The following is a 72089-nucleotide window of genomic DNA, read 5'->3' on the forward strand; positions in this document are numbered from 1 at the left end:
ATTGTACATGACTTACTATCACGAGCTTAATACCGTTCCACTTAAGGTTGGGACGCTCCTACATTGTACATGACTTACTATCACGAGCTTAATACCGTTCCACTTAAGGTTGGGACGCTCTGACATTGTACATGACTTACTATCACGAGCTTAATACCGTTCCACTTAAGGTTGGGACGCTCTGACATTGTACATGACTTACTATCACGAGCTTAATACCGTTCCACTTAAGGTTGGACGCTCTGACATTGTACATGACTTACTATCACAAGCTTAATACCGTTCCACTTAAGGTTGGGACGCTCCGACATTGTACATGACTTACTATCACGAGCTTAATACCGTTCCACTTAAGGTTGGGACGCTCTGACATTGTACATGACTTACGATCAAGAGCTTAATACCGTTCCACTTAAGGTTGGGACGCTCCGACATTGTACATGACTTACTATCACGAGCTTAATACCGTTCCACTTAAGGTTGGACGCTCTGACATTGTACATGACTTACTATCACGAGCTTAATACCGTTCCACTTAAGGTTGGGACGCTCCGACATTGTACATGACTTACTATCACGAGCTTAATACCGTTCCACTTAAGGTTGGACGCTCCTACATTGTACATGACTTACTATCACGAGCTTAATGACGTTCCACTTAAGGTTGGGACGCTCTGACATTGTACATGACTTACTATCACGAGCTTAATACCGTTCCACTTAAGGTTGGGACGCTCCGACATTGTACATGACTTACTATCACGAGCTTAATACCGTTCCACTTAAGGTTGGACGCTCTGACATTGTACATGACTTACTATCACGAGCTTAATACCGTTCCACTTAAGGTTGGACTCTCTGACATTGTACATGACTTACTATCACGAGCTTAATACCGTTCCACTTAAGGTTGGACGCTCTGACGTTGTACATGACTTACTATCACGAGCTTAATACCGTTCCACTTAAGGTTGGGACGCTCTGACATTGTACATGACTTACTATCACGAGCTTAATGACGTTCCACTTAAGGTTGGGACGCTCTGACATTGTACATGACTTACTATCACGAGCTTAATGACGTTCCACTTAAGGTTGGGACGCTCTGACATTGGGCATACTGTAAAACATGACTGTGCTGCCATTAAGAAAAAAATGTATATGAATAGATGGAAGGATGGATGAATGGATGGATGGAGAGGCATGTAAATTATTTACAACCTATAAACAAAATATTAATTTTGGCATTATTTAATGGCCAAAAAGCACATATATAACACTGACACGTGTAATTGCAAATTGTGTAGAGGAAGCTGTAGTAAGGGATAAAATATATAAATTAGGTCTATGCTATGACATTCTAATCATCAGGGAATATAACAGTTATTATACCATGAATTTATATTTCTTACTTTACAAAGAAAAAGATTACATAAGATACATAGCACTATGTTATTAAAGAACTGGATTTTGTGTCAGTGATGGCAAAAGTAACTGTTCCAGTGTCATAATTGTTTTGTTTTTCAAAATATAGCCATCTCTCTTACATCCTTGAACTTACAAACAAAATGCAAAAATAAATGCAGCAGAATATTTTGCATGCTCATTATTAATGAGTTTCATCAGCTCTCTAGGGCTTCGAAAATCTTGTCTTTCTGTTGGGTTATGTATGGGCAGTCCACTGGAATGTGACAGATTAGAGGAAACACATCACTGATACAATCTGCCCTCAGAATGCCAGAGAGCTAAACCAGTGCTACTGAGGATTGTCATGTGAACATTTTCACAATCTCGATTACGTTGCTGTCTACAAATGAAAGTATAATTGCACAGAGTTTGAATTTGTGACGATTTATTAATAAGTTTGGAGTAAACTGACAAGCATTAACAAACATTTCTACGAGAGCTGTAAAAACGAAAGACTAATCTCTAAGATGCGTAAGATAGATATTTATTGCACAGCATACCTTGAAGGGACAGTGGCAATATCCTATAAACTACACATATAATATCTAGTAATAATATATTTGTAGAAACTAGGTATTCTGGCATATATATTAGTTTGTAGTACTTTTGAAACTGGTGATTCCAGAGGTATAAATGATAACTGGGAAGATGATCACTATTCTAAACAGTAAGCCGTATAAACAGAAGTGGCAAGTGCACTTATACTCCAGACTCCAGACTCCGCTCCAAGGCTCCACTCCAAGACTCCACTCCATATTTCACAGTATGCCCTGCCATTGTACATGACTTGCTATGACGAGCTTAATACCGTCCCACTTAGATGCATTATTGTTGACTGAGACGAGTTGACTTCCATGACTGTAAGTGGTCTGAGACATGGCCACAAATGCGACTGATTCAAAGGACAGACTACAATGGTGCCTAGATGGAACCATGTTGCCCCAAACTGCTTTTTTCATCTTAACCACGTTAGAAGAAGGCTGAGTATTGTTGACTGAGACGAGCTGGCTTCCACCCCTGTAACCCTTCAAAGATATAGTTAGTACATCTTCACAAATTACCTTTTCCGCTCTGTGGCACAGATAATAATCGGTTACACCTCTTTAATCTGATTAAGTTTCCAAATTCACAAATATCGAATGTGCAAATAACATCATAGTTGGCTTGATGTTTTGTTTTATTTCATAAAACAGATTTTGGATTGTCATATAATGATTTAAAATTTGTTTTATTGTAACCTTTTCTCAGTAGTGCAGCTATTCCAAATATGACAGCAATATAAATGAATGGATGGATGGATGGATGAATGCAAATAATTAAAAAATAAAAACATGGTTAAATATATTATTTGTACTCTCTCTAAGTTATTCCATTACAGACGATATACATAATTTCTTAAACAAGTTTAATATTTAGTTTCATATTAAAACCATTTCTGGGTATTTACTCTACACAATTACTGTGTAGCATGGGCGGATCCAGGAATTTTGCGCCAACGCAAAAATAGAATCTTCAATGTGGTCTTAAGTCATTTTCAAGAGAGGGGGGGGGGGGGCTGACCCCACACCCCTGGATCCGCCCATGTGTAGTGTAATGTCAAAGTGTGACTTTGCACACCATTGACTTTTTTGGCCATTCATATATAAGTTATGACTAGGCTTTACTTCAAAATTTAAATGTTCGTTAAATTGAATGGATTCGGATAAACTAAATTGCCAGCAGCCTCATTCTGTCCAACTCATGATGTAAATATTCTTCAGTTATCAAAGATGTGTCATCCTCAAAACGTCTTCTATTACTATACTACACGAAGTTTCCTAAGGATCACCATTTTAAAATAATAATAAAAAGTGTGAAATGAACAAAAATATGTTGTCATGTGCAACAAAATGCCAACAAACCACATGTGACCAATATATGGTTCTCACCAGAACCGAAACGTCAACAAATCACTCTCAGTAGTGACAGTGTGTAATCCACGCGATGCGATTATAAACTGGCACCTTTTCCAATAACGAGTTCCTGTAGAGTTGCCGGAAGAGCATCTCCAGAGGGCAAGATGTAATTAAAATGATTCAGGTCTGGTTACCGGGGTGACCGCTCAATGCAGACAAGGTCTTTAGTTCTATGGAGGCATCACCGACCCTGGCACCAATGTAGCGGTGATGAGGGTTAGGAATGGAGATTAGCGCAGTATAAATATTTCCGTTCAAGTCTTACATGTCTCAGATACATAGTGTTAGGGCTTTTGAAATATTTGAATGATAACTGTCCTGAATCAGTTGCTGAGGCACCTCTTTCCGAAACTGTGGTTCGAGACAGGTTATCAATTTTTTTCTTTAATGGGGTGTTTCAATCTCCGGGTGATTTTATATCGCGATCCTTATCAAACAAAGAACATGTGACTGATTCAAAAGACAGACAACAGTGACTACACAAGACTGCTTTTTTTACCTAAGCTATAGACTTTATAACTTCCCTTTGAAATCAAACCTACCAAACCATGTCAATAACATTTCACAGATACCATATTGATGACGTTTATGAATCATGGCTTTGTGACCAACTTTATCCAAGGCTTCATGTTTCGTTACTGCCCTACCTTCTATACATTCATCTGAACCATAAATAAAGTAAAACTGTCGAGTCATATGAGAATGTAAGGACCCTGCATGAATCAAGATTTCTGGTCATTAAGTACATTACATTACTATTATGCACTTTTCTACAAAATAACAAATTGCTAGTGTGCCCGGTTACACATCTGGGCCCACTTGCACAGAGCAATCTTAGTCACAATCAATCTTTAGGCCCCTACAATCAACTTTACAATCACCATACAATTGCCCTAATCCACTTGCACAAAGCCGATCTTAGAGCGATTGTAAGACGGCATGTATTTAAGATCGCGATCTTAGCTAAGATCGCTCTCTCTTCAACGGTGGAGGTACGAATTTCTTAAACTCGACTCCGTCTACAGTTGTCTGAAAGTGCGCATAGCATGCTGCGCAAATAAAAAGTGATACTGGTCCCAGCACACAATACATACCTCCCTCAATCGCACCTTGCAGAATTTTCATGAAAAAGTCCCAGAAATCTTAGAAGGAACCGATTACGTGGACGATAGCATATATTTTTCTACATTCTAACTGTCTTGATTTATGAACTGAGAATGTGATATTGCAACCACAGAAATACCTACCCATGTTTTATGAAAATACTGAAATACGAAAAAATACATGAATAAATTTGAATCTAGATTTAGTGACTTAATTATGGAACTTAAAATAACAAATATAAACAGTATTTCCTTATGATATAACACCTAAATGTATGATTTGCCAATGGTTGTCAATGAGACATTGTTTAATACGCAGCTGTTGGTGGCGGTGGGGTTGGGGTGGTTGTAAAATCCTAAGTATATCCGAGAATAAAATACAATAAAATAATGGCTACAGAAGTGTTGTAAAGAATGCATGGCAGGGAAATACGTGTATTAAATCATATTTCAAGAGAGTAGTTATTAAATACGTATTCACAGTATATTAATTATTTAACCCTATTGCGTTGATAAATATTTTTAATGCCTCATCATGTATATCCCTATTTGATGACTACTTTGTATATATTTAAATTGCATAATCAAATTTAGATTTATGGATGAGAAAGAAACTTGATTTTGCACGTTAACTTGTATCTACTTGTAGATTACTTTAATGATAAACTAAGACAAAATCACTCCATGACCGAAGAGAGATATCAGTATGTTGAGCTCTGCAATGGGCATGACTGACTGTACGGCAACGGCATATGCCAAGGGAAACCACTCCCATCTTGCGTATAAAGTAAAATTATCTGCTCTTGAGTTAATGAAAAGGTCACGGCCATTAATCGCACGCGGACACCATTCACTATTATCCTTTCCTTGATTATCAAGAAGGTATGTTGTTTCACACTTATTCCAACATTGAATCGGGTGGGAATAGTACTTTGTGATATCGACTCGATAGTTATGTGTTTCACTACAGTAAATAACAATGCATCCGACGTTAAATCGGTTGTGCATTCTCCGTGTTGTTGAAGTGTCGAGGCGAACCACACAGTTTTATGCAATATAAATGCAATCTCCAAACGTAAAGCTGATTATTTGCGTGAAACAGACACTAATTTGAATGCCATTTCTAAAATGACTAAAATGATCTTAGCTCCTTACAACTGGTCAGGGCCCACTTGCACAGAGCAATCTTAGTTACAATCAATCTTAGGGCCTTACAATCAACTTTACAATCACCATACAATTGCCCTAATCCACTTGCACAAAGCCGATCTTAGCGCGATTGTAAGACCGCATGGATTTAAGATCGCGATCTTAGCTAAGATCGCACTCTTCAACGGTGGAGGTGCGAATTTCTTAAACTCGACTCCTGTCTACAGTTGTCTGCAAGTGCGCATAGCATACTGCGCAAATAGAGAGTGATACTGGTCCCTGCACACAATACATACCTCCCTCAATCGCACTTTGCAGAATTTTCATGAAAAACATTCCAAGAAATCTTCGAAGGAAACGATTACGTGGACGATAGCATATATTTTTCTACATTTTAACTGTCTTGATTTATGAACTGAGAATGTGATATTTCAACCACGGAAATAACCCATGTTTTATGAAAATATTGAACTGCGAAAATATACATTCATAAATTTGGGTCTAGATTTAGTGACTTAATAATTATGAAAATTATAATAATATATCAAATATCGACAATATTTACTTTATTTAGGTGATATAACACCCAAATCCACGATTTGCCACTGGTTGTCAATGAGACATTGTTTAATGCACAGCTGGTTTTTTTCCTTTTTGTTTTTTTTGTGTATGTAAAATCCTAAATATACCCTAGAAGTATTGGTTTTCTCACAATATAACAAGAAAATGTAATATGGCTACAGAAGTGTTGTAAAGAATTCATGACGGGGAAATACGAATATCAAATAATATATCGAGAGAGCAGTTGTTAAATATTCATTCACAGTATATTAATGATATGACCCTATTGTGTTGATAAATATTTTTCTAAAAGTGAAATTAAAATTGAATCTTGATTTTGCACGTTAACTTGTATCTAATTTTTGATTACTTTAATGATTAACTAAGACAAAATCACTCCATCACCGAAAAGAAAATATCTTGAACTCTGCGATTGGGCATGACAGACTCTACGGCAACGGCATAGGCCAGGGGAAACCACTCCCATCTTGCCCATAAACTAAAATTATCTGCTCTTGAGTTAATGAAAAGGTCACGGCCATTGTTAATCGCACGCGGACACCATTTGTTAGTATCCTTCCTTGATTATCAAAAAGGTATGTTGTTTCACACTTATTCCAACATTGAATCGGGTGGGAATAGTACTTTGTGATATCGACTCAATAGTTCTGTGGTTCACTACAGCAAATAACAATGTATCCGGCGTTAATCGGTTGTGCATTCTCCGTGTTGTTGAAGTGTCGAGGCGAATCATACAGTACAGTTTTATGCAATATAAAAGCAATCTCCAAACGTAAAGCTGATTATTTGCGTGAAACTTGAACACCATTTTGTCACAGTCTACAATGATCTTAGCTCCTTACAATTGGTCCGGACCAATTGTAAGTTTCGATTGTAACTTATTAACGATCTTAGCCTACAATCGCTTTGTGCAAGTCGATGGCGATTGTAGCCAGAAGCCTAAGATCGCGATCTTAAGGATTTACAATAATTGTAGCGCTAAGATCGTTCTGTGCAAGTGGGCCCTGGACCAATTGTAAGTTTCGATTGTAACTTACAATGATCTTAGCCTACAATTGCTTTGTGCAAGTGGCCTACCTTTAGAATACAGCACCACAAACTTTAAAAATACGTCATAATACCCTTTTACGTAATGTAATGTGATTTTGTTCGAAAGCACGATCTCGAAACAATGCCCTATGACGCCTGCATGGCAACACGGTTGTCTGGCTCAGCGAGTGCGTATAAGCTCCGCTCACTGGTGTTTCATCTCTACGAGCTATGTCATTGCATAAGGCCAACGATGTTGAGAGTTTCCAGTAGTTGTATACCGGCGGATGCGCAATATTTTGCAAGCACCAGTTTGAAATATTTTTCTTTTTTCACTAATCCGCTCATATTTATTTGTATTACGGGCTGCTGGGGTGTTAAGTGTTGTGTATTTTGTATTTTGTAATTTTTTAAATTTACATATATATTTTTGTCATTCAGTAAGTTGCACCATTACACAGATTGTAACCGAAGCCTAAGATCGCGATCTTAAGGAATTACAATAATTGTAGCGCTAAGATCGTTCTGTGCAAGTGGGCCCTGTACACATAACCTGTACAATTATTTACGTTACGTCTGTTTACAATGTGAAACTCTCGATGTGTACCTGGGTGTACTGACGGTTTCTTTTCAGTGTCAATAAGTGTACCTCTGATCATAAGATGTTGTATACAGAACTGTTCAACAAATCCCCACTGTTGTTAGGAACCGTGACCCCACCCTGCATGTCATGTCATGCGCAATCATGTCAGTAAATTATATATATCATGGCGTCATCAGTTTTCGCTGGAATAAGAAACACGTGATCATGAAATACACCGAATTATTAGAATAGTAATAATATGGTACCTACATAGAGAATACTACACGAGGTTCATTACATACGAATTATACGAACGATTGTCCTTCCTATGGTATCTGACCGAGCGAAAGCGAGGTCAGATATCATAGGAAGGTCACGAGTTTCGTATAATTCGTATGTAATGAGACCGAGTGTGGTATTTTATTTATTACCCACGTCTTACATGCATTAAATTGACAAAATAGCGTATTTTTGTTATTATTTTGGTTTCAAACCGAAACCGGTTTCATAAAGAGGTTGCGGAAGAGTTTTGTACTGTAGTACAATATTTGCATGACGTCACACTGTAATGACGTCACTGCCTTGGTAACCGACGTCACGATGCATGTCAGTTGTCATCGCCTCGTACAGCCTCCTACAGTAAACTACTCCGTAGCACCCCGTTTCTTGGTTTGCAGTTGCTTCATTCGGCTAACATCACTGGTGGAAACATTGCGTTTATGTTTTCGAAGGATATAATGTCTCAGTTCGACTCACAATTAAACAGCGACACGGCAACGTTCGCGATGTTTACATTCCCACAATGCATTTAAGTTGTAGAATGAATGAATTCACGTGTTTGTTATGAATGAAAAAATAGTTGCGTCAGAATGTGACCTAATTGAGAGGTCATCGGTTATCCAATCAAATCGTTAGAATCTCAGGTCAAGTCGTTACGACACAGGTCAACGCGATACGACACTCGTGTGACGTACGAGATTAGTATGCAACTACCAAATACGTTGACCACGTGGGTAATAAATGATGATATGGTTGATTAAATTTTATTCAGATGTTCGATATGAAAATCTATGAAGCGAACGTCCGCATCAAACCAAGTGCGGCCATGAGGTGAGGTGAGGTGAGGTGAAATGGGGTTTAACGTTGTACTTAAGAATATTTCGCTCATATGACGACGTGCATGAGTGTGTATGTGTGGCCGTTTGTACTATATAGTCCGTTTGACTTCATTTTGGACCGATGAATTGGACCAATTCCTGGTAGAACAGCCAGGTAATCAACAAGGGTGTGCAGTGCAATTTCAATTTCACACGTACAACTCGCACACCTGGCTGTTCTACTCCTCGTATGAAATAGCGAAAAGTGACAACAAAATAATGATCGTTTGTTTAACAATTTTTGTAATTCGGGTGTCCAAAATTATGAGACAAATCAGAGTTGGTCTGTCGATTTCATGTGACTGTGCAAAATTGGGTTTTGTTGCAATTATTAGATTGTGCATTAGTGAGCAATTCATCGGTCCAAAATGAAGTCAAACGGACTATAGCCCAGACTTAAGCTGGTTTTATAGTGCTGGCCCATTGAGATACCATGCCAACAAACTTACACCACGCAACATCTCCTGCCACTATCGCCAAATATCACCGGAAGTGCCAAATCCACTTGCCATCCTGATGCCCTCCAGAGAGTAAAGCATCCAAGAACCACCTCACGACAACCTTGACAATCATCCAAACCAAAACTGAAATGGCAGCATAGATGTTTCCTCTCCAGCGGCAAGACCATCATCTGCTAGCCAATGGAAACTAACATCATATCAGAGTATGCTCACTGATGTCATCGCTTTGTAACCTTGTTGTATATGCATCGGGGGCTTTTGGTACTGTAAAACACCTTGGTGTGAGTTCCACTTGACAAGGCTTTCTTTTACATGTTAAACCTTACACTTACCTTAACTGCTAATTGAAAGTCAGTATTTTGTAACAGAAAATGACCAGGGAACAAGATCTGTATCATAACAACGTATGGTATGGATTTACAGAAGTACGTGAGTGGAGAGTGAGTTTGGTTTTACTCCGCTTTTAGCAATATTCCAACAATATTACGGCAGGGGACACTAGAAATGGACTTCACACATTGTACCCATGTGGGGAATCGAACCCGGGTCTTCGGCGTGACGAGCGAACGCCTTAACCACTAGGCTACCCCACCGCCCCTTACACAGGTACGTAATATCGCCCGAAGGTCAAACATACGAAAACACACGAAGTCTAATAGCAACGAAAATAGCATGCTGAATTTTCCAGATATTATATAACCATGACTGCCCACAGCACCAAAAGACGTGAAAATGAGTTTCCAGAGTAAACATTGAAGCTGACACTGTGCCTGCTGAGCCACACAACCTGACCACCCTAACTGTCAAACTAAAAGGACTGAACACATCTCCCCAGCCTTGAAAACTTTACACTGGCTTCCAATTCGCTTCAGAATCGAGTACAAAATCCTGCTCCTTGTTTTCAAGCGTTTAAACGGTCTAGCTCCAAAATACCTCTCGGATCCCCTGACACCATATTACCCAACTAGATCACTCTGGGACCAGTCTCTCCGTGGTGTAGTGGTTAGAGCGTCCGCCCCAAGAGCGGAAGGTGGCGGGTTCGATCCCCGACTGCGTCATACCAAAAGACGTTAAAATATGGTACTTGTTGGTCCCTGCCTGGCGCTCGGCATTAATGGGTAGAACAAGGACAGGTCGGTTCGGAGTCAGTATAATGTGTCTGAGTGGGGTATTCATGCTTCACTGCGGCATGGTATCTCAGTGGGCTAGCACTATAAAACTAGCTTAAGTCTGGGCTAGTACAAGCAGCCGCACATACACACGCATGCACGTCGTCATATGAGCGAAATATTCTCAAGCACGCCGTTAAACCCAATTTCAATTTCACCTCACCTCACCTCACCTCTCCTTGAAATACCACAAACTAGAACTAAGTTATATGGGGACAGGTCTTTCTCTAGAGCAGGACCCTTCCTCTGGAACAATTTACCAGCCAACCTTCGTTTTGAAATAGAACTTTTAAGTTTTAAAAATGGATACAGACGCACCTATTCGCCTCTGCACATGGATAAATTGGACTCAGAAAGCGCTTTTGAGCAATTTCATTGATAAAAAGCGCTTTATAAATATTTGTATGTATGTACCCAGTGAGCTGGTTACTTTGATGGGGAGCAAGTCAATGACGAAGTAACCACGGATGTCTTTTGATGTTTTGTGTTTTGCTGGTAACATTGTTGTAACCAAGTCACCGAGGCTTGCTTGCAAAGGGTCCTGATGACACATAGGATGATGTGTATTATCAACTGCACAGTCACCCACATAGCTGCACCAGTCTTTACACAGGCGTTAAAGAGAAGATGTTATTATATTTCTCGGGCTTGTATTTCAGTCTGACGAGGGACTGACAAAACACTGTTTTGTTATAAATGTTTACCAAAGCATGTCACTTTTTATCTTTTCTCAGCTGAATGCTAACAAGATACTATCAACCTTTTGATCTTGTTTGCTGTTGAAGACACTGTTTGCGGTGTAATAGAAAATTGTTTGTAGTATCGCTCATAAGCACATTCGCTAGTGGTATAACTCCCATACTGTGGTATAACTCCCTTTATCATCAAAACTGTGTTCCACAGGAGATATCGCTTGTGTGAGATCAGACGATATCTCCTAGAGAGATCGTTTTGACAGTAGATTTTGTACAATGCCCTGACAATGCTATGACGTCATGAACTTGATGACGTCACAATACTATAACATCGCTGCACTGCAAATCTAATAGCAGTCCAGTGTTCAGAGATGTACATGTGTCGTTGAAAATTAATGAAGAGTGATATTTTGATGATAATAGAATCACACCCTCGTCTTTCTGATATCAAATATATCAACACTCGTTGATAAAAGTTAAAATATTCTCGGCAAGCCTCGGGTATTTGTTACTTTATCAACTCGTGGTGATATATTTGATATCAAAAGACACTCGGGTGAGATTCTCAATCTATAGTAACCCACAAAGCCATGATCCTGGGTTCGAATCTTGTTTCCCGCCGATTATGTTTCTAGGTTGTCACCTCCAAAGCCAGCTGGGGTGGTATGGTAGCCTAGTGGTTAAAGTGTCCGGTCGACGCGCCGAAGACCCGGTTCGATTCACCACATGGGTACACATGTGTGAAACCATTTCTGGTGTCCCCCGCCATGATATTGCCGGAATATTGCTAAAAGCGGCGTAAAGCCCAACTCACTCTCCAATAATCCGTGTACCATACCATTGATATACAGCGTGAGAAGCATGTATTGAATAAGTACTTCCTATACGCAATACAGGTACAAGGGAACACTCGAGGGGATGTTAAAGACTGTCGACGATGTCGTTCAGAGGAAAACATCAGCAACTGCCACGTCGGCAACTAGATCCCCGCTGACCTCAAGAGACGTTAACAAGTCACCCTATGTTCAAATGCTATAACTGTAAAGTTCGTTGCGGAACGCGACGGTGCTAGAGTGACATTGACATGTAATAGATTGATGAAACTTTGTATCTGTTAGTTTCTATACAGTAACGTGGGTACTGCTGTTTAGATGCAACGTTAGGAACAGGTCTCTAATAGGGCGCCAGTATTTAAAAGTAGGGCGCAAATACAAAAGATAAAGTCGCCAATATACGAAACTAGATCGCCACTAAGATACTGGCGTCTGATTTAATCCGCACAGGAGGGATATGTTGTATAATATAGGGCAGTTTGGGTTTACATTTGTCTAAACCCTTGTCCCATATTTAAATGTAACGATGTCAAGGTCGATGTCAAGGCCGATTTCACGATGGTGCTTGAGTACTAACACACAACTGTTCTTTCCGATGTGTCTGCATTAAAAACTTTATAAATAGACGGGGGTGTGATGATAGTAGGGCTGGGTATTGCCCTGATTCTCATATTGCGATATATTGTAATAATTTAAGAGATATCGCAATATATTCTCATGCCAATAATATCACCCCCCTCCCCACTCCAACCCCACACACACTCATTGAACCCCTCTCCAATTAAAAAAATTGAAGGGGTGACAACCATTATTGGCGAAGTATATATTGTGATATATTGAATGTAGGGTTTCTGCCCAAGTGCGTACATCATAAATTCATAATAGCTCTCTGTGTGTAACATTATCTTCTTAGTTGCTGTTACACCATACTTTCAGGCTCCCAGTCCTCATTGTGCATGGCTGTATGCCAATGGTTTACAGATAAATAAAATGATATAGAACCTTAATGTGGAATGTTTAATTGAGGTATTGCAACAAAGGTTTGAGAACATGATGATACAGTATAGTAATAGTATAACATAAGTTTCATGGTCAGAGCTTCAACAGAATGCATTTCAGTGCAGCTTGCAGTTATTATTACTGTATGTCAGTGATTAATTCAAATTCAACTCCAATATAAACATATAAACATGTGTTAACATAAACTATTGCAACATGAAACTAAAACAAGATTTAGGTGAACTATTTGAGCTTAATGGTCACATGCAATGATCACTTATTCATGACATATAATATGCATTGCTGATTACGAAAAAACAAAAATTATAAGCGTACAATCGCATATCAAAAGTGCAATATTTTGTACTTGGGTTTACTTCCCTCGAAACGAAGCACCCGGGATACCGAACCCAGTCAGAGCGGGTGGGCGTGCGCTTAAATGTAACGAAGTCTTTCATTGGCTGGTTCATTTGGCGATACACTCTTTGTGTGTGTATAGAGATGTTGGGTTTTGTAAATACATGCTCACTTTTTGTGTGTAACATTTTGCAATCAACAGACACCATAACATGTCATGTGTACAAGTATCACACCTGCCTGTCTGTGTAATTACATTATGTGACAGAGACAGAACTCGGGTTGCACGAGCCATAAAGCAATGCGTTTTGTTTATGGCGTATAGCCTGATAGGTGTTGAGTTCAAACTGCATGTGGTCAATGATCGAAGTTGTGTATTGCATATTGTCATTAGCAGACAAGCAGGCAGACACATTTTCACTGCGCATGCGCCATGAGCGCAGTGCACCGCAGCGCAGCACAGCTGTTGAAACCACTTTTCACCCCAGTCTCAACTTTATAAGTTGAATTTGCATTTTTGATCATTTGTTACTGTAAGTCCATACCTCAAGGTATCAGTATCTGCAAAGTTGTGTTTTACGTTGCTTGTGACCTTTTAACATCTCATGTGACCTCCAATAACTGACCCACATGGGCACAATGTGTTAAGCCCATTTCTGGTGTCCCCCGCCGTGATATTGCTGGAATATTGCTAAAAGCGGCGTAAAACCAAACTTAGTCAGTCAGTCCAATAACTGAGGGGGGCGGTGGGGTAGCCTAGTGGTTAAAACGTTCGCTCGTCACGCCGAAAACCCGGGTTCGATTCCCCACATGGGCACAATGTGTTAAGTCCATTTCTGGTGTCCCCCGCCGTGATATTGCTGGAATATTGCTAAAAGCGGCGTAAAACTAAGCTCACTCACTCACTCACTCACTCCAATACCTGAGATCCTTGACTAGGATGTCATTATACAGTTAGTAAGACTTAAACCTTTAGAAAGACTTAGGCTTTTATGATAAATTGATAACATATGTTTTATTATGAAACAAAAAAAATATAAAAAAATAATGGGAATCGTGAATCGGTCACTCAGAGCCAGAGCCTCTACTGATAAGTCCAAATAAAGAATCGGTCCTTTTGAGGTCACTGAGGTACCGTTCCTAATTTTTGGCTAGGGAGGGTGATGATGATTTTAAGGGGGTGGGGGTGGTGGGGGATTCAGATTGTACATGCCTCTCCATAAAAATCACCCCCCCCCCCCAGCAATAAATTATGAGCGGTCCCCTAATTCCTCTAAAATGTCACATATGAAACCCACAAAACGTAACGCATTTGGTAGAATATTTGGCTCTTTCGGAGCCACTTATAAAGATACTCCCACTTGTAAAATGTTACATGAAACTAACAGAAATAAAAGTATATTTGGCACTTTTAGAGCACATTTTTTTTGCTTTGGAAATCAAGAGCAGATAATGCAAAGGGAGCTAACTCTGGATGACCCAATGTATTGCAGACTCTGAACCATATCGCGATAATCGTATCGCGAGATACTGTACCGGTATATACCGGTAATATTGCACAGCCCTATATGATAGCAAGTGTTAATTTTACGAAGGAAGATTCTGTTTTCCTGAAGTTATCAATACGAAGTTGCTCACTCATGATACTAAATATTGTAAATGTTACATGCCTTGAACGCACCCGAAGAGCTTTTAAATAACTGAACACTACATAACAAACAATTATAATATGATTTATATAGATGAATATTTTTTGTTGTTTATATATCAGCAATATTCCAGCTGTATGGAGGCGATTCTGGACCAGACCGTGGAGTGATCAACATCATGAGCATCGATCTACCCAATTGGGATTCGATGACATGTGTTAACAAAGTCAGTGAGCCTGACCACCCGATCCCGTTATTCACTTCTCACGACAGGCATGGATGGTTGAAGATCAATTCTAACCCGGATCTTCATGGGTTTGATGAATAACTAATATATAAATACAATTAAACACTAAACTTCTAATTTGACAAGTGGAATATGGCAGTGCTCGATGCTGCTGATGAACCTATCAAGATTATACGTAAGTTTAAATTATCATTGCCAGTCTACGTGTAAAATTAGCCTAAACATTACGACAATTGGCAACTTATGGAATAGCTATGATAAGGAATCATTTCTCAGGGTCTTAGGTAGACCGGAGTGGGGTGGGGGATGGGGGCATTGTTTTACAGACTAGTTTTTGTACATCAAAGTATTGATGTGGACAGTGCCTCCTCCCTCCTTTTAGAGAACTTCGGCCCTGGTAGCGTGCGTTTTGGCGTGCGTTTTGGTTATACACTACAGTCCCCCCGAGTAATGATTTGAAAGTGTAAGGACTTGATTGTTGACTATGGGGCAGCTTTGAGCTCCTGCAAGACAACGAACTAGCACCTAGCACGCATATTTTCCATCAGGTAATGTGATTAACTGCATCTTGGGCAACTGGGTCAGTCTCCCTGTAAATATGAAACTCTAGGTGGCCTTGGCATTATCTTATTTTCCTTGTCTTCCATATATCGGCTAAGCTGACAACGGGGCACTGTACATATTTACATACACAAGTATACCAGTGTCGCCGTCACATGCATACGTCGGCTTGTCACATACCGTATTCTACGTATTAAATATCCAACTGAAGTATGAGCACACACACACAAACACGCATGCTCATGGACTTGTGTGCACGTCATGTGAGTGAAATACTCTTGAATTCCTTGTCACCAATACACCACACCTCCTTTGAAAAATAGTATACGCTCTGGAGTGTGTATTGTTTTTAAGCCGCTTTTAGCATTATTCTAGCAATATTACCGACGCTGTTCCCAAAGCAATCCTACCGACCCTCTGTGAGACCTAGACGCTTACTTCCAGGAATACGGTATATGCCTATCCACGCTCCTTTATCTGAGAGCTATGACAACCTTGTCTATGTCCCGATCCTTGGCCAGGTCAGGAATGTGAAGTCTGTGTATTCTGTATATTCCGTGGAGCAAATATATGTGAAGATGATAGAATGTCAGAATATATAATCTTGAATATGGAGTAGACTTATTTCCAGGCAGGGAGATTTGTGTTTTCTTGTCGTGGCTGCCACAACTGTGAGTATGAAACGCAACAGTTTATCCATCAACGTTATTGCAATGTTTCGTTGTTACGGCGGTGATTTGGTGCATGTATGTTTATAATGAGACGGCTTGAGCAGGCTGATTTAATAAGCAATGATGAAGATTTGCAGAGCCAACATTCTGCTGATATACACAGTTTAAGCTGGAGATTTACGTCAATACGCAAGATAATTCACCATTACCAGTTCATTTGGAGTAGCGTGAGTAAGCATACGCATGGCCAATTTGGAAAGCCCAGTAAGACCATGCGTTACTATGCAAACTAGCATTTTCGTCCTGAGTGCACCTATTTCTGTACACATCTATACTTATAGGGCACCTACAACGAAGCGTGTTTCGTAACTACTATATACTAACATAACGCTTTGTAGAACGGAAACCTGATCGAATACAGGCACCTGGTCGAATACAGGCACCTGGTCGAATACAGGCACCTCAGCTAATACGGCTATATTTGTGAATTTATGCAATATGCTACACACGTAGTGCATGGTATGAACAGATGCATACATGAAGTCAACAAAAAAAAAATAAATAAAAAAGAAGCTTGTTTCAAGGTGGATTGTTTTATAAAAATCATTATCAAAACTTCAAAAGAAAGTTCCCGATGGTTTTAAAAATATATTGAAACTATCAACTATAAGCAATACTACTTATTGTTTGTGCGTATATCTGTGTATAGATTAGGCGAGTGGCTGGATGCCAAGGATCGAATCTGGGTACGGCGTATCACTGGTTGATAACATGAGCCCATCGTTGTTCCAGGATGCACAGCTGGTCTGGATCACGATACTAGAAATCGTCTCCTGGAACCTTTTCACCCCCGGAGTCCCCAATGTGCTCATTGAGTTAAAATTCTAATACAACATTGTAGATATATATATCTTTCTGATCGGATCAGTGTTTTTCATGATACATTCTCGGTTAACTTCAGGATTATAAGAAAACTTAATTCACCATGGCGGAGCCCCTGTGTCAAAGCATCAGCTCGACGACCTCGTTACACTGGGGAGACATCCTCACTATAGTGCTGTACTTTGCAGTGGTTCTTGCCGTTGGAATATGGGTGAGGTTTACACAGCAAGTTTTGAGTTTATACTGTATCATTTACATTAAACTGCAACACGACATGTCTAAGAACAACTCTGACCTCCGAGTTTTCCTCAGTGAATATAATTAATCACATTTCACGGACGTTGATGACAGGTGACCTGCCTTACTTGAGTCATACAGATGTATTTCAACGAGATACATGTACACATTGTGCTGCTCGGGTCTCCGAGCACCTGTTAACTCATTGCGAGTATATATGTACGAGGATACAGATTAGGTAATTCACTTTGATAGGACTGCACGGTATTACCAGTTTACCGTTATATCGCAATACCCTTTTGAAACGATACGTATTGCAATAGTTTTCTGACATCTGGTATACATGTATATGAACATATATGAAGTTTTTGTGATTATTTTCATGATTTAAATTAAAATCTACACATTCTTTCATTCACAGAAAATGTTTTTCTTCCTTATTCAATGACAAAACAGCATACTGTAGTGCTGTAAATTGTATAAAAGAAAATAGAATCAATGACTATGCAACCTAATTTTGAGATTGCTGTTACCAGAACCATAACATATATGTTTAGGGACTTATGATGTAGAAAATAGGATTGACATGTACAATTAGTGTCACTTCCTGTCGAACACCCAATTCCCAATATATCGTAATACGTATTGCAATACTTGTACCTGAATCGAAATATATTGCAATACAATATATTTGCCAAAACACAGCCCTATTCTGTAACCAGTTGGAATCTGTGTTGAAATATTAATGTTTTGTGTCATGCTTCCCCACACCTTTAAAATTCAATACTAAATCATAAAAAAAATTACAAAAGGACTGAAAATACATCCTGGTACACAAGCAATATAGTATTGTGGATAGTATATGTCAACCTACACACGGGTACTGGTTTGACCTGAAGTGATATTGACCGTACCTTTTCAGGTTTCACGGATGTCATTGGTGACGTATTAATTTATGGAATCAAAACATGACAATCAGAGCAGTATATATTTTTAACGCAATAACCCTGAAATAACTATTTTTTGTGGATGGAACCAGGAGCTGATAACGGAATCTGGTTTTTATCGAACCTGCGACATGTCCTCTTATGTAATTATACTACTCAAGAAGGACATCTAATATTGAATTTAAGATTATAGTTTCATCAGAAAGTTTTGCTATTATGGACGCTTTGAGGTGTATATGTTGCAACGTCCTTGAGGGTGCTCACTGACAACTCGGCAGTGACAGCAAAGATATATAAAGCTTGAAACTCGCCAACGTGTCCTCTACATTTGTATATGAGGTAGCCTAGTGGTTAAAGCGTTGGCTCGTCACTCCGAATACCCGGTTCGATTCCCGACATGGGTGCAACGTGTGAAGCCCATTTTTGGTGTCCCCTGCCGTGATAATCCTGGAATATTGCCAAAAGCAGCGTTAAGCCATACTCACTCACTCACTCTACATGTGTATGAGATTGAGAAAAAGAGTTGTTTCCAATTCTGACTGTTGATCATGATTATAGTGCCAATCGTGATGCTCTTTATAAGTTGATAAATTCTTTAAAATGATGAAAGTAACCTTGTATCAATTTAATTCAAATTCACAATGCATTCCAAGAAATAGCATATTATTATAAGAATATTATTCAAAGGATGTCTAACCTAAGGGGTTTCAACGGTATACTTTACCCGTGAAGATCCAGATGGGTCCTCATCAACTTTTACGTGCCCGTGAGAGGCAACTAACGGGTTAGGGTGGTCAGTGAGCGAGTATTGCTTAACTCCGCGCCAGTAATTATTCAACAATTCGCAGCGAGTTGTTGGTCAAGCTTGCTGACCGATTTATGCATGACATCGTGTCACAGGCGCGCTTAGGAAGATGCTTACATTATCAGACATTGGGTTGTCCGGACCTGACTCGATTATTTACAGACCACCGCCTTATAGCAGGATTATTACTGAGTATGGCGCTACACAGCAAACAAACAAACAAACAAACAATGATACTATGTACATTTCAGGCAACAGTGAGAGCCAGCAAGACCAGCGCCACTGGGTATTTCCTGGCGGGAAAGAGCATGACATTTCTCCCGGTAAGACAGACAGCATATGTCGAAAATAAAAGAAAGTTTGTTCTTACAGAAACAAACAAATTTGTTGTTATTCTCATGTTTGACACACAGCTATGATCTTATTCATTTATTTTTAGTTCGTGAAGTTCTGCGTATACCCAAACAGCACCATTAGTTTCGATATATCGTGTGCACAACATATACCCAATATTTTCTCAATTCTGTTCTCTCAACCAAACACGTTATTTCGAGTATTATATATACGCATGAACACCGCTGTTTCGAATTCGTCACTCTCGAGAAAAGATTCCAAATCACATGTTGTCTTGTACTGAATATGTGTTAGTTTCACTATAGAACTGCCCTCGGGGCAATCATTCCAATAAAACCGAGAATTCGACATATCAGAGTTCGATACAATGGTAAGTCCTCTGAAGTCATCCTCTGAATCCTCCTATTCAGTTTTGACTCGACTCTGATGATCCCATATTTCAGATTGGAGCGTCCATATTTGCCAGCAATATCGGAGCACCTATTTTCGTGGGTTTGTCTGGGACTGCAGCTGCTTCTGGAGTGGGCGGAATGATCTTTGAGTGGCATGTAATACTCTACATATACCTACAGTGTTATTATTTCAGATTATTTCCGTTTGTTTCTCACTGCACTGCACTCGCTGTTTAATCATGTGTTGTCGTAGCCTGACGATGTAAGTCGTTGTTCAAGCTATCAACCACTAGTTGTGCGCTACCCATATAGTGACAGGTGTAATATGTCTGAAATATCAAAACCCGAGAAGATCTGGGTTAGAATTGATCTTCAGTAACCCATGCTTGTCGTAAGAGGCGACTAATGGGATCGGGTGGTCAGACTCGCTGACTTGGTTGACACAAGTCATCGGTTCCCAGTTGCGCAGATCGATGCTCATGCTGTTGATCACAGGATTGTCTAGTCCAGACTCGATTATTTACAGACCGCCGCCATAGAGCTACAATATTGCTGATATATACTGAGTCAAAAAAGAAACTTCACAAAATGAAATTTGAAAAATAATGAATAATTATTCTCTGATGATACATCTATGTATCCGAAATGGGATCCCTATCTTTCGACTCTAGAAAAATGTTAGCAAAACCCACTCAAACCCATCCATTCGTCGTGCAAATGACGTTAGTGCCAAATCAGGTTTTGCACGTGCAGTCGATCACGTGATCTTCGCATCGAAGTTTTCTTCATATGCACGTGTTTGCATTGGCCTCAAGAATTGAAAAAACACTTTTAAACCACAGTTCTAACGGTACTTGAAATATCACGATTGTCAAATGTGCAACGTGAACGTGCCGTTGGCATGTTGCAAGCGGGAAGATCAGTTATTGACGTCGCAAGAGCAATGGGATGCAGCCGTCGTACTGTGTATGACTTGCGAGGTCGTCTACAACAAACTGGCACCACTTCTGATCGCCCAAAGGTCGGGTCGTCCACGTGTGACGTCACGAGCAGAAGACCAAATCAAATCGTCCTACGTCACCTACGTGACAGATTTCTGCCGGCTACACGAACCAGGGCTGAGATGTTTAGAGGTCGACTGTCCTCACAGACCATTCGAAATCGGTTTCGGGCTGCCAATCTCCATTCTCGACGTCCATATCGTTGGCCAATATTGACGCCGTTTCATCAACGTCAACGTCTGCTTTGGCCCAACGTCACCTCCGATGGACCCAGAGAGACTGGTATCGAGTCGTCTTTAGCGATGAATCCAGGTTTACCCTCAGATTCGCGGACGGCAGGCATAGAGTCTGGAGACGACGTCGTGAACGGTATGCCCAATGTTGTGTACAGGAAGTCGACAGATTCGGGGACGGAAGTTGCATGGTGTGGGGTGCTTTCTGTGGGAACAACCGTTCCCGACTTCTGGTCATCCGTGGAAACCTCACAGCTGCTGCGTACCGCGACCAGGTGCTCACCCCTGAACGCGTTCCTTTCATGGCGGCTCATGGCCCAGGTCTACAGTTCCAGCATGATAATGCTCGGCCGCATACCGCGCTGTTGACACGAAATTTCCTTCAAAACGCTGGAATCAACGTCATGGACTGGCCATCGCGGTCCCCTAACCTTAATCCAATAGAGCACGTTTGGGATGCACTTGGGAGAAGGCTTCGTGGTCTTAGGAACCAACCTCAGAATTTGCAGGAACTTGCCGCTGCCTTGCAAGAGCAATGGCGGAGAATCCCCAACCAGGTGTTCACAAGCATCAGGCAGTCGATGAGGAGACGGTGTTTGGCAGTGGTGAATGCGCGGGGCGGCCATACACGATATTGAACTGAGAAATTTCGCATTTTTATTCTTGTGACTTGACATTCTGTATACCCATGTTTTGGAACGGCGGTGTAGCCTAATGGAACTGATTATGGCACTGTCAGTGTATCGAGTACATCACACAGATCTCAGCAATGAAATAATAACAATTTAACCATCTTACCATCTCTTGTTCTTTTATAGTGCCCTGAAGAAAGAATGTGAAGTTTCTTTTTTGACTCAGTATATAAACAACTAAACTTATTCATCAATTTAAATCATATTATAATTGTTTGTTATGTAGGGCTCCATTATTTAAAAGCTCTTCGGGTGCGTTCAAGGCATGTAACATTTACAATATTTAGTATCATGAGTGAGCAACAAACACACAAACGGAAATATCAACATCAGTTCAGTTTGAAACAGTTCATACACACCGTAAAAAGTATATATTTTCAGTATTTCTGTGTTGTACTTTATTTTACCCGCACGAAAAACTCCCGATTCATGCAGACGAAAGACATTCATACTCTTGCGTTTCTTTTTGTGAAAAGTATACTACTCCACTTCTGTTGGAGACATATAATACTACCCACCTTATGGGTCGGTTGGGTAGCCTATAGTGGTTAAAGCGTGTTCTCGTCACGCCGAAGACCCGGGTTCGATTCCCCACATTGGTACAATGTGTGAATCCAATTTTTGGTGTCCCCCACCGTGATATTGCTGGAATTTTGATAAAAGCGGCGTAAAACCATACTCACTCACTCACCTTATGATGCAGATATCGATCTATTGAACTTTCTGTGCTAACTGTACCAATATAGTAAGAAATCAATTTGAAACATCACGTTAATGATATACAAAAGTGTCATGGAAACATTCCCAAATATCAAACACTATAATAGGTACCTCGCAATATTTTTGACCATTTCTCTGCAGGCTATTCCCTTCATCCTGATGCTGTCGTGGGTGTTTGTGCCGGTGTTCACATCCTCGGGGGTAGGTTCTTAGTGCTGCAAGCAAGACATTTTCGATTAAATTCACCCAAACCATGATACCATTCCCAATGGAAGTATCCGTATTAACCAGTCTTTGTTAATGAATAATCTTCTTTCCTACCCTTGGTGGAACCAGCTTCAAATAATCTGTTCACCCGATTAAGATCCTCACACATGCGTGCATGAAGTTCACTTTATAAATGCCGTAATCTTGGAGATACACCTCTCCTCACCTCACCTCACCTCACCTCACCTCACCTCACCTCTGTAATTGTTCTGAAGGTAGGGTTTCTAGACAAATGGGGTTGGTGATAGTGAGCATTCACTTCTTCAAACAGATTGTTCAGTTTAAACCAGTCGAGGTTGTTACGAGCCTCATTTGCATTTTACAACTTACCGTTAACACTTATGAAAGAAAGGTACATGTATATTATACAAGTTTTATACCGTTTTAAATTATCTTCTGTTCTTACCGATTCGGCCAACTACAAGAAAAACACGTAAAAACGATACTATTCCCAATGAAAGAGTCCGTATTTATCTATTTATGTTAATGAAGAGTCTCCTTTCGCAACCCTTGGTAGAACCAAATGTTCGAATAACTTGTTCACCCGAATATGATCCTCACATGTGCGTTGACCTCACCTCACCTCACCTCACCTCACCTCACTTCTGAAATAGATAGGAAAGCAGGGTTTCTCCACAAACGATGTTGTGGATAATGAGGCTCCACATCGTCAAACAGATGGGTCAGTCTGAACTAGCTTCTATGCCAAGTACATGTATACCAATTTAATAAGAAATCAGAGGAAATCCCTTATGAAAGAACTGTATATTATGCAAGTTTTATACTGTATCAAATTATCTTAGTACGTATTCCATACGCCAGTTAACAGCCAATGCTGATGTGACCGGTCTGATATTTTACCTATATTTGTAGGTGTTTACTATGCCCGAATACCTGAAGAAGCGCTACGGCAGAACGAGACTCAGAGTGTACCTGTCTGTGCTGTCTGTGGTGCTGTACATCATCACCAAGATATCGGTATGGTTCATTGATACACACAATACACTATAGTACAATCTACCCGTGAAGGTCCGAGTTAGAATATTGATCTTCAGCAACCCGTGTCGTAAGAGGCGACTAACGGGATCGGCTGTCGGGCTTGCTGACATTGACACATGTTATTGTAATCCCAATTGCGTAGTTCGATGTTCATGCTGTTGACCACTGGCTTGTCTGTTCCAGACTCGATTATTTACAGACTGCCGCCATATAGCTGGAATATTGCTGAGTGCGGCGTAAAAATAAACTCACTCACTCACCATAGTACATACAGGGGCACCGTGGATACCCAGTATTACTATTAGTTCGGCTGCGCCTCAGGGAATACGGAATGTACAAGGGTCTTACAGTCCCGTACACCCTTTCAAAACACCGTGTGACGAATTTTAGCTCACTCTCCTACCTAGATTTCCATGCGGCCAGCCAGCATAGTACCTCTGCCACAGGCCAGAAAGATGTGACGATTCGTCACATCTTGCACCGTCCATTCGATATAATGTACAGATTTCCTAACTCTTTTATATTTGACTAATCTACACATCTAATTAAACATCTTTGATAGAATGGTTTAGTTTCACTGAGAAAATATCCTAAAACGTGTAACACTATTTCGATTTGCATAGCGATCCTTTGTTTACATAGGTTGTACGGCTCCACGTGCTGTCATCGAAGCCGACGGAGAGCAAAGGATGCAGCCAGTTTGATATATAAATATGTACTGTCATAACCCTTACTGTCGCAGTTGTGGAAGAATATATATGTAACAATGTAAAACATTGTGAAGAGAGCGCCGAATAGTTTGCGTAAGTCCAGTCTCTTCTCGTTGTGAATATGCGCGTTTGTTTACAAACAAGAGAAAAGACCAGTCACGTAAAATGCAAATTAGCCCGTGGCAGTGATGTTATGCTAAGTTATCATTGCGCCGGAGTGTGGCAAAACGTTTCGCCATGATTTTTCCTGAACTGTCATAAAGGGAGATAACTCGGGATGGCTTAGTTTATGATAAAAATTATCGAATTTGAGGTTTTGTTAAACGACAAGTGAAATACAGAAACATTTTATTTTTTGGATACATTTATTGACAAACAAATAAGAAATTATGACAACAATTTTATTACTCTGTTTATACTCATAATTGTATACGCCAACTCTAAAATTTCGAAGCGATCAGCCGTTTGGCGACCACATTCCATCTAAGGTCAAGGTCATTCATACACCCCGTGTAGTGTGTCACATGGCAGATTTGACGGGGTGTACGGTTCGTACACCCTAGTAAATCCACCTACATGGTTTGGTATGTTTTGGCTATCGACCAATCAGAATTCGACAAATTTATTTAAGGGTAATAAATTCTCGTGTCTCCAAGGAAATTTCAAGGCAGAATAGGTCATCACATGGGCATGTCCGAATAGACATTCCGCCGTTAAGCGATTCCTCAGTATCCCATGGTTTTATCTCTATAGAGGTTTCGCGGGAGGGGAAATGTCCCCACTGGAACAGTATCTCCTTGGAGACTGGGAGAATAGGTCATCTGTCTCCTATTTGTAGAACCTTGAACAATTCATTTGGATATGGACATTAGATTCTACCATTATTTTAGCCAACACTGTATATCCATTGCTTGTGAAGGTGAAGATGTATACCTAAACTGTATGTTTGTAGGTAGAGATGTATGCCTGCACTGTATGTTTGCAGGTGGAGATGTATGCCTACACTGTATGATTGTAGGTGGAGATGTATGCCTACACTGCATGATTGAAGGTAGAGATCTATGCCTACACTGTATATTTGTAGGTAGATATGTATGCCTACACTTTATATTTGTAGGTAGAGATGTATGCCTACACTGTAGGTTTGTAGGTAGAGATGTATGCCTGCACTGTATGTTTGTAGGTGGAGATGTATGACTACACTGCATGTTTGAAGGTAGAGATCTATGTCTACACTGTATGTTTGTAGGTAGAAATGTATGCCTACTCTGTATGTTTGCAGTTGGAGATGTATGACTACACTGCATGTTTGAAGGTAGAGATCTATGCCTATACTGTATGTTTGTAGGTAGAGATGTATGCTGGTGCAGTGTTTGTTCAGCTCCTACTAGGCTGGAGTATGTACGCCTCCGGGGTTCTCCTATTGGTCTTCTCAGCAGTTTTCACCATGACAGGTAAACTGTGAATAACGGACCTGGCGGTAAAAAACAATGATAACACATAACGAGTCTGTTCTAACGTAACCCTATGGCTACATAGTAAAGGCGTTCACCGTATATGTTTCTGATTAGGGTTCTTTTATACTAATGGCGTCCAGAAAATTATTTGTTCAGATTTGCCGTTGTCGCTGAATTCTCTGACATTTGATCTGACATCTCTGATTGGGTTGCATTCGAATTAGCGGGCTCAAATACTCAAACATAGCCTCACCTCTGAAAATGCTGTTTATGTCTTATTCAACAGGACACATGTGTTGATATTCAGATCAAGAGATATTTATTTCACTGTCTTTTAAAAACTTCAATGTGTCCTTGGTACTGATTGGTACTGACATCTGGTTGTTTATGGAGTTGCGCCCCTTAATTGTACCAGGATCCACCGATCCGTGATGATGATGTTTTGACTAACAGCACGATGTATTTGCATTCACTTCATCACATATAGCTTCCTTACCATAATGTGCTTAAACTGATTAATCAAATCATAGCAATGTTGATTTAATTGACAATGAACCTCACTCACTCACGCATTCCTTGTTATATGTCACTGAGATTCTTTGTGACTGTGTGGGTCAGGTGGACTGACAGCTGTGATGTTCACGGACACGCTGCAGACCGTGGTGTTGACAGGAGGTGCCCTCGTCCTGTTGGTTAGAGGTAGGTCACTTTTCTGGGTGTTGTCATGAGATTGATGACGTCGTCTTGTGTTGTGGTGCCAAGGTAGTTGACGTCGTCGGTGATTTTTTTCAGGTGGATGGCATCGTTGCTTATATACGGAACCGTAGTAGGGCCACGGTGAAATATTTTTTAGTTTCAGTATCTCCTACGTAGGAGATAGTAAGTCCTACGTAGGAGATAGTAAGTCCTAAGTTTGAGATACTAAGTCCTACGTAGGAGATATTAAGTCCTGCGTAGGAGATAGTATGTCCTATGTAGGAGATATTAAGTCCTACGTAGGAGATAGTATGTCCTACGTAGGAGATATTAAGTCCTACGTAGGAGATAGTATGTCCTATGTAGGAGATATTAAGTCCTACGCAGGAGATATTAAGCCCTACGTAGGAGATAGTATGTCCTATGTAGGAGATATTAAATCCTACGTAGGAGATATTAAGTCCTACGTAGGACATAGTGAGACCTTTTTTTCACCGTGGCCCTGCTATGCTTCCGTCCTTATAGGTAGGTTGAAGAAATGTGAAAATATCAACTGAATCAATGAGCCACACGCTCTCAGCAGAAATAGGTATCATTACATAATGATTCTTGTGAAATAGTTTATCCATCCATTAGTAGCAAGAAGGAAATATCTTCCCAGTATTTTTATGTATATGTGTCGAAGTGTCCCCGAATCAAACGCTGTCACTCTTTGTTACCCCACATCTAACCAACACTTAGAACAAGCTCGGAACAAAAATCACATTTAGTTTCTTTCTGATTGTGAAGTCCATAACCCACATTAGAGGTGGTGGGGTAGCCTAGTGGTTAAAGCGTTCGCTCGTCATTTCCGGTGTCCCCCGCCGTGATATTGCCGGGATATTGCTAAAAGCGGCGTAAACCAAAACTCGCTACAATAACCCACATACAAATATAAACACTTAGATCACAGGAATTGCTATGGCTGATTGTCAGAAGTACAATATTCGTTTTGACCGCTCTTTCAAGAGTCATCCACAACAGAAACTTTGCACGACTTTCAGTGAATCGTTTACCTTTTCGTTTAAAATCCGACACAACCTGTTCCAACTTCTTATGAGTATCGAGTTTCCCATCTATCTCCCCAACTTACTCTGCTGTTGAAGGTATCTCGGAGATAGGGAGGCTACGACAAACTGGAGACAAAGTTCATGCAAGCACTCCTAACACTACCATCTATGGCAACACAACCTGCGGCATCCCCCGGGCCGACTCCTTCAGCCTGCTCCGGGATCCTGACCCCCTCAAGTCCGACTACCCCTGGCCAGGAACCATGATCTTCAATATCCCCAGCGACATCTGGTTCTGGTGCTCGGATCAGGTACAAATAAAAGCGAGAGAACCCTTTCCACATCCACAACAAATATCTGCCAAGAGGGGCGGTGGGGGTAGCCTAGTGGTTAAAGCGTTCGCCCGTCACGCCGAAGATCCGGGTTCGATTCCCCACTTTGGTACAATGTGTGAAGCCCATTTCTGGTGACACCCGCCGTGATATTACTGGAATATTTCTAAAAGCGTCGTAAAACCATTCTCACTCACTCACCGGCCAAGAGCATAGTCGACTGTTCGAATTCGACTATGTCATGGTCATATTTTTATGAATTCGAATCAAGAAGTGACGATACCAGGGGTTCGAGAAAACCTGAGCGTACACTTCCCCGCCGTTGGTATCCGTCATAAGCACGAGGAAAGGCTACTCCAGATACGGATTTGCATCGAACATCATTTTTGTAACTGATAAAACATTTTGAAAGTTTGACTGAGAACTTGGATGTTGTAACTTTGATCGAACAACTTCTGAGCATATTCAACTTCATTGACTTGACTCAATACAACAGAACCTCCACTGCACAGTGGAGTCCAGGTGGGAACTGATGTTGTTTGTCCCTTAAGTCGCGTGGCAGGAATACGGAACGACGTAATTTACATTGTAATTCATTCTCTTCAATCATCTTAATTTCTTTTTAAATTTGCGTGCGATGTGGTAGAAAAGTAGTGCCGAAGGTCAAAGTTCGATTATTCACAATATTGTTTACCCCTGTGTGGCATTATTTGAATATTGCTATAAGCGGCATAAAACCCATACTCAAACACACGCATTTCTAAAAGGTAATTCATTCTCATATAGAATCGTTTTTGTTAATTAAATCACGACGACGTTGTAAAAGAACCCCGAGTGATTAATGTTAGAGAAACTGTTCGTTTCGAAGAAAAGGGTATATTTTCCGTACAAAAACGAAGAGCCTCTTCTGAATGTGAATGTATCAAACAATATATTTTCGAATGATACTTTTTTAAATAAATCGAATTTGTTCTCTGGATAATACTACATATTTCCATTTCAGATCCATGTATACGGGTATATGGACAATGCTATTTATGACCATTGTAGATCCTGGTACCCGGTCTCTGAACAATGCTATATATCACCATTGTAGATCCCTGTACACGGGTCTCTGGATAATGCTATATATTACCATTGTAGATCCCTGTACCCGGGTCTCTGAACAATGCTATATATCACCATTGTAGATCCCTGTACACGGGTCTCTGGATAATACCGTATGTTATATTGCACGCTTCATTGTAGATCATGGTACAACGATCTCTTGCTGCTAAGAATCTGTCCCATGCTAAGGGCGGGTCTATATTGGCGGGGTACCTGAAGATCCTCCCGTTCTGGTTATTCATGGTGCCAGGGATGGTAGCCAGGATTCTCTACCCAGGTACTGAAGGAACGGTTCCTGATAAGCTGGTTACTGTATCCTGAGCGTTAGTGGAAACCATAACAGAGAATATTTCCTTAGTGCACTACCTTGTTGGTACGCCGTAAAACGTGCCAGTAAAAGGGTGAGTTGAGGTGAGATGAGGTAAGACTTTTTTTTAAAGATTATCGCACTTATACAGCGACATGTGTGTCGTACTAATGTCGGTATATTGTATTGTCTGTCCACTGCGATGCCACAGTTTGATACTTCAGTCAGACACAGTATACAGTCCTTGGACTGCCCTCTTCATGTCCAGCGACATGTGTTTCGTACTAATGTCGGTATATTGTATTGTCTGTCCACTGCGATGCCACAGTTTGATACTTCAGTCAGACACAGTATACAGTCCTTGGTCTGGCCTCTTCATGTCCAGCGACATGTGTGTCGTACTAATGTCGGTATATTGTATTGTCTGTCCACTGCGATGCCACAGTTTGATACTTCAGTCAGACACAGTATACAGTCCTTGGTCTGGCCTCTTCATGTCCAGCGACATGTGTGTCGTACTAATGTCGGTATATTGTATTGTCTGTCCACTGCGATGCCACAGTTTGATACTTCAGTCAGACACAGTATACAGTCCTTGGACTGGCCTCTTCATGTCCAGCGACATGTGTGTCGTACTAATGTCGGTATATTGTATTGTCTGTCCACTGCGATGCCACAGTTTGATACTTCAGTCAGACACAGTATACAGTCCTTGGACTGGCCTCTTCATGTCCAGCGACATGTGTGTCGTACTAATGTCGGTATATTGTATTGTCTGTCCACTGCGATGCCACAGTTTGATACTTCAGTCAGACACAGTATACAGTCCTTGGACTGGCCTCTCTTCATGTCCAGCGACATGTGTGTCGTACTAATGTCGGTATATTGTATTGTCTGTCCACTGCGATGCCACAGTTTGATACTTCAGTCAGACACAGTATACAGTCCTTGGACTGGCCTCTTCATGTCCAGCGACATGTGTGTCGTACTAATGTCGGTATATTGTATTGTCTGTCCACTGCGATGCCACAGTTTGATACTTCAGTCAGACACAGTATACAGTCCTTGGACTGGCCTCTTCATGTCCAGCGACATGTGTCGTACTAATGTCGGTATATTGTATTGTCTGTCCACTGCGATGCCACAGTTTGATACTTCAGTCAGACACAGTATACAGTCCTTGGACTGGCCTCTTCATGTCCAGCGACATGTGTGTCGTACTAATGTCGGTATATTGTATTGTCTGTCCACTGCGATGCCACAGTTTGATACTTCAGTCAGACACAGTATACAGTCCTTGGACTGGCCTCTTCATGTCCAGCGACATGTGTGTCGTACTAATGTCGGTATATTGTATTGTCTGTCCACTGCGATGCCACAGTTTGATACTTCAGTCAGAGACAGTATACAGTCCTTGGACTGCCCTCTTCATGTCCAGCGACATGTGTCGTACTAATGTCGGTATATTGTATTGTCTGTCCACTGCGATGCCACAGTTTGATACTTCAGTCAGACACAGTATACAGTCCTTGGACTGGCCTCTTCATGTCCAGCGACATGTGTGTCGTACTAATGTCGGTATATTGTATTGTCTGTCCACTGCGATGCCACAGTTTGATACTTCAGTCAGACACAGTATACAGTCCTTGGACTGGCCTCTTCATGTCCAGCGACATGTGTGTCGTACTAATGTCGGTATATTGTATTGTCTGTCCACTGCGATGCCACAGTTTGATACTTCAGTCAGACACAGTATACAGTCCTTGGACTGGCCTCTTCATGTCCAGCGCCAGGGAGGGTAACAATTTTACTAATTTGCATCATTCCATAAAAGGTGGCATTTTAAATCCCATCAATTCCACAAAGTAACGTTGCTCACTACATGAAAGTCAATAACCGGTGTCTGTTTCAGATGAAGTCGCATGCGCAGATCCGGAGGTATGCAAGTGTGTCTGTGAAAATCCAAGCGGATGCTCAAACATTGCCTACCCATTACTCGTCCTCAGAATCCTCGGCCCAGGTAAACCCCGAACCGCCATCATCAACAATCTCGAAGTAGTGATTGTTATGCTCGATTATTTAAGATATGGGGTCAGGGACATAAGAAATCCCTATGGTCAGAGCAGGACTGTTCCAGGAGTTTCCTGTTGTTTGATACTCCAATCACTGACCATTAATTTTGTTAGGAGCTGTTCTTGGAGATTTGTTTTCTGTGACAGCCTTTTAACACACAATTGTTTATCTGAAAGGAGAGGAACTAGCACATTCTCACTTATTTGGGGGCATCCTTGATATCCCGTGAACGATAATGTCATTATTGTCAAAACTGTTGTTAGGCCTAGTTAATGTTCTCAAAAAATGTCCTGAACAGAATGTAGGTCTGGGATCTGATGTCAGCTGCCCTGTTTTTATGTATTTCAAACATTCTGGTATGTGGGTATGTAATTCCCCACATGTGTATAATGTGTGAAGGTCACATACGAAGAAGACCCACCGCCGGGATATTTCTTTCGAATCACTATTTCTTGAATATGGCGAATTAACGCGAGATGTTAAGATGGGGAAACCTTTACTATGTCCACACAAATTCACTGATAAAAGCATAGCTGTGTACTATATTATGAATAGGTGTTGTTGAATGACCGTAAGTCCAATTCCCTCACTCACTTCAGGCCTGAGAGGTCTGATGCTGGCCGCCCTGTTTGCAGCAGTGATGAGTACGCTGACATCAGTCTTCAACTCCGCCAGCAGCATCTTCACCATGGATCTGTGGAGGAGGTACAGGAAACACGCCAAGGACTTCGAGCTGCTCATTGTTGGGAGGTGCGTAGTCACAAAAGTGATCAATTTCAGCGTAGCCTTCGTGGCTGTGTGTTTGGTGTGTTGTTGGGTGTTCAGTGTGTAGGCGTGTGTGGCTGTGTGTGTGACTGACTGACTGAGTTTGGTTTTACGTCGCTCTTAGTAATATTCCAGCAATATCAAGGCGGAGCACACCAGAAATGGGCTTAACACATTGTGCCAATGTGGGGGAATCGAACCCGGGTCTTCGGCGTGACGAGCGGACGCTTTAACCACTGGCTACCCCATCGCCCCTCTGTGTGTTTGATGTGTAGGTGTGTGAGGCTGTGTGTTGGGTGTGTAGATGTATACGGCTGTGTGTTTGATGTGTAGGTTTCGTGGCTGTGTGTTGGGTGTGTGGCTGTGTGTTGGGTGTGTAGATGTATACGGCTGTGTGTTTGATGTGTAGGTCTTTGTGGCTGTGTGTTGGGTGTGTGTGTGTTGGGTGTGTAGATGTATACGGCTGTGTGTTTGATGTGTAGGTCTTCGTGGCTGTGTGTTGGGTGTGTGGCTGTGTGTTGGGTGTGTAGATGTATACGGCTGTGTGTTTGATGTGTAGGTCTTCGTGGCTGTGTGTTGGGTGTGTGGCTGTGTGTTGGGTGTGTAGATGTATACGGCTGTGTGTTTGATGTGTAGGCCTTCGTGGCTGTGTGTTGGGTGTGTAGGCGTGTGTTGGGTGTGTAGATGTATACGGCTGTGTGTTTGATGTGTAGGCCTTCGTGGCTGTGTGTTGGGTGTGTAGGCGTGTGTTGGGTGTGTAGATATATACGGCTGTGTGTTTGATGTGTAGGCCTTCGTGGCTGTGTGTTGGGTGTGTGGTTGTGTGTTGGGTGTGTAGATGTATCGGCTGTGTGTTTGATGTGTAGGCCTTCGTGGCTGTGTTTTGGGTGTGTAGGCGTGTGTTGGGTGTGTAGATGTATCGGCTGTGTGTTTGATGTGTAGGCCTTCGTGGCTGTGTTTTGGGTGTGTGGTTGTGTGTTGGGTGTGTCGATGTATCGGCTGTGTGTTTGATGTGTAGGTCTTCGTGGCTGTGTGTTGGGTGTGTAGGCGTGTGTTGGGTGTGTAGATGTATACGGCTGTGTGTTTGATGTGTAGGTCTTCGTGGCTGTGTGTTGGGTGTGTGGCTGTGTGTTGGGTGTGTAGATGTATACGGCTGTGTGTTTGATGTGTTGGTCTTTGTGGCTGTGTGTTGGGTGTGAGGCTGTGTGTTTGGTGTGTAGATGTATACGGCTGTGTGTTTGATGTGTTGGTCTTTGTGGCTGTGTGTTGGGTGTGAGGCTGTGTGTTGGGTGTGTAGATGTATACGGCTGTGTGTTTGATGTGTAGGTCTTCGTGGCTGTGTGTTGGGTGTGTGGTTGTGTGACCTCCATCCATGATACTTCACAAGTGGAAGTTGTGGTGGCTGAGTGGGTTAGACGGCTGAGGTTGTGTGCTGGCCATTAGGTGCCTGACTCTGAGGGTGTGGTTTCGGACGGGACTCAACCCAACAAAAGTACCAGATTTTGTACTTTACTCAAAAAGTGTAATTCCAAATATCACACATGTTAGCATATAGTTCATATGATAATAAATTAGGATACCCAGTGTGTACATTTCAGCACGTGATATATAACGGAGTTATTTGAATAAATAACTAATTTTTCAGCTCGGCATATGACAGACGATATGTGGGTGAATAATTCTGTATGTAAGTGTACAGCCCGGTGTTTGAAGGCCTCATCTGGGTGACCAATATCGATGTTAATGTTCAACAGGACATATGAAAGGCGACAGAATGTCATATGCATATCGCCAGCAGTTAATACTAATGTTAATCTTTTGTCACAGGAGACGTCATAATTATCCACAGTATGCATACTTCGTGTATATTTATACAAAATATACTCCGCACCTACAAGCTTGATTACGACCTGGCGCGACAGGTGATTGCGATCCAATTGCGACCCGATTCGCAGCAGAACTTTCGGGAGCGGTTGCCGATCTGATCACGATTAAGCTGGCGTTAGTTTGAGGGCAGCTCATTTTTGAGAACAAGTGATGTCATCATTGATTAATAATTCATATGAATATCAATTTCCCTTCAAGGTCTTCTTAATCTGGTTCGGCGTCTTTTAGCTTGATAACGGTGTAAGAATCTACATCTACATGGAAACGTCGCTCTATGCAATGAACAAGAAGTTGTCATCCATAAAGTTGTGTGTTTCAGTTTGGGCTAGTTTCTGACTCTGACGTTTTATATATATACTGAAATCCAATAGAAACGCATCACCCTATTATCATTAGTTATGGAATATGTAAAGAGAATTGTGAACATAAACTGAGCGTGAAGTATTCTGACTGTGGCAGATAACGGTGGTGCACACAGAGAAGCACGCGTGCATCTCCCTGTGATCGCGGAGCGGTGGGTACATACAGAAATCCAATAGCTCGTCACGCCGATCACCCTTTTATCATTAGTTATGGAATAATGTAAAGAGACTGTTTCTGAACATAAACTGCCGTGATATTGCTGGACTGTGGCAGATAACGGTGGTGCACACAGAGAAGCACGCGCATATCTGTGTGATCGCGTGACCCAACCTTTGCTGCTACCACCTTTTCAGCTGTAAATCGCGTGAAATGAAAAATTAATGAAGAAAACGAAAACAACATATTGACAGATTATTCAACTCTGTACCAAGTCACGGCTAACTTTTGAACAGCGCTTAATTGTCGACTTTACATAATGTCACTGTATTGAGAGAGAAGGACCTGTTTGGTTTCTTGAGACTGGTTTGTTTACAGGTCAAGTGGCCAGAAGGTTTTATAGTCACAATTCAAATATCGTCAGGTTATCACAGAGCCTACGATAAAATGGCACAAGATGATTACATTTCCATTTCTTCACTCGTGTAAGGAAGACGAGGTGGGGTTCAGGAAGTGTGACCCTACACCCCCCGCCCAACCCACACCCACCCACCCTGAAAATAACGCACGCATTGACGCAATGTTTTGCAATGGCGGAGCAGCCGCACACATACACACACCACACACCACAGACGTTCCTGACACACACTGTAAATGTTTTGAAAATGAAAAAGACCACACCCCGAGTGTAATGTTTTGCAATGGCGGCATTAAACGAAGGACTGGGGTTTTCAGTGTTTCCATCCCATTGACAGTTGGGACAAGTTCTTTTCTTCATATATCAGGGAGATAAAACGTTTTATCCCGGTGATGCGTTTCTAATGGAGTTCAGTATATGTATACATCTTAATGCATGGTGTGATTGTCGGTAGTCACTGAAGATGTCTGTGGGGGCGGTGGGGTAGCCTAGTGGTTAAAGCGTTGGCTCGTCACGCCGAAGACCCGGTTTCGATTCCCCACATGAGTACAAAGTGTGAAGCCCATTTCTGGTGTCCCCCGATGTGATATTGCTGGAATATTGCTAAAAGCGGCGTTAAGCCATACTCACCTCACTCACTGAAGACGTCTGTGTCTCCAGGGTTTTGTTCTTGTGCTGGTGGGTCTGGCAGTCATATGGATCCCCATCATGCAGGCGGCACAGGGGGACCAGCTGTGGCAGTACTGGCAGATGCTGATGTCGGCGGTGGGGCCTCCCTGGGCCATGGTCTTCATCATGGGCTTCTTCTGGAAGAGAACAACAGAGCCTGTGAGTAGGTGACACCTTGAGAGAAGGCCTTAATATGCGCGTGCGTGAGTGCGTGCGTACGTGCGTGCATGTGCGTGTGCATGTGCGACTGACGAGATCGGGCGGTCAGGACTGTTGACTTGGTTAACAGATGTTATCGTGTCCCAGTTGCATAGATCGTTTCATCATGATGATGATCACTGGATTGTCTGGTCCAAACATGATTATTTACAGACCGTCCCCTTTCCTGGAATACTGCTGTATTGCGGCGTTAAACAACAAACATACTATGGTTTAAACACAAACATATCTGATATAAAGAGGAACACTTTGTATGGATAGACAACATCTTTATTGCAACAGATGCGACGTTTCGGAGTAGATCCTAACACCTTTATCAAGCAAATGATGTTAACAGTATCAAGCCGAAACGTCGCAATGATGTGTATTCAGTATTAGGATCTACACCGAAATGGTTAAAGCGTCGGCTCGTCAAGAAGACCAGTTGTCTATTCATAAGCCCATTGTGTATCCCGCCGTGATGTTGCTGGAATATCATCAAACTTCTAAATGCCACTTTAAAAAGATATCTGATATATATTAAATGAAAAAACACAGTATATAGTGAATAGCTGCAAACTTGCTCAAATGCTGGTGTGGCTTAAAACAACATGCCCTCACTCACTCACCCTTCCTTTGCAGGCAGCTTTTTATGGCATGTTGGCTGGCCAAGCGGTCGGGTTTTCGCGTCTCATCTTGGCGTTTGTCTACCCAGCGCCTCCTTGTGGCGAGGAAGACAACCGCATCTACTTCCTGAAGATCCACTTCCTGTACGTGTCTGCTATGGAGACGGCGGTTTCGGGCGCGGTCATGATCGTTCTGAGTCTCATGACTGAGTCACGCCCCAGATCGAAGGTACATGCTTGTCTTAGCTGCTGCTTATAGTATATCGGTGTTTATTGTCAGCCAAGTACACACAGTATTTCTAGTCACGATTAATTCCACTATTCGATTTCTTAGGCGGGTACAATCTGAAGCCCAATTCTGATGTCTTCTGAGTTCGACCTAAATCCTAATTCTATGTCCAATTGGTAGCAACTCTTTGATTGTATACTCTTTTGTTATAATGTCGTACGGCGTAAATGGAGACTAAACATGAAATTAAAATATTAATGTGAAATGAGAAATGGCAAGTGGTAAAGATAGCCTATGGTTCGAAGACTATTATGAAATGCGTAAAATGCAATCGATTCTGTGGCTTGTAATTGGTTTACCCAATGTTAATGTTTCCATAAACAACACCGTAAACCATAGGTCACACGTTCTAACGGATTACTGGGCGGTGGGGTAGCCTAGTCGTTAAAGCGTTCGCTCGTCACACCGAAGACCCGGGTTCGATTTCCCACATGGGTACAATGTGTAAAGCCCATTTCTGGTGTCCCCCGCCGTGATATTGTTGGAATATTGCTAAAAGCGGCGTAAAACTGAGCTCACTCACTCACTCTTACGGGTTACTCATTGTTTCCTATGAATGATACGAACGGAGATTTGTGATGCATCATACGCGGGTTAACACAGAGTACACAATGTCCTGTTCTTTTACCTTCATACATCCACAAACACATGAAGGGCTGAACTCAGCTCTTCAATAACACTCACCCAATGTACAAACCATTTACTCTATACCGGTAATACTTAAGTGAGTCAGTGAGTATAATTTTACGCCGCTTTTAGCAATATTCCAGCAATATCGCGGCTGGGGACACCAGAAATGGGCTTCACACATTGTACCCATGTGGGGAATCGAACCCGGGTCTTCGGTGTGACGAGCGGACGCTTTAACCACTAGGCTACCCCACCGCCCCGGTAATACTTAAGACAAACATTCTCATCTGCTTATTTATGTCAGGGAATACCAATTACTATGCCATGTAAGTTTCATACTTACGTCGCCCCAATATAACCAAATGTTTCCTCTGCATTACCTCCGGGCTGACATCGTGTGAGAAGATCAAAGCCTGCTGTATACATACATGATCGTCATTTACACGTGTCTCCTAAAGATGTGTATTCCTCACGGGTTGTATTACGATTTAGTTACATCGAGTCACGTGGTGGACTAGACATGACGTTACATTGCCTGATCTGACTGATGACGAAGATGAAGCTGACGCCGACGCCGGTGATGATCCGAACAATGGAAATGGTAACATAATATTGACGTTTCTACCATCGTAACTGACAAACGCCATCTTGTCAATTCATTCTTTTGGCCACTCGAAATGTAGTATTCTCAAAATCAAACTGTTTTGCAGATTTCTTTTATGGTTTCATGTCACGACAGAAGGAAAGGTTGTCTGGTATATAGACGCATTGACTAATTGAATTGAATATATATTGTTTTAAATATACTTTATTGTCCAAAGGATAAAGGGATTGGGCCCAAGTGCACCACGTATGGTCGCCTTCTCCCGAACATATTATCGATATGTTATCATGATTATAAATGTAGCCCGTATACAGTTTATACGTTCTATGCTCTGCTCATCCCTGCGAAGCCTTACGCCCCTCAACTGTGACAGGATCCGGTACATATAACAGGATCCGGTACACACAACATTTGCGCCATGAGCATGCATGAGTGGATGGACACTGGCGCTTTACAAATATCCACTATTATATGAAATAGAACATATTCACCACATTTGTTATTCATCATAATAGCCGAGCTCTTGGTATATACATAATATATGATTTATGATTTTCTGGTTCCTCAGAGTTTTATTACACATCGAAAAGAAGAATGGGATGGAAAAGAGTTTGTTTTTTGTCAAATATGTCACACGCCAAATATGGCAACTATCGTTGGCTTCATACCGACGACACAACATTGTAACTTCGGGCTTTCATCCCTTATGAAACAGACACACCGCGATATAACTGGAATACTGTTAAAAGCTGTGTTAAACACAACTCACTCTCACACACTTTACTTTTTAGTTGTCCGTTAGGGCCCTTTTAGGAGTGCCATGAGATTCTAACCGCGTCTTTAGCACACTTTCAGTGAATTTGTCACTGAGAAGAACTCCCAACCACGGTACTCAATGGACGATATACTGCTTACTGTTTCAGAGGCACCGGAATGGCTGTCCAGACTGCAAGCATGCTGTGGCCTACAGAAGCGACCAGACAGGCTCTCTGAAGATGAGGCCAAGGCCATCCAAGCAAAGCTGACCTCCATCAAAGAGAAGCCGAAAACCAAATTATGGCTTGACATAAATGCAGTGATTCTTTTAGGAATAACCGCCTTCATAATAGGTTTCTACCACTAGCTCAAATGAGGGCGATGATTCCGACGAAACGTGGCTGAGCGATTGGAGCGCAGGGATACTTTGTCCGACTCGCCTGAATAGTACTCGCTCTGCTCGGTATATATTGTCAGTCGAATTTTGACTTGAGATGGCAGTCAACAGCCGAAACATTTTCTTCAAAGATTATTTTTCACATTTAGGCAGATTACGTCGTTATTTGTTTGTTTATATGTGTTTTAGCTTTGACCTTCAGAAACTTGCTTTTCATGTGATGCGAAGTTCTTATATTTTGTGTTGATAAAATATATAATTTATTATAAGATGATGATCATGTGATCCTCGGGAGGAGCAGAGTGTTCCCGAAGATACTGGAAAGAATGTTTTCTCAGTTTTAGGAAACCTGGCCCCGATTTCTCGAAACAAACTTAAGTCTTAGTTTCGACTTAAGTTAGAGTTTTTACTCAAATTTGAGAAAATGCATTTCCCAGAATGAACTAAAATCGATATGAAACTCAAACATAGTAGACGATTTGTGTTTGGTGGATAGATTACTTAAGTTGTTTGGGCTTTTTTATTTAAAAGAGTTGAAAATTCAGCTGTTTCAAATTGTCCAACTCATTTTGAAATTTGAGTAAAAACTTAAGTTTGTTTCGAGAAATCGGGGCCAGAAAACATGATGCGCCGATAAATTATGGATTGGGACTCCCCAAAACATTGATGGGCAAACTGATTCTGAGAGAGAGTGTCGTAAAGTTTCGATGAATACTCTTGGCCTCCTCCAGCATAATGAATGGTTGAATCCTAGTAGTTAAAGCGTTGGTTCGTCACGTCGAAGACCTGGGTTCGATTCCCCAGATGGATACAATGTGTGAAGCCCATTTCTGGTGTCCCCCGCCATGATATTGCTGGAGTATTGCTAAAAACGGCGTAGAGCTATACTCACTCTTTCCCCTGCCCACAAGCCGCCTTATGGCTTCACGTTACAAGTTCACGACTTAGATTCAGCTGCTCTAACGCCATTGTCTCATGTCTTTTTGATTGAGTTGTAAAATCAAACATGAAATTCAAAAGAAGAGTTGATTATTTATTGTTTGTTGTTTAAAGCCAATATTCAAGCCATAGGCCATGGTTTGGAAATTGTTAGGTTCGTTAATTATTACCATTGATTGTTCCATACACAAATCACACAACATGTCGACTGGGTGACGACTGCGACAAGACTGCCGCCCTTTATTCCCTGACCCGTACATTGCACGTGCAGCATGCGATAATGTTTGTGACGACTAATCATATAATAGCGTCAGGCTGCGGTAGTCTGATGACCTACAATTTCTAATGCAATTATCTTAACAGTTATAACAGAAATATACGACCAGCACCAGGTGAACCTGCTATAGACCCTTTAATAATAATGTAACCCTGAATAATAACGTGAAATGACTAACCGGAGCAGCTATGTCAGTGTCGGTCACCCTTCTGTTTAATGGGTTCCATGCTAGGGACCTAACTACTGTTGCATCAGTTTGTATCACCCAGATGTCATGTAAATATCACATTTCAACCACACTTCCTTTATACCCTCAACGACCCCCTGAAGATCCGGGTTAGAATTGGCCTTCAACAACCCAGGCTTGTCGTAAGAGGCGACTAATCGGCTCACAATTTCACGTGGTCACAACGTTATTCTGTGGAATCCCATTTACGTTGTCTCAACGTTGTGGCCTGACGTTGTGATACGCCATGTTTACGTCGCCACATGGTTAAAGTTATTTGATGCTAGCGTATTTTACGTCGTCTTAACGTTCTATTTAAAGTTTGTAGTTGAATAGTTTTCCCAGTAGTGAACAGTACATAAGAAACAAAGTAGAAATTCACTTCAATGTTTATTCGTCAATTTGCATGTTGTTTTGGTCCTGTTTACTGAAGCTGTAACTGAATAGTGAAGAAAGAGTCTCAAAGTGAAACGTTTTACAGAAAACTCTATCGTGACACCAAGTTATCCGAAACGTTGTTATAACGTTGTGAGTAGCCCAAAGCATAACGTTTCCACAACGTAAATTTGCAACGCTATATTACGTTGTGACATAACGCTATAAAATGACGTAATACTAACGTTGTGTCATGACGTTACCAATCCAAACCTTCCTACAACGATGCGAAAACGTTCTGTGTCAGCTGGGTAACGGGACCCGGTGGTAAGGCTCACTGACTCCGCTGACACATGTCATCGTATCCCAACTGCACTTTGAGCGATGCTCATGACATTGATCAATGGATTGTCTGGTCCAGACTCGATTACCTACAGACCGCCACATATAGCTGGACTATTGCAGAGTGCGGCGTTAACCAACCAACCAACCAACAAAATGTATAACCTCAGCTTCAATATTCGTTCAATAAAGGTGTGGTATAACATGGATTCTTGAAGAAATGGTCTCCTTAAAGGTACATTTGTAACCGGGAACTCACCTTGAGAATGTCACAAGTGTTATTTCAATCTATTCCCCCAGATCACAATTATGTACGAGAAGGTATTTAGACCAGTTGACATAGTGCAAGCCCACTGAGAACGTGTGACATCACTACCCCACTCAGTATACTGACTCCCCGTCGACTAGCTCAAGTTTTATTCTAGTGTTCCCGAGCAACAGGCAAGGTAACAATAAGTACCACCCTTTAACATAAAGCGGAGGGAATCGAACCGTCGTCCGTTACAGAGCTTAAGGACCCGACCCGCATCACAGAATGTTTCAGAATACCCAGATTTTCGAGTGATAGAATGTTTGGGGATAAAATCAGAACACAGTGGATGTTTTAAAGAACAGGAGGCTCTTTGTTGTCTTTTTAAGAGATTCCAACAAACCTTAACAAATATTAGTGGCTCATACTGGCCTTCTTAGAAGCAGATATATATCAGTTGGTACCTGGTAAGAAGTCAACATTGTTGATATTTGAATTACGATGGTAATAATACGCCAAAATGACTCCGATATTAACTTCAATTGACAAGTCAAGTCAAAGATGTTTATTGTACAAAAGGCCTCCGGCCCATATACATTGGAGTTATACACATACATTATACATATGGTGCAATAAGTAGTAATTAGTGATCCAAACAGCAAATCATGATACAGGCAGTAAATTATGTACAAGTAGTGAAATACGATGGATCTACAACACTTTTTTATCAGATTGTTACGTTTAATAAGAGCATAATTGATATAGTACTACAGCTTTATTATTACATGCTGGTCAGTTGATGAAAGAAGTAGTTTAAATGCTAATGCAGGTGGCTTACGTAGATAATATTCAGCTATATATTTCGTACGCAAATCTTTATACAAAGGACATACAAGTAAAAAAATTGATTTCATTTTCCACATCTATATTACACAGTGGGCACATTCTCTTGCATCGTTCAATATAAAAACGTCTTCCTTCGTTTACCATTATGTTGATCAAACCTAACCTAAAACGTATAAATGGATATCTTAATTTCTTTGATGTTAAAAACGACAGATATTTCTCCGGCTGGAGTAGTGATTTGTATATTCTATAAGAGTCGTACCGTGAACTATTATGTATTACTGAATACCATTCTTGATTAAACATATTAAGACTTCTTTCTCGAAACTGAGTTAAAAACAAACTTGCATCACCAACTGACTGACTTAACCATACAAAACCATAACCATGTGAAAACAGAAAATTTCTTACATAAGATGCCCACGTCACTTTACCAATGTTGTCCAAATGAACAAGCATGTTATAAGCCTTTTTTGGGTAATCTATGTTCTTGCATACACAATATCTTAAACCAGAATTTTATACATCAAATATGAGCATTTATATACAGGGGATACCTCCCACATTCACCGTACACCATACAATTCGGTGTAGAGGGTCCTACATTTAAGAATTTCTTACAGGCCATCAGATGTATTTTTTTCTATGAATTCATATCTCTGGAATCCCCAAATCTCGGATCCATACAAAAGAATAGGCTGAATTTGACGATCAAATAGTTTAAACTAAATACTGGGCGTCAACACACCAATTTTACACAAGGCAGATAAAAGACTTATCAATGCTTTCTTAGCTTTCAATGATAATTCAGTAACAGATGTTTTCCAGTTCATAGCAGATGTAAACTTAATACCAAAATAAGTGTAATGATCAGAGACAATTACAGGTTGGTCATTAAAGGACCACATTTCTTTAGAAGATATCCGGCCACCTTTTCTAAATATAACAATATTAGTTTTATCTAGGTTAACGGATAAATCCAAAGTTTTAGTATACCGTTCCAAAATATTTAACTGGGTTTGTAGTCCAACTACAGATTCTGATAAAAGAATTACGTCATCAGCAAATAAAAGAATAAACAGTTCTAAGAGATCTGGAAATATTTGGATGACATGCTTACCATCTGCGATAATATCGTAGTACAATTCGTTGATAAAAACAGGGAAAATAGAATTGGACTCACAACACATCCTTGTCTTAAGCCAACGGGGCAGTCGAAAAAATCAGTCTTATCATCACCACAACGTACACAGGCTATCACATTAGTATACATTGCTTTTAAAATTTAATACATTCTACCTTTCAGGCCAGCATTACTTAAAGAATACCACAATTTAGAACGATTGACAGAATCAATGCTTTACGGAAATCAACGAAAGCTACACATAATTTACGCTTACGACGGGATAGACATTTCTGGGCTAGTGCAAATAGTGTAAAGATATGATCAGAAGTTGAATATTTCTTTCTAAAGCCTGCTTGTGATTCGGGAATTTTATCTGTCATACTTGCCCATTTAGTGAGTCTGGTATTTAGAACAGATGTCAAGACTTTACCTAAAATACTCATAAGGGAAATTCCTCTATAATTATCTGGATTGGTGACATCACCTTTCTTATGTAAGGGAACAATAATTGATCGCGCCCAACAAGGGGGGAAAATACCATTTTCAAACAATTTATTAAAACACTTATTCAAAAAGGGCATGATAACAAACTCTGAACTTTTAAGCATTTCCACCACGACGAGGTCAAAACCAGCTGATAACGCTTCTGATATTTCATTATCTGTTATTGGTGAGTCTAATACAAGTGATTCGACGTCTGACATATCTATAGTTGAAATATCTGGTGTTGCATCATCCTGCAAAGGACAATCATCAAAAGAATCATTAAAAACAAAATCATTACGAAATACATTTTTAAAATAATTTAACCATTCTGCTTTCGGAATTACATTTTTTCGTGTTGGTCGACTTTTTAAATATCTGATCTGTTTCCAAAATGAGGTCGGGCTTTTTGTTGCCTTTGTTAAGTTATCGACATTTCGTTTACTCAGGTCCGATTTAAGTCTTCTACAGCAGTTTCTGTATATATTTCGTTCTTTACAATATAGTTTTCTATTGATATCGTTACGTTTACGTCTAAATGTCTTTAAAGATTTTCGTGCAACCCGTCGTGCAGCCTTACACTCAGCATTTAAGGGTGGATTGTTTCGCGGCGGTGCGATCGATACACGTTTCTTCATACAGCTTGCAGAATCTAAAATCATATACTTACAAAATCATCAATAGCATCTTCTATATTACTATCAAGTTTATTAAACACCGACTGAAAACCAGCTGCGGTTCTCTCTTGAAGATTTCCTAAAAATGTCTTACATAAAGACTCATTCCACACAATTGTTTAATTAGAGGAGATATCCGCTGTTGATTTACCTTTAATCATGTTCATTTTAGGAAATCGGCATTTTAGCTCTAAAGGCAGATGATCGGAATCTAATCGATCACCTATATACAACATACTTTTATATATTCAAAGAGATCAGGAGAACAGATGAAATAATCATTAACACTACAGCCATGCTGTCCGACAAAAGTATATTCACCTTGTTCATCTCCAAACACTGTACCATTGACAATAAATAAATGAAATACATAACACATGTCTATCAAAATTTGCCCGAATCTATTTATGACCTTATAATGTGATTTACGATCCCCAACAGTGATATCCTCCTCGTCATCAAATATGTTGGTGACGTTTCTATCATCGACACATGTCACTTGGGGGTTGTTACTCTCTCCTGTTCGCGCGTTCATGTCGCCACAAAGTACAATATGGGAATCTCTAAACTCAGACAAATTAGAAAGTAAAAATTGATCAACATTATCAAGACTACATTTTGTATGAGTCTTATAGTAGGATGAACCCACTGGTGGGATATATGTACATATTAAGTTAATGAAATAGCTCTGCTATTCATTGTGGGCATACCTTACAGTGTGCAGCTGGGACACTCATGAAAGTGATCACACAGCCTTACCCTCTATGATGACATAAACCCGCAGGGTAACCTGCCTAACATGTAGAACATTCGTCATGAAGACAACCATGCCCAAAGAAACCATCCGGAACAGTCGCTTTTAGCATTATTCCAGCAACATCACGGCGGGGGTCACCAGAAATGGCTTCACACATTGTACCCATGTGGGGAATCGAACCCGGGTCTTCGGCGTGACGAGCCAACGCTTTAACCACTAGGCTGCCCCACCGACCCCCATCCGGAACAGATGCCATCCATTGGGATCTCATCTCTGCAATAATCATGAATGCTGTTAATGTATATGTTCAACATTGGCCGGTGGAGAAGATGAATCTGATGAATGCCTGATGAATCTGATGAGTGGGTAAATTTGTGCTTTTATTGCACGAGCTGAATTTGAATACATTCATTCATCATCGAGCAGCTGTCATCCATGTTAATCCTTACTGAATGTATGTTTGTAGTTGTTCCCAATGACCTCAGATAACATAAGCAACACATGTAAGCATCACTGCATTAGTTGTTTATCGAATGGAATGGTATGAGATAGAGAGAGAGAGAGAGAGTCAGGGCGGTGGCCTTGTGGTTAAAGTGTCGCGCCGAATACCCGAGTTTGATTCTTCCCCCACTCACGCCATTACATTATATCGCAGAAGGCTTGATTCCGGTTAATTGATTCTATAGACACCGATTGAACCGCTCGGGCTAAATTAATAGCCGCCCTAGTGTCTTCAAGAGGAGTGTTACGGTTTAAATATTTCTGAGATAAAAGGCTTGTGAGTCCCCTTTAAACCAGCAAAATAGAACACAGACGAGTCTATAATATTCAAATATATATCAACAATCAAAGTTACAATGAATGACAGTACAGATTTCTAATACAATACTATTGGGTCACAAATCTAAAATATATTAACTAAATGTTTATAGTCACATAAGTCTTGATCCTTGTAGATGTACTGATTGAAGTTTGTTGTCTGGTGTTTAAAGTTCAATGTAGACGAGCGGTCGGTCTTGAAACGTTAATGTTGGCAGACAGATGAGCGTAAATCCAAAGAAGTCCTTCTCATGCATCTCAACAACCATCCCGTATATACCTATTATACAGTTCTGGAAAATTCTAACAATAAACATGTCATACCTCTAGTTTCTAGAAATTACTGGAAACCCACCAGTACGGACAAAAGAGAGCGCAACTGTACTGTATGTTAATATGCCAAGTGCATATCACAGTTTACAGCGACCACTGAAGCAATGACGAGACTTGAATCACTGATATTATACTGCTTTCATCTGCCCGAGAGAACTTGAGCGGAAAGGTTGGATGAGGACAGGGAGCTTGTCCTTCATGGTCAGGATTTGAATATTGTACATCTGATTGGGAAAGCAGAATTTGTAGATATTTCTTCTGACGGAAAGAGGAAAGGTAAGTCAGTATGGTTGTTTATAAGCCGCTCTCAGTTTTTCTTCATGTTTTCTTGATTTTAGATTGGGAACGGTTTTCAGAAATCAACATCACTGTTGTATTACCTTCTTGATGTTTAAACAGCAATTATTGATTTGTTGATTTGGGATTCCTGGTCAGAAAAGATAACATGTACTGTTGTAGATGAGTTAGACTTATATGGCTACAAGAACCATCATTGTCATCTTGTCATCCACTGAATGAACTGAATTCTTTACATACAGGTGAACTGAATCCTGGTCATCCTGTTCGGACCTTGTTCATAATATCAACCACTCGTTAACTTACAAGTTAACCAGTCTAGGAAACGTAAATATGTGAGTTAATGTACTGGCGTCATCATAATGAATCTGTATTATTGAACTGTAATATATATATTTAATGTATTTAATATATACTGGACAAAATAAGTTAGGGGATATTGGTATTTTTATGATTGAGTTTTTATCAGTGTGTCAATTAATAAATAGATCATTATTCATAATTTCAAAATTTACATATATCCCTAACTATATTTGTCCAGTATATAATGACATAAAGGGACTGGTACAGGTCACACGAACAAAATCAGTGTAAGCACTGATGCAGACACTACGTTTGATGTGTCTGAGGAAGGGTTAGCTAATTGCAAAACCGTATGTGAAATGTATGGAATTGTATTGCGTACATTACCTCTGGTGTCGAGCTTAGTGTGGTTCCACTCGGTGTACGTTAACATTCGTTATTCAACCTTAATCCAAATGTATTCGATATTTACAGACCGCCGCCATATCGCTCTATTATTACTGAGTGCGGCGTAAAACTGAACTCAATCAATCAAGTATTTCTCAAACCTATGTGCATGATTACACATCGTGGTAAGACGGAGGGAGATATATGTAGGTTGTGGCTATCCCTACTGTTAACGATTTTAAGTCATTATAAAAGATGTCTTCTTAATGTCCATGAGACCCACAAATACCGGTATACGACGACAAACCAACTCAAATAACCGAGGTAAGTCTAAATCAATGAACGTCATAGGATCCCGGCACACCTCTCTGTATGAGACCAACACAAAGAAGTGCTGTTTGAAAATGTGTTATTTCCGTAAAACGTCATATTCAGATCAATATTCGTATTTGTAAATCGAAAAAAGAAGAGAGAGACAAAAATATATGAATGTTCTCACTGGATGAACTCCAGCATTAGCGATAAAAACAGCAAAGTATTCACCATGGAATATTAGTTCGCGTATTTATACTATAATATTGCATATGTAATATAGACGATATCTGGTCAAATTACGTTTTCATAAATATTGTAACAACATAAATTTGTTTTTGTAGGTTAAAGTATGGAATATATATTCACGTATCTATGCCACCATTCTATGAATAATATACCGACTATAACCAATTCTAATTAATATTAGAAATAATATTGATGTTGGCTTTTGTAGGCTAAAACACATACCCTTTTTACATGCAGGGAACTATTCCTGTATAAAATAACTATAGCAAGAGAATACGTGATATGAATTTTTTCTGTTAGTAGGCCATCGGCCCATGTACAATCTTAGGATAAAAATGTCATTTCAGACAAGGTAATATACAAGGTTACACATTATTTTGCAAAATAATTGCAAGAGTATGTGTTCTCTATGTATGCTCGATGAGGTCCCAACACATCTTCTCAGAGAGCCGTAGAGTCAACTACCATGCGTTATTCACCCAGCACCAGTGATCACATGTAACGTGTCTTCACAGAAAACAACCATGTGGACTTTCCTACGAAGACTTCTTCGGTAATTTGAACTCATTATCTTGATTAGTTATATCACGTTTGTTACTTTCACAGTTTGTGACTGTCTAATGTCTTTTGAACCATGCAGTGGTTAGACCTATGCGAGCAAACTAGCAACTGTTTGTGGATTGGTTTCTTTAGCCTTGCAATCTTGTTCTCGAATAGCATAGCGAAACTGTATATCATCCGTAGAGCGCAATATGATTATGGGAAAACATGTATCACCCACCTTTACTCACAGCCAACTTGAAACATTTTGTGATTTCGTGTGTGGCCATTGGACGGAAAATGGCCGGTTGGGACGCTCCATTGCCGTCGGTTTTCCGTTCAAATAACTTTGTCATTTGACAGTGGAAATACACTGAGGGAGTAATGATCCTCCCTTTTCTTGGTGTACAGACTTTCGCGGATTCTTTGCAGGATGTACCTGATACATGACATCACAACTGCTACAAGCTGACTAAATTGGAAAAGGGCAAGAGAAATAGATATTACTTTCGCTGACCATTATGGCGAACAAAAAATAAAACAAATGGTAACTGAAAAACCTTATTGCCGCCACAACCTCGACCGTTTTGGTATGTATTGCCAAAGACAGAATGTCGATAACGTTTGCCTTTAGTTTTGTTACCTTTCAACGCCGCACTCAGCAAGATTTCACCTGAGTGACGGCGGTCTGTAAGTAGTCGAGCCTGTACCAGAAAATCCAGTAATTGACATCGTGAGCATCGATCTACACAGTTGGGATACGATGACACGCAATATAAGGGAAAAGTGCAATGCAATGCAATGTAGCACAACAAAATCCGGCGCAGTTCAATTTGCATCAGAAAGTAATCGTAATCATGGAGCCGTGGTGCCTCAAGATGATGACAGCCGAGCACAGACTACAACTGTTTCCAGAACCTTTCACGTGGAAGGGAGTTTGTGTGGAAAACCTTTTGACTTATGTTGCCTGTGAAATTGCTTTTCATGATTTTGGAAGTTTATTCTGTTTGATAAAAGTAATTTTCTTGTCCATTTTATCTTTCTGTCTAAACCTTTAATTTTGCGTTTAGGGAATCAACAATTTTGAGAAATACCCTCTTTTCTGTTTTGTATTTCAATTATACAATATATATATTATATATTTCTCCACATGGATTTCCGCTTTTTACATTCTGTTCCCCGATGATCATAATTTTAGGCACAGCTCAGTCCAGGAAATGCATTTTCTTGTTTCAGTTAGTTTTACTTGAAACATGAATTTCTTTGGTGGTCTATTCTTATCATTAGATACTTTTGTTTGGAAACTGTATGAAATTCCTCCGGAGTGGCAGCATGCACACAGCAGTTAACGTCATGTAATGAACAGTCCGCAGAAAGTGGTAAAGAAATAGCTTCATTTGATAAATTAATTGATTTAGATGTTTAAATAGCCTCCGTTTTTATTAAGATAAAAAGAATCCTATTGATCACATCAACACCACACCACTAAAATTATCATTCTAGCTGTTTTAACGACATAAAATGCTCCTTCCGTCTACGTCACGCTCTGTTGTGCCTGTCAAGGAAGTCCAAAGTAAACCTTGATCCATCCGAAACAGAACATTGCCCAAAAACGATTGGTCGTAGACGAAGGACATGCAGGCTTCATCTGTGTAGCCGACTACGAATCATCAGTGCATTCACTCCAACACCTATGACTCTATGAAACTAAATCTCGAGAGGCACATGACTACAGTTTCCTGACGCAATCGTTCTGATGAAACGGTATTGTGCGCAAGTTGTCGCCTCTCAACATCATTTTGTCATTCGACATCATGTCTTGTTCATACTTCACTGCAGCGTGGTATCTCAGTGGGCTAGCACCATAAAACCAGCTTAAGTCTGGGCTAGTACAAGCAGCCGCACACGCACAAGCATGCACGTCGTCATATGAGCGAAATATTCTCAAGCACGACGTTAAACCCAATTTCACCTCACCTCACCTCATGTCTTGTTCCAACTTCCAGCATGCTAATTTCTTGCGAAACACCGCGTGTCAAAAAAGGTTTATTGGGTTTAAAACAATATCAAACCAAATTTACATCGATTATGATCACGAGCAAATCAAGAAAAACGCTTGCTCAAAATTCTTAACACGTTGTGAAATGAAAAATCATATAAATATCACCAAAATATGGAATATCCCCTACATTTTAATGCCTGAATACCAAACAAAGAGTATAACGATGTTTCAGCTGTTACACACTGTACCTGTTACACACTGTAAGATTCAGGACAATTTATGCCTAGACCTTTTTTCCAGTTTGGATTAATGTTGCTGAGAGGTGAATATTACCATCTCTGTCTCTATTGCTATAACCACTGATCTTGTTTGATCCTTGGGTGTTTTCTTGTGGAATGTTTCACCATTCCTCCTGCAAGTTGTGCAAGTGTGAGGACGATCGCGACGGTGACGTTTACGGATGCGTCGATCAAGTTCGTCCCATAGATGCTCGATCGGGTTCAGATCAGGCGACTTGGAAGGCCAGGGAAGGACATTGACGTTTGCATTGGTGAGATAGGCACCTGTTACACGAGCTGTGTGGGGTCGTGTTGTGTTGATTGTTCAGCTCCCTCTGGCGGTTAAAATGAAAAGAGGTGAGGTCGCAAGATTTGGTTAGCGATTGGCTGTAAGATTGCCTTGAACCACCACCAGCTCTGATTTGTCCGTGCAGGACATGGCTCCCCACACCATAACGCCTCTCCACCAAATCAGTCCACCTGTCGAACTAACTTCGGAGCAAAACGCTCGTGTTGACGTCGATAGACACGTTGTCTCCCATTCCGTCGTAGCAGGAGGAAACGCGATTAATCGCTGAACCAAACGTGTTCCCCTGGTTCCACGCCTTTTCATGTATCGTTTTCATTTTTTATCACAAACGTTTACAAACAGGTTTTGGGGTGAGTTTGCGCGCAATGCACAACAACCACGACATGATTAATGGGATTCAAAGATAGAAATTGTCTTAATGACGATTGCTAACAAAATATATTGAAATGAACTGCTGAAAACGCCTAGGCGTTTCTTTCTTTGAAGAGTGTACTTTTGGGTTTTAGTAAACCCTACCACTGTTACCTACTGATTATGGCCGTTCCACGTTGTTCTGGGGAGATGTAAGCTCCAGCTCTGCACTCGCTTAATCCATGGAGAATGCTAAGTCAAGAAGTGAGCGGTCGGGTGACCGCGTCTCCTAGCTAACCACATTACATTCATGTACCGGCACCCATACATTCAAAGAAAAACGCAACACCAAGTTCTATATCCACATATGTTTACTCAGCCCACCTCTCTATATACAACTTCAATACAAGACGAGGCATCCATGTAGCATACGGGGCACTGAGAGGTGTGATTAGCTTCCGAAATGTAGAGCTCGTACTACCCGAACACTGCTCTCCTACTGTCAAACATGTCTTTTTATATCGTTCGAGCCTAGCCTGATTTTGGTCACATGTTTCAACTCATCGTTTTGATTCGTTAATTCTGTATCCGGCCTTGCACTGATGTGTGTCGTGATTGGAAGAATATCCGGCAGCACCGTTCGCTGCCTCACATGTATTCATTGATTAGTTAATAGTTTTAATGTAAGGTTAATCTGTTCTGTCTTTCACGACAAATGTGTTCGGTCTCTGCCTTCCATATCCTACAGCCAAACGTCATTCTCTCGAGACTTTCTGTCTCCATACCGTTCCTAAGCGTTATCACTCTAAATACGGAATCTGATGTAATTCTTTTATGCTTTAAGGGATGCATTTTTGCCTTATAACATCCTCCACTTGTGGACAAGAGCTGCCCACAGGTCGGATAAATTAAACATGAGCTCAGGTAAGATATGTTAAAATTTAAACATAATGTACACCATCGAAGCAAACTAGGATTAATAATTTTGATGATGAGCACCCATTTAAAACTTTCGAAATATTCGAGAAAGCCCTGGATACTGTATCTTAAAAGATTATGACGCCCCCAAAAAAGAGAGTAATCCCATGTTACTTAGGGTAACCACAAAGCATATACATCCTACATATATATTATGAGATGATAACACAACGCGAAATTAAAGTCAATCCTATTTGTTAAAATGTCACTGATATGACCACATATGGCACCACCACAACAAAATGTTCACATTTCTCTGGTTCCATCGAACATACTGGCTCTGGTCTACTGGAAAAGTCCTGTTTCGATTGGTTCTCGGTTTGCACTGAACACTGTTCACCGTGTGCGAGGCCAAAACAAAGTCAATGTCTGAACACACGGTCTGGTCGTATCGCACAGCATAGTTCTTGGCTTGGCCATTAAAGTGAAGAGACGAAATTTTTCTTGAATTTCGATGAAGATGTACCTTGTTGCTCTTGTAACTTGTAGGCGGGGAACATCGTGGAGGTCTGCAGTGTTGTACGCCGAATGATGAGAGTTCGTGGGCGATTTGATAATAATAAAAATAATAAGATTCAGGAAAAGCATGATAAATACCCTAGGTTTGGTACCTCCTGATCTCTTGGCGCAGATCAGGAGAGTGTCCGGGTTCTCCATCGGGAGCACAGCCCTTCTGACGCTCTGGGTAATGCAGAAGGCTGCAGTGTTGGGGAGTCTACATATTCTCCGGAAAGTTCTTTGTGGGTTCGACTAGGCAGCGTTTCCTGGGAGAAGTCCCATTCGCTGTCTGGGCTGCGTGTAGAGGGGCAAGGGCCCTGAGCTGATGATGAGCCTTACCAGCCTGACTGTGCCAGGATCACCCGAACCCTCTCTGCTGCATTTTCATGCTTAATCTGTAAAACATAATAATAATATTATAATAACTATAATAATATTAATATCAATGGATGGACTCCGAGGTCCATCCATGGTACGACCTTGAACATGTCCAGGGCGTCATGGAAAATGATGCTTTCAAACTTCTGTGGAATAGGCCCATATACAGCCTCAGAAGAATTCCAGCCAACAAACCTGATCTTGTCCTTTTTGATAAAGCCAATGACTTTATTTATATCATTGAATTTTCTGTCCCTTTTGACAGCAATGTGATTGGCAAAATTCAGGAAAAGCATGATAAATATGCGGACCTCGCCTTTGAAATGTCTTGCTTGCATTCCAAGTACACTGTCGTCAGGCTCCCCATTGTTCTCGGTGCCCTTGGTTTGGTACCTCCTGATCTCTTGGCGCAGATCAGGAGAGTGCCCGGGTCCTCCACCGGGAGCACAGCCCTTCTGACAATCTGGGTAAAACAGAAGCCTGCAGTGTTGGGGAGCCTTCATATTCTCCGGAAAGTACTTGGTGGGTTCGACTAGGCAGTGTTTCCTGGGAGAAGTCCCATTCGCTGTCTGGGCTGCTTGTAGCGGGGGCAAGGGCCCTTTAGATGACGATGAGCCTTACCAGCCTGACTGTGCCAGGATCACTTGAACCCTCTCTGCTGCATATTATCTTTAATCTGTAAAGCATATATAATAATGCACTTGTATAGCACTTAATTTCCAATCGGTGGCTGCTCAGTGGTGCTTAACAAAGTTAGAAATAACTTAAACAGAGCTATTGGTTGAAGAGATAGGTTTTCAAGTCATGGCGGAATGACTGGACAGAGTTTGAGAGATGTTGGGAGGCTGTTCCACAGAGTTGCAGCCACAACCGAAAAAGCCTGTCTAGCTAACTTTGTCCTCGTGAAGGGTACACAGAGCTGAAGTTGGTCAGATAGCGAAGTCAACGGGCAGGGAGATAGGAAGTGAGGAGGTCCTTCAGATAGGCTGGAGCAGTGTCACAGTGGAGAACAGAAAAGCAGATGGTCAGGATCTTGAAGGATATTCGCTGTTTGATGGGTAGCCAGTTCTCTGAGAATTGGAGTGATGCGTTCATGTAGTCTAGTGCGGGTTATGAGGCGGGCTGCTGTTTTGAACTCTCTGGAGATGTGAGATAATGCCGGATCCAGTGAGAAGAGAGTTGCAATAGTCCAGATGGGACGAAACGTAAGAATGAATCAACGTTTTACAGGTATCCGAATCCAAATATTTTCGGATTCTACAGATGGTGTGGATCTTGAAATTGGCGGTTGTTGCTCAGCCTCCCAAACCCATGCGACAGTGTTCGTGGGTAACCAGTGTGGAGCCAGATGATCAATATGGCGTGGACCACACGAAAGCGGGGGAGGAGCTTAACTGGTCTTCTGTCCTAATGGGGTCCGTCCATTTATCTACAACACTTGAAACGGGTGTTAACCCACAACGAACATATAATTAGTGGTGCAATATAAAGTTTACATGCTATTAATACAGTTTGAAATATGACACGCCCGAGTACACTAACCTGTATATAATAATTATTCACAGTTGACAATAACAGAATTCTTGACCGATGCCTGTGTGCAGAATGATAACTTGAGTAGAATGACTCTTTTAATAATAATAATAATAATAATAATAATAATAATAATGTGGGTATTTATATAGCGCTACATCCAGGTACTAATATCCGCTCATGGCGCTTTTCCGGAACCCATACAACAAGGCATTAATAAGTACAAATGAAATGGCATATAAACCATAGACTGTTTCTGTAGTCGTATAATAGTATATGATGTTACAACATTCAGTTAATTCTTTGCAGTTTAGAACACACAAAAAAACGAACAACATCGATAATATATGATGAACTGAGAGAATACGGTGAAACACGGATAAGAATCTATCCTAGCAAGTAATATTGAAGAGAATTAACAGTAGAATTATGTAATGTATGTAACTTTCAACTGTCCATAATGTATGAGACATCAATATTCCGAGGGTATTGTCTCAATAGAAAAGTTATACAATATTGTTGCAAAACTGAGTGAGATATTGAACATTCTCTTTGTGACTCGGTAATTATGAAAAAGGGAAAAAACATGATGATATTTACTGTTAAATCATTTAACAAAAATAGTCACTATAACTTTCGAACATTGAGTGTTTAACGGATACTATCACTTTTCAAATTCTAAACCATTGTGTAGTCTCAAATATTCACTGTGTCCAACTGACAAGTGTTTATAACGCTGACAAATGACTGGTCGTTAATATGTTGTTAAACTCCATACAGTATAAAATATAACGTGTAGAAATTAACATCAGGGACAAAGGAAGTGTCTCATTTGTCTGTACGTGCCAGATGGCTAAGACAGAGACATATATAGAGATGGACGGAGAGCTTTGACCTGATGGGCAGGATGCTGCCTGCGATATTGATTATGTCAGAGGTGACAGGAAAGCTGCTTCATTAATATTGGAGGTGTGTTGGGTGTGAATTTGAAAATCTGGTGAATAAAAAGGTAACTAATAAGAAAGGAATTGATTTTGAATATGAAACTTGGTCAGAGGATCTTCAGCTGATAGCGTGACACCTCGGGGGCTAAGATAGAATTGTGAGACCATAATCTGGCAACAAACAGGATTAATGGAAGGATATATATCCAACTACCATCAGTTATAAATTCTACCATGACTTCAGTAAATACTGGATTGTGATTGGTTAATCAAAGTCATTCTGATGTATATAATCACGTTATATACCTCTAATTTTCCAACACAGTAAGTATTTGTTTTATAATCTTAATAACGCGGTTATGGTGGAATGGAGATAAACGTACTGTGTTGGAAAATCAGAGGTATATAACGAAACTATAATTATAATTTCGTTATATACCTCTGATTTTCCAACACAGTATGTTTATCTCCTAATTCTTATACGTTTTATCATACGCTGGGAAATAACGCCTAAATCAACTTGAAATTTCGTATCCCTTTTCCGAATGTTATCGAACACTTTATCATCGATTGATAAATGTGGAATTTTGAAAGCAGAATCTTCTAAACATTCGTAAGGTTTCAGTGCGGACGAATTGAAACAATCCCAAAAGAGTAGAAGATTAGGTTGATATGCTTTTGAAGCTGTTGTCTTTTTATCACAGGTATGAAGTCTCATGTCTATGTCGAATTCATCTACTTTCAACGCACAGTGGCAAGAAAGTTTAAATATACGAATCTGACAAGCTGGACGCTTCTCAATGCGACCCTTGCAAGTTAATGTAAGAGTTTATATCCCACTAAGAAGATTAAAGCCTGGTTCAATTTTGAGAGCCATCGAACGAAGATCATTTAATTTGAATTTAACATCACACAAGTATTTAATTCCTGGTGCGCCTTGATTAAACAAGATGATCTAACCGAATTTTCATAGAAATGAAAATACATTTCTGTACATCTTGTACCTGTTCGACAGGAACATAAAGATAGAAACGGATTGTGGATTGTGGATTCGAATTCCGAATCTGAATTTTTTGTTCACATTCTGGATTCGAATCCCCAATCCCCAATCCGTTTCTACCTTCATGTTCCTCTGTTTGACGACCTTAGAAATTATTTAGATGCAATGATAATTGTTTGACGTACTGCGCCAGCCGTTTTACATCTTCGACTGTAGCAGTACCAAAATGTAAACGACTAATGGATCCAATAAATGGAAGAATTTCTCGTTTCGCGCGTGAATCCTGTTTAAAAACGTTAATATGCGGAATTAATATTTTAATGTCTTTACTGACATTCGTCCAATACACGAACAATTTTTGCTCCGCTTTCTTTATATACTCAGCAGCAAAAAAAAACCCGTCAGTACGAATTCAAGATTAGATAGACACTGTAATCAAATCATTACAGAAATGGACATAATAAGCAGATCAAAAACACTTTTTGTGTACAATATCTTGACACATCAAAGAATAACTCAATTTCAAGACATTACGTGAACGTTTGCGGTCCATTCAGACTCTTGACTTCAGTATCTAGTGTGACCACCACGAGCGGCAATAACTGTAGCACAGCGTCTGTGCATGGAGTGCACCAATCGATTGATGAAGGCCATTGGCACCTGGAACCACACTTTAAGAAAGGCCTGGCGCAATAAATCGGCTGTGTTCGGCCTTGGTATGACATTATTCAGTCTCCACTAAATTTCATCCCAAAGATGTTCAATTGGGTTTAAGGGCTGGCCACTGCATAATGTTGACACCGTTCTGCTGTAGGAAGTCCCGTGTAACTCTGGCAGTATGGGCCCGGGCGTTATCATGTTGGAAAATGTTGTTCCGGTGACGTGCGAAATGTGGTATGACGTGCGGTCTGAGAGCTTGGTCGATGAAGCGCACCGCTGTGATGCGGCCTCCTCTCCCTAGACCAAGGTTCTGGAACACCACAGGATCCACTCTCTGGTTCAGGCCTATTCTATTCCATCCCATACCATGATGCTTGCATCTCCCCATGAGTCTCTTTCCATAACACATTGGTCTGAGTAACGCTAGTTTTTGAGACCATTTCCTGGGTTCCATTCTGAGTTTGGGAAAGAATGTCTTTGCTCAGGTAAAGTTGGAGATGTTGTCACAAATATACAATCAAAACATTAAATGAGTTTACAGTTATCCGTTTCTGCGACGAAAATTGACGTTTCTTTGCTGCTTAGTATATATCCAATCTGGAGCACCCTAAGAATAACAATGTAACGCGTGCGTTTTACAAAACTGTTGGTAAACTGGCCTATTGCCCATTTCAGACAAATCTGGTAATTTATACTGGAATATATGGATCCATTTATTCTGTGAAATGTCGATACGTGACGTATGGATAAACACAACTCCCCACGAAAGTCGTAATTCTTTCTGGATAGAATTAACTTGATGCTGGATGCTGACAATCCGTCAGCGTAAACAAGACCCATACTGGTCGAAGGAGACACCTGTATTCTAAAATTCAAAGAATGCGATTATGGATATAGACAGAGACTTGAAATTAAATCATATATATCATCAATATTCGTATGAAATGTTTCCATGCACAGGGAAACATAAACTGACGAGCAAAAGAAAGTACACAGGTGTAATTGTTGTTGCAATCCCAAATATGCGTTCTAACTAATAAAATTATTGAAAAACATTGATTGTATATAGCGCAACCATCATGTTTCATTTGCCAAAATGCAACCAAACACATTTGTACGTGTTTTGCACGAATTTTTGCAAAATTGTGATTATTGTCCCATGCACCAGCACTTTTCTGACAGAGAGTATAAAACCTGTTTGTCGTGAAGACTGAACAATCACTTGACAGAAATCTCACGAGAAAATGCTAAGATTGACGTCGGCGCAACGAGAACGGGCCAAAGGAATGACACAAATGGGTGTTTTCAACAGCGATATTGCAAGGACATTGGGTTGCACAAGACAAACCATAATTCGGCTGTTTAACCGTTTCAGTACGACAGGCCAGATATGTGATCGACCCAGAAGTGGACGTTCCAGAGTCACAACACCCCAAGAGGATCGCTATCTGCGGGTTTTCACCTACGCAACTGGATGTTGACGGTGGCGTCATCAGCAGCCACATCATTGGGTCATCGCGTAAGCCGATTCACAGTGACAAGACGACTTCGTCCTGCTGGCATGTATGGCCCTACCGACCGCTGCGTGGAATGGCCTTGACCTTCCAGCATCGTAGGAACCGTCTGCAGTGGTCATCACTACATCGCTGTTTATTGTTACAATATCATTTTGCAGATAAAACACCTGTATTGCAGTGTGCTTCAACATACATTTTCCATTTCATCAAAAGGTTTTGTTATTTTTATCTTATTGGAAGAAACACAACCTGTGTACTTTCCTTTGCGCATCAGTTTAGTAACTGTAAGACTGCATTCATATGGCGTCTGGTCCTGGAAGTTGAAACTGACTGTATAAAGATATGATGACAATTGTCACATATAGGTGATGGTAGTTTCTCACGATTACATGTGCGAATCAGCACCATCCAACAACAGTAGTAAATTCTGATCAAGCTGTTTCATCAGGATATTTCTCATCATGGAACATATTTCTAACAAGAAGGTCGCGACAGCTAACCTTTTGGACTGACCAATCAGAACACAGCTTAGTACCAAATCGCGAAAGTTTACATTCGCACATACCGTTTGAACCTTTACCTCAAAAACTCGAACGATTCCAAATGCCATTTTCCGCACGATCGCTTCCGAGTGATACACAGAGGGGACGCAATGAGTAAACAGTCGCTGAACACAGCATCTTTGTCAATATTCAAGGATGTCATTTTGCGGAAATATAAGCTAATAGTAACCATGTCATTAGAAACCCCAAAGCGTTTAAACTGCTGGTCAAATATATGTGTTTTATGCGGATTTTCGTTTGTTGATAGATCAGTGTCAGCAACCAGGAAAATAAAAATAAAAAATGTTTTGTAAGTCCCGCCGAACCCTAACAAGTAGTCGTTGTCTGATTGGTGAAATCAGTTCGGCCGTCTCGCGTTTGATTGGACGGTCATAGGTCGCTCTCAGGTAAGCTGACGCGACCATTCTACTAGGATCTGTTAGACTCAGTACAGCAGTGTAACGAGCAATACTGAGCCTACGTTTACTCAGACTGCATTGAACACTGAATTGTCTTGACTGCCTTTCGAGTCATGTAACTGCTGTTTATTGTGCATCATCGTATCTCATTCAACATCATCGCGTTTCACTGTATGTCAATGAACATCCTGTATTTGTAACTATCGTATCACCATGTGACGCACAATCGTCAGATCTCTTTAGATAGTAGTTCTTTCTAAGGTATACACACGCACAGCGAAACTTTTTGTAATGGTCTGTGAAATATGTACAACGTCCCTTATGAACAGCGCAACATGTAAACTTCCTGTAGAAATAGTAGGAATACATTCAACTTGACCCAAACATTTTGGTCACCCGTGAACGATTTCTTCAAGACGTCGTATGCAACGGGATCCAAACCGTCACAGCGGTTTTCCGCGAGGGAGGAGGAATTTGTTCTGACTCCGTGGGGATTGATTTTTTACCAGCAACAGGTGGTAATAAAGTACAATTTGTCTCCAAAACTTTAGATTTAGGCTGGTTGTAACAATGAGAATTACTAACTTGAGGTTTCAAATAAGTATGGTCAAAGGTTTGTTCAACACAGTGTGAAAATTGCCGGCGTGGTCTTGACTGTAATTGCTATCTGCTAGTTGGGGTACCTGACTGACACCTAGCCCTGCATACTTGTTGAAAATGTCCAATCTTGTGACAAAAATGGCACAGGAATATTGCATGCGGGACAGCAATTACAATGAAAAAAATCTCATACTCACCACCGCATCTGTAACACTGCCTTCCACGGGCCATGTTGTGTCCTTCATTAAGCACCGTTGGTTGTTTCATTAAAACATGTCGCCTAAAATTGTTATCCCAATCCTCTAACGAATGCGCCCATTAGTCCATGTCTGTCTTTCCTAACAGGTTAGCCGTCTCGGTATCTTGAGCGCATGACCAAAGTGTTTCAGCCAATCAGATGGCTAGTTTTCGCCAACACCAAATCCCATGGTGTGACTTGGTTCATGGCAAACCACGTGATTGGTATTGGGTGAAAACTAGTCATCTGATTGGCTGAATCGTTCTGACGTAGCTTGTTTACACAGAGGAGTTACTACGTGTTTTACACGTGGTTAAAGGAACACACAAGCCATGCTACAAATTAACACGTTTTATTTCAGTAATTTTACAGTGAACTGTTTTAGTCACCTGTTCCTGGTACACCAATGCTTTCTGTCCGCTAGAATCCACTGTAACACTGAACAGCTCCACATTACACTCTCTGTGTTCACTGTATCCCCTAAAAGCAAACACTTTCCCACAATAGAATAACACACCGTAACTTAATCCAGTTGCATATTCCAGATTTATCACACCAGAATCCCACAGCTTATTTTCATCCTCCTCAGTGATAGGATCAGTTCGTCTTCGCACACCGAAACCCTTTCCAGATAATTCCTTCATTCGCGCGTCCAAAGTTTGTCTCAAGGACTGAAACGAATGATGGTCTTTCGACAGAAAGTTCAGGACACGCCCACATTCTTCACGTAGATAGCGCTGAATACCCATCACAATGTTGTTTAATGTTTCAGGCGGGTAATCAATCCCATCCTTGCGACGAACTTCCATAACAAAACGTGTCAGCCAGTAGGAAATTTCTTTTTCCTCAGTTTTCACCAAATCAGTTGGAACAGGATAATAATCCTCGAAAAAGGTTTGTGTCTTTTGATTCCGGGAGTTTGCCCACTCGCCAAAAGTGTTCGTTGCAAATTGTTGTTGGCGCGCGTTTTCTTGGGTATCCAATCTTTAAGGCGTTCTGTCAATTCGTCGCTGGAAATTGCTGGACCAAAACGATCACTATATCTTGGTCATAGAGTAGATCTTCTCTCTTTTAAAACACCAGGGATTGAGTAGGGATATCCAAAATTATCTGCGGGATCAAGATCATAGGTGATTCTTTTGTTCAGATCATCTTCAGCGGCTTCCAGTTCAGCTGCGAACCGCCAACACGTCGTTATGGTAGTGAAGCTCCGATTTGAATGAAATTTGCATGACGTCACAGTTTGATGTTAGGATTTCATAATCCGCATGCGCTAAATAAGATGGTTCACAGGTTCTCGCTGGCGCGACAATTGTTCTCATATTCAGCTAAATACTATAACATGCTGACACATACAAATCTGAAACCCACACACAGATGGTGATATTCGGAGGAACTTCATGTATTAGTGCAGGGGCTTGTGTAATTCCGTGGGAATTACATGTTAATTTCGGGAACCAATACTAATTGTACTAATTGAAGATATCACTGTTGTGTATGGATCAGGAAAAACATGCTTCCATTTCTTTCTGTTTGCTATAAGTGTCATTGTGGGGTGATTGAATATGAGTTCCCAAAATTGCTTGCGACACCATTTCGAGAAAAACATGTTTTCATAAACCTATCACAACATAGTCATGTAGCATATCAAAAGGCAGCTTATGATGCATGATATAGAGATAACCACATAATATGCTTCTAATTTCAATTTGGTGACATAAAATATGACATAATCATATAAATTAATCAAATATTGTCTTTCCTTCATCGGACACCAACATTGTAAGTATTGACCTTTATTAATGGAAACCATTATTCAATTAATGTATTCTCCCATTTCATAATATATACTACCATGACACACTTATGTACGTAGTAATAATAGTACCCAGATAAGGTTAATGAGACTATCATATAGTCGTGCACAAGTGTCAAATCAGGCCTACCAGTACAGTCAGAATTAACACACTGACACTCGTGTCTGGGTAAATAAATAACAAAGGACATAAAGCCAAATCTGCAGTCAATACAAACTGAATGTATTAATACAGGAATGACAAATTATATCACAGTAAACAGATAACTACATATTACAAGTGGGGTATGCAAGTGCAATATATAATGTGCACTAGTATATTTATTTTAACTTTCACATTGTTAAGTAACTTGCGTAGTCAATCAATCCGTCATTAACCTGCAAGAACAAAATATGCTGTTGAAATACAAGCTTCGACATTATTTGTCATACAAACACAAGCATGAATTCCTTTTTTTCTTAATTTGGAAACTAGAAGGGACCTCGTTAGAGAACATGCCTCCGCCTTGCACAGCAATTTCCTTTCACTAATACATTTTTAAGTACTACTGTGTACTTGTACTTCAATGTACTTTCACCAAACCGTACGCACATAGCCCTTATGTCATACCTAACAACATAACGACATAACGACCAAAATTCATTTAAATCCATCCATAACTTTTTGAGATACTATTCATGATCTCCATTTATTTAACATTGAAATTATTTTCAAAGTACCTCTGTGTACATGTACTTTAACATACACTCTTCAAAAAAATAAATATAAAGAAACGCAAAATAAAATTTGAAAAAATGAAAGTTTGTACGCAAATGTCAAATTAAGCATGTTTTGAGGGTTGAATATTGTTGTTGGTATGGTTTAGAAGAACATGCGTGAGCGAATGCAACCACAAACGATTTTGAATGGTTTTATCGATCATGATTGTCATGATGAGCTTGACTGGTATGGTACACAACCAAAAGCCGCAATTATTGCTTTTCGTGTGCAACCTATGACTATAAAGACGCAAATGCATCTCGCAAATTCATACAAGACCCTTGCAAATACTGGATGAGAAAATGGGACGTCTGAACGGCCCCACCGAAATATTGCCATTGGACGATTACAAGCTGGCGAATCCAAGAGTGTCATGGCGAGGACCTTCAGCATTCATCCCAGCACAATAACTCGTGTGTGGGGTCGTTTTGTGCATTCCATTTCGACAAATGACTATCCAAGAGCAGGAAGACCGTGAATCTCCACACCGTGTCAAGGAGGTGTCGTGCAGTTCTAGCAGTAAGAGTCGGCCATACAAGGCAGTAACGTCAACGTCACCTCGTGGACAGCAGTAATGACTATGATTACTATCATGCCTGCGAAATGTGCACGAGATATCAATGTATTGCTCTAAATAATTTCAATGCTGTACCGTTAATTTTCGTTGATTTACATAATGGAATAAGACCAATTTTTTCAATGATATTTTAGTTTGCGTTTCATTTTTTGAAGAGTGTACTTTTTCAACATCAAATTGATTTGTCCTGGGGACATACTCAATAGATCCAGAAAGTTTCATTGAAATCCATCTAGTAGTATTTGAGTAAAGATGCTAACACTTAAATACACACACACACAAACAGGGTTGAATACATACCCTCTGCAACAAACCTTCGGTTTTGGCAGAAGCAATTATGATCATAGTGATTATTATGCATACATATATTATTGATATTCATGATATATAATGGTAGTTATACCATAGTATAAAACACACATCACAAGGTACATTTTGTTATGATAGGTTTATACAAATATGTTTTTCTCACATTGGTGTTGCAGCTCGATTATGGGTACCGATATTCAGTTACCCCAGAATGACACTTATAATCATCAGAAAACATGGAACCATGGTTTTTCTGAATCCATATGCAATACTGATCACAATTATCAGTGGTTCCAAAAATTAACATGCACTTCCAACGAGAAGCATTTTTGCTACATAAGCCCCTGCACTATATTCTGTGACGAGGGGTATTTCTTAATAAGTGAGGTGAGGTGAGGTGAAATTGGGTTTAACGTCGTGCTTGAGAATATTTCGCTCATATGACGACGTGCATGCGTGTGTATGTGTATGTGCGGCTGCTTGTACTAGCCCAGACTTAAGCTGGTTTTATATAGTGCTAGCCCACTGAGATACCATGCCGCAGTGAAGCATGAATACCCCACTCAGACACATTATACTGACTCCGAGCCGACCGGTCCTTGTTGTACCCATTAATGCCGAGCGCCAGGCAAGGACCAACAAGTACCATATTTTAACGTCTTTTCGTTTGACGCGGTCGGGGATCGCACCCGCGACCTTCCGCTCTCCGGGCTCTTTATAAGTGAATACTAGAACCATCATTAGTGTTATTTCAATTTGTAGATCACAATTACTAAAATGCAATTGTCTATCCCCTATTCTCCTTCCGACATCTCTCTGTTTCTATTGAAACTGTTTACGTATATTACGTATACGATATCTATAAAATAAAGTTAACCTGCCATCGTAGAAACATCACTGAATTGTCAAATATGTGCACGTCTTCCCATGGGCGTGTGGTTGACCAAAATCTAACACTTTCATTACATCATTTACACTTTTAGTTTTATGGAGCTTTAATTATTATTGCTGGAAGATTATGGTTTGAATCTTAATGTCTGCACAGTTTCGTCGTGAGAATACCAGAATCATGTAACAATGGTTCGAAACATGCCTTGGTTCATTCTCTTCCCACAGAGGTTACTTGTCATATCTTCCTACGAACCTCTGTTCTAATACGGCCATATTTCCCGGTTCTCGTAAAATCCCCTAGCGGCAAAAGATCGCAACACGAATTATCTCCCTTCTTTCTATCCAATCAGAACACGTGTTGCATCGACTTAGATTCAACTTGACTAACACAAGCAAATGTGGGGCCACAAATATCCCCCATCTGCCGGGGACTTGTGTTGATGTTACACACAAGACGTTTAATGGCTAGCTTGTCCGTTGTCAACGAGGGCGATGGAGACGCCACTGATACGCCATAACATGACTGAGTTCTGTCTAGAAGAAACGTTTGCGCATCGCGCAGGAGAAGAACTTTAGTTTTCTCGAAGCATACGGAAATTACCGAGGCCTTGCGAATGATGCTTTTGAAACAACGTTGCTGATTGCCACAACTAAATCTGATTGCCTCGAGTCACGAGTCTTGAACGCTCACATGCCTTGGTTATGCGTATTGGTTTATGAGAACCTTGTTTGTTTTCTACATATTGCACTCTCTGTAGCCTTTGTCCGGTGTGTGGTTATTGATTTCATTCTAGTGAATAAGAATGATTCTGTCTGGCATTATTTCACTTTACTTACCAAGCTTTAACGAATGGAGGTATCCCTCCGGATCCTATATCCCTATCTAGACATATACTTGAATTGTCAATAACAACGGAAAGAGATCTACCATCTGCAATTCATTTACTATTACGTTGTATGTCTTCAACTACATATATAATTCATTGATAAAACCTAAACAAACTGAACCTTGGGGAACCTCAGCGAGTATGAGCATTAAATATTTATTCATTGACTGTAATATATTGTTTTTGTTAAGTCAGAAAACCTTATATACCAACCTGAGAGTGGTTCTCGTATACCGTTTCAGTGTAACTCTTGTTGGATACCTTTATGCACGACTCTATCAAAGGTTTGCTCATATCGCAAAATACTACTCCACTCTCTTTACCGTTATCCTCTGCAATAAAATAATAAAAGTGGGTTAAGTGGTACACAGTGGAATCTCTTGCCATAAATCCTTATTGTAATGATCATATCAAACCATTATCGAGAGAGAAATTGGAAACATGTTTATAACTCATTTTCCGAATTCCTTGGATAAAAGCACATAAGAGCATAAGTTCATAATTTGAGCGATATTGAACATATTTTTCTTATGTATTTAAACGATAGATAAGCATTTCCATGTGTCAGGAAATTCCGAATGCAACAGTGAGCTAGTTTAACAGTATAAAAGTGAGTTAAATAGTTTACTTATTTGCCCAGGTAACTGTGTAGCACAGAATGTTAATGAATGTTTATTAATATTATCAGGTTCATTTGCCTGCGTCTTTAACGTTAGTTGTGAACAGCTCTGTTACAACGATTGCATCAATTAAATCTGCAGTAAAACCATCGGCAGTATCCATATGAATATATCTTGAACGGTTGGAATATTTCCGTATCTATTTTATCTTAATTGAACACAATCGGTGAGTGCACCTTCATAGCTTGCTTTGTGGGTTTAAGAATATTATATAGGTGAAGGTCAGGGCATGGAACAAGAACGAGATTTGTAAGTGTTGATTGGTTGGTTTGTTATTAACGCCGTACGCCGTAATATGCCAGCTATTATGCGGCGGTCTGGAAATAATCAAGTCTGGACCAGACAATCCACTGATAAACATCATCTGGGCAATTGGGATACGATGGCATGTGTCAACCAAGTAAGCGAGCCTGACCACTCGATCCCGTTAGTCGCCTCTTACACAAGCATGGGTTACTGAAAACCAATTCTAACCCTGATCTTCACGGGTACGTAAGTGTTGATGAAGTGGGGGTAACACGGGTTTGTTTGTTGGGTACCTGTTGTAGGCAAACACTTACTTAATTATTCAATATTTTCACCAGTGCAAGTTAAAGGACTCCCATTTAAATGGGACCGTTTTTATATTAGTAGCTGATGAGAATGATTCGTTAATAAACACCCAGTAGAAGGTTCTTTAGAATGTGTTGACAAGACATGTCATATTGTGTTTGGATAATTGTGCCCAAACTGCTTCAAGACCTGGTAATTCTCAATCAGCTCTGTGATGAAAATATCGCGTCTTTGACATAAATAGCGACCCAACCACGCCTGTTCTGACTATCCTTACAAATTGATTGTTGAAATCCAACTAGGTTGTCAGAAATACCGGTTCGTAAAATTCTGCAACTTTCTATATATTTCTTTTCTGAGCCCTTCTTAATGGAAACGACAAAACCCTTTCCACGTTCATATGAAATCTCTGCCAAAAGCAGAGTCGATTGTTTGTGCAATTGTGACTATATCATGATATTTGTTTCAGCAGTATTACAGCTGTATGATGTTGTTTGTAAACAAATCGGGTCTGAACCAGACAATCCAGTGATTGTCACCATGCGATAAGATGACACAGCATGTGTTTATTAATCACGATGAAATAGTGATGATACCAGGTGTTCGCGAAAAGGTGAGCGTATCCTGCCCCACCGGTGGCACCCGTCATGAACATATGCTACGTCTTGTCATTTGTTCACCTGAAATATATTCGGTAACGTATGGTATAAGTCAAAATAGGGAATTGCATCGGACATATTTTTTCGTCACTGATGCATCAAATTTTGAAATGTCCTCCACATGTCTACCATAAATCTCCTTGAAAGCTTTAATGAGGCCTTGAACCTTGATGAAACAACCTCTGAGCAAGAGTGGTAAGACGCGCTTAGAAATCCTGATAAAAAGAACACGCTCGAATGGACCTCAAAAGTTGTGAAAGATAAAAACACCAAAGGCTGGAGCTGTTGGAATATTGCTCGACATGAAAGGGAAGTTCACTATTGGAAAGTTGAAATCATCCCTTTTGTGATACAGCTTTCTGGAAGTCTTTTGTCTCTCTGAATCTTTATGCATAGATCAAAATATGAAACAGTTGAGGCAGTCTCACTTGTCTCCTTAATTTCAAGTTTAGGTGGGTAAATCAGTGGAAGGCAATTGGCTACTTCTTGGCCAAATTACCTTGTTTTGATTTTGCCAACTCAAGCAGAAATTCAGATTCATATGCATAAAGAAACACATCCGCAAGGAGGGAAACACAATTAGGGGCCCATGAGGATGCCCTACTTCTTGGCGAAATGTTTTACCTCCCAGTTTCACAAAGATGTTATCAATCAGAAAATACAGCATTTCACATATTGATTTCTTGGTAAACTTCAAATGACATTTGCTTTCATTTTTGACAATTTGTCCTGAACCTCTGAAGATTGATATATAGGTATAATTTTGTTCACCACGTTTGATTACGAAAGCCCAATGCATCAAGGAATGATGTTTTTCCTTAAGTTTGTTATGAGGGATAGTGGTATACAATGTTGAAAAATCAAATGTTTTGACAGACTCTGTCAGTTTCTGAGATTCTTAAAATGTAAGCAAATCCTTTGAGTTTTTCAGAATCCACATGAATATAATCCTCTTGTCTCAAAACATTTCTGTGAATGTCGAGAAAGTTGTTCCTTAAGATCTTCCTCCACAAGTCATACACTTCTTGAAAACTTTTCCGAGACTTGAATGTTGAAGTCTTGATCAAACAACTTCTGTTAAGTAGTAGTCTTAAGACGCTCTTTGAAATGTTAGTGAATAGTGCGTGCTTGTATATACCTCAGAAGTTCTGAAATATCGACACGGTTCTGACGTGCCCGACATGGAGGCTATGTTGACTGTTGAAGCGTTGGTTTTGGTATGCAATATACAGGGACAACGTACAGGAGGAACCATTTCAAAATATATTTTAAAAAACACGCGCTTGTCCGTATTTCAATAACTAAAATGGTACCTTTTGAAAGGCAGACGAAATTCAAACTGATTTGTTTTCACCTACGATGACCCTGACTTTATTTCTCTTGACAAAGAAGAGCATTTTACTCTTTGAAATGTAATATATTTTCGATTTTACAGATGCTGATGGTGATAAAATATGTTGAGTTTATGAAATAGTGTAATTGCATTGTATTATAAGCAGCTTCAATCTGAAATGCAGCCACTCCTACGTGTTTTGGGAATGTATTGTATGACGTTGCTTGCCTTTGTACAGATGCTATGTGACATTCTGAAATATATTGGAGCATTGAAATTGATTAAAATAACACTAGTTGGATACTGGGTTGTATATTTCACATTGGAACTACATTCAATAGTTTCACGTGACAATCACATTGTGGTTTTGCGCCGCTTTTAGCAAACGTCCAGCAATATCACGGCAGGGGACACAAGAAATAAGCTTCACACATGGTACCCATCTGGGAAATTGAACCCAGGTCTTCCGCGTGACGAACAAACGGTAACCACTATATCTTACAGCGACCACTGAACCAATGACGTGAGTTGAATGACTGATATTGTACCACTTTCATCTGCCCGAGAGAATTAGAGTGAACAGGATGGAAGAGAACAGGCAGCTTGTATTATATGATTAGGATTTGAAATATTGTACGTATGGTTGGAAGCACCGTTCTAAATGTGGACATATCTTTTTTGATGCGTACAGACGAAAATTGTAAATCACTATTGATTGTTTATAAGATACCCTCATTTTCTCATGTGTTGTTACTTGAGGAAATTGCTAACTGCTGATAAGATTTACACATTCCAAATACATAACAGCATGTTAGTTACTGAATTGTTTTTGGAAAATATAATATGTTCAGCTTTCGCTTCACTATTTCTTCAACTTATTGTGCGTGCGTGTGTGTGTGTGTGTGTGTGTGTGTCAGGTTGCGCTGATTTCGAAGAAATGACTCAGTGAAATTTATGCAGAGCAAATTTATAACAGTTAGCGATAAAAGTAAAGCATACATGTTTTTTGTCAACATCCTTTTGAAACATTGTGTGTTTGGTACTGTTATTGTGAACTAGTCGAGATTATGAATATTTTATTCTTTAACTTCAGATATATTTCTTATATTTAAACTACCTGTAACCTCTACGAATTGTTTTCCGATACATCTTTTCTATGTGCGGAATCAAAGTAGGGTTTGCTAACAAATTGGCTACCTTATCACCTATAAGGGACTATCTAGCATGATGACAATTGAATTACTAAACAAGCAGAATATGAACGGTATGTTCTTGATATTACATCACTGGAGTGACGCCATGAGTGCAGCTGTATCACTGGAGTGACACTAGGAGTCCAACTGTGTCACTGTCGTGACGCCAGGAGTGCAGCTGTATCACTGGAGTGACACTAGGAGTCCAAATGTGTCACTGGCGTGACGTCAGGAGTGCAACTGTATCACTGGAGTGACACTAGGAGTACAGGTATATCACTGGAGTGACGCCAGGAGTGCAGCTGTATCACTGGAGTGACGCCAGGAGTGCAACTGTGTCACTGGAGTGACGCCAGCAGTGCAACTGTGTCACTGGAGTGACACCAGGAGTGCAACTGTGTCACTGGAGTGGCACTAGGAGTCCAGCTGTATCATGGGAGTGACACCAGGAGTGCAGCTGTATCACTGGAGTGACGACAGGAGTGCACTTGTATCACTGGAGTGACGCCAGGAGTGCAGCTGTATCACTGGAGTGACGCCAGGAGCGCAGCTGTATCACTGGAGTGACGACAGGAGTGCAACTGTATCACTGGTGTGACGCCAGCAGTGCAACTAAATCACTGGAGTGACACCAGGAGTGCAACTGTGTCACTGGAGTGACACTAGGAGTGCAGCTGTATCATGGGAGTGACACCAGGAGTGCAGCTGTATCACTGGAGTGACGCCAGGAGTGCAGCTGTATCACTGGAGTGACGCCAGGAGTGCAACTGTATCACTGGAGTGACGCCAGGAGTGCAGCTGTATCACTGGAGTGACGCCAGGAGTGCAACTGTGTCACTGGAGTGACGCCAGGAGTGCAGCTGTATCACTGTAGTGACGTCAGGAGGAGTCAAATGTATCACTGGCGTGACGTCAGAGTGCAACTATATCACTGGAGTGACACTAGGAGTGCAGGTATCAC

At 40.5% G+C, this 72089-nt stretch overlaps 2 protein-coding genes across 2 annotated transcripts; both read left to right on the forward strand.

Annotated features, from left to right (window-relative positions):
• The first annotated feature begins 16469 nt into the window (after positions 1-16469).
• On the forward strand, positions 16470-34908 carry LOC124284202 (sodium/glucose cotransporter 4-like). Its single transcript, XM_046720267.1, has 13 exons — positions 16470-16667; positions 17629-17760; positions 19790-19861; positions 20336-20440; positions 23072-23131; positions 24071-24175; positions 26255-26360; positions 26982-27062; positions 28205-28419; positions 29689-29824; positions 31767-31874; positions 32527-32677; positions 34899-34908. Exons 2-13 carry the CDS (start codon positions 17653-17655, stop codon positions 34906-34908), a joined length of 1257 nt encoding a protein of 418 aa, XP_046576223.1. The 5' UTR covers positions 16470-16667; positions 17629-17652.
• A 1272-nt stretch (positions 34909-36180) lies between these two features.
• On the forward strand, positions 36181-39839 carry LOC124284221 (sodium/glucose cotransporter 4-like). The gene is made up of 4 exons (XM_046720284.1): positions 36181-36344; positions 37026-37238; positions 38421-38529; positions 39456-39839. Exons 1-4 carry the CDS (start codon positions 36225-36227, stop codon positions 39653-39655), a joined length of 642 nt encoding a protein of 213 aa, XP_046576240.1. The 5' UTR covers positions 36181-36224; the 3' UTR covers positions 39656-39839.
• Positions 39840-72089: the final 32250 nt, after the last annotated feature.

The sequence above is a fragment of the Haliotis rubra genome, unplaced genomic scaffold, assembly GCF_003918875.1.
Source record: "Haliotis rubra isolate DU_JTF1 unplaced genomic scaffold, ASM391887v1 Scf330, whole genome shotgun sequence".
In the NCBI taxonomy this organism is placed as follows: Eukaryota; Metazoa; Mollusca; class Gastropoda; order Lepetellida; family Haliotidae; genus Haliotis; species Haliotis rubra.

Excerpts from the sequence above, each read along its gene's own strand:
- LOC124284202 (XM_046720267.1), top strand. The coding sequence starts at position 17,653 with ATGGCGGAGCCCCTGTGTCAAAGCATCAGCTCGACGACCTCGTTACAC. Across the intron at positions 19,862-20,335 it reads AGAGCATGACATTTCTCCCG|ATTGGAGCGTCCATATTTGC; the intron begins GTAAGACAGACA and ends CCCATATTTCAG. Across the intron at positions 24,176-26,254 it reads ACATCATCACCAAGATATCG|GTAGAGATGTATGCTGGTGC; the intron begins GTATGGTTCATT and ends GTATGTTTGTAG.
- LOC124284221 (XM_046720284.1), top strand. The coding sequence starts at position 36,225 with ATGCAGGCGGCACAGGGGGACCAGCTGTGGCAGTACTGGCAGATGCTG. Across the intron at positions 36,345-37,025 it reads GGAAGAGAACAACAGAGCCT|GCAGCTTTTTATGGCATGTT; the intron begins GTGAGTAGGTGA and ends CTTCCTTTGCAG. Across the intron at positions 37,239-38,420 it reads AGTCACGCCCCAGATCGAAG|TTACATCGAGTCACGTGGTG; the intron begins GTACATGCTTGT and ends ATTACGATTTAG.